Source organism: Scyliorhinus canicula, chromosome 1 (genome assembly GCF_902713615.1).
Source record: "Scyliorhinus canicula chromosome 1, sScyCan1.1, whole genome shotgun sequence".
NCBI lineage: Eukaryota > Metazoa > Chordata > Chondrichthyes > Carcharhiniformes > Scyliorhinidae > Scyliorhinus > Scyliorhinus canicula.
Genome location: NC_052146.1, coordinates 231,987,797 through 232,059,885, shown reverse-complemented (window position 1 = coordinate 232,059,885; position 72,089 = coordinate 231,987,797).

Genomic DNA, 72,089 nt, shown 5'->3' with positions numbered 1-72,089 from the left:
AATCAGATTTTAACACATTGATTTATTTTTGGACCAATATTCGGTGTTCTTCTGTTGCCCATTTGCCATGTTTTTTTAACCAATTGTGTCAAGGGCTTGCATATCATCCGATGACAACGGGAGGTGGTTAATCGTTCAATATACACTCAAGGTTACAATGGTAAAGAAGAAAACATATTAAACCTATTTTACAGGGTAACCAAGGAGATACAAATGAGAACTGTAATTAACCATTGGTGGATGCAATTGGTGAGTACCTACAATATCTGTTTTTGTTACTGATTAATAATGAACATTGACCGAGGCCAAGCAAGTCTCGGTTCTCCAACTGTATAGCTTTCGAGCACCTAATAGTGAATACACTATAGAAGATAAGGAAAGAGAAATTTTATTGTAATGTGCACGGTTTTGTGGATCCTGGCATTCTTTCAATTTTTTCATGAAAGGACTTATTTTAAATAGTTCGTAATTTCACAAACTTGAGAGACATTGTACATTCAACTTTAATAAAACAAGCACTAAAACCTGCTCACATGTAAATGAAATCCCTTTCTCATATAAATTAAGAACTAATTTTCAAAACCCGAGACCATTGATGTGCCAATTTAAAATTATTTGGATTGGCAGTGAGTACTTTTCCATTTAAAGAATATGGTGCGATATCAAGGAACCATGGGCTGGATTCTCTGATTTTCAGGCTAAGTCCTGATGCCGGTGTAGGAACGGTGACATTTTACGACCGAGAAATCGGTGCACAACGGCCACTGATCCTCCATTTGGTGGGGCTAGCAGGCAGCATAGAGCACCCGGCTCTAGCTGCAAATATGGCCAGAGAAATGCCGGTTCGGTGGCAGCGCATGCGCACGGCGGCGGCCTGTAGCGGCCGCATGCAGACCCAGCCTACCAAATAGTGTCCCCCCTTTGGCCAGGCTTGCGATCCCTGGACCATTCCCCAAAAGTGCCCCCAGCCCCTGCCAAAGTTCCCCCTGCCTGCGGATCAGCTCTCCCCTGACTGCGGTGGCACTGGACTGAGTCTGCAGCCGCCACGTTGAATTCCCAACGTAAAATAGCGTGAGAGACACACGCCGTCGGGGACGGAGCATCGCGGGGGGGGGGGGCCCTCAGGTAACACCCTGAGGCTGTTGATATGGCATGTGGCTTACTCCTGGAGTACACCGCTTTGGAAGAGGCGGCATATCGCAAAAGCGGCGCCGTCCCCGATTTTGTCGCAAACGGGATTTCGGTGTCAGAGATGGAGAATTCCGCCCCATACAGGTATCAGAGGAAATGGTCATGTTGTTTGCTATTTGATTTCAGCACGGGGTTGTCACTTTAATCAATACTATTTATTTTTCCAGGTCCGGGAGCTGCTTATAATTTCACAAGTTCCTGAATATAAAACATAGTTCATGGCAATGTGATAACCATCTTTCACGTCTGTTTAAAATTTAGGAACTTCGGCTCTCTCACACATGTCTAAGAAGCTGGTTAAAGAGCAGCGTTAGCGATAGAAGACGGGACGTGGGCGGATGCACTGGAGAAGGTCAACTCTTCCTCCTCGTGTGCGAGACTGAGCCTCATTCAATTTAAGGTGCTGCATAGAGCTCACATGACGGGGACAAGGATGAGCCGGTTCTTTGGGGGTGAGGACAGGTGTGTCAGATGTCTGGGAAGCCCAGCGAACCATGTGCATATGTTCTGGGCATGTCCGGTGCTGGAAGGGTTCTGGAAGGGGGTGGCAAGGACGGTGTCGAAGGTGGTGGGGTCCAGGGTCAAACCAGGATGGGGGCTTGCGATCTTTGGGGTCGGGGTAGAACCGGGGGTACAGGAGGCTAGGGAGGCCGGAATACTGGCCTTTGCGTCCCTAGTGGCTCGACGAAGGATATTAATTCAATGGAAGGACGCGAGGCCTCCAAGCGTTGAAACTTGGATTAACGATATGGCTAGCTATATTCAGCTAGAAAGGATCAAATTTGCCCTGAGAGGGTCGGTACAGGGATTCGCCAGGCGGTGGCAACCTTTCCTTGACTTTTTAGATCAGAGATAGACGTTCGGTGGCGTGGCAGCAGCAACCCGGGGGGGAGGGGGGGGGGAGGGAGGGGAGGGGAGGGGAGGGGAGGGGGGGGGCAGCAAGGGTCGTGGGGGGACACGCACGACTGTAACGCGGGCAAGCCTGCGCGCTGCTCATGTCTGAAACTGTAGGCTGCCTTGGTTGTTAAGGTTGCCGGGGGGGGGGGGGGGGGGGGGAGGACTGGTGCGCGCGAGAGGGCGGGCGAGGGAGGGACATTTGCCTAGAGGGATTGTGTTGTAAATAATTTTAAAAATTAGTAGGGGTAAATGTCTGTATGGAAAAACTCTTTCAATAAAAATTATCTAAACACAAAAAAAAAAAAAAATAAAGAGCAGCGTTAGCACACTCTTGAAACAATGCTTTGTAGCGAAGAAATAATTCATGGCACGGAGGGGAAAAAATGGGGGAAAAACTGCTTGACCTCTTTGTACACTCACCAGTTACTGTGAGGAAAATAACCTTAATAATATGGAAGTAGCCTGGGTCAGCTTGCAAGACTTGAATTTTGGGGCATTTTCTCACAATTTATATCTTTCGGTCCTGAAGGTACAGATTTCTGCTGGGTTAAGGTCTCATGCGTACCCGCAGCCATCTAATACATCTTTCTGCAACCTTTAACTAGCTCAATCGCACCAGCTTCTCCAATAGTTCTTCTCCATTCTCCATTTCAATATGATGGTCATCACTTGGATTACAATCTTCTATATCTGATGAGAGCTGGTGTACCACTTTTCCACCTCCACACCATTACCTCAGTCTCCAAAACACTATCTTTGACTTACTCCTGTTCCTCATCTACATGCTGCCCCTCGGCAATATCACCCAGACACGGGACGGGGTCAGTTCCCACACAAATGCTGACAACACCCAGTTTTATCACTCTACCATCCCCTGCGGACACTCCATAGCCTCCGTGCTACTGTGCAAGAGTAACCAATCCTTACAAGTAAACATTGGGGAAAATTGTTGACCTTCACACAAACCCTGTTCCTTCCCACAGTTTCCACCCTCGCAACAGTCCACTGTCTCAGTCAGAATCAGGCTGTTCTCAACCTCAAAAGCCCTATGGAGTGTCTAGCTGAGCTTCCAACTCTGTACACTCTACATCAAGAAGACCATATACTTCCACCTCCATGAGATTTCCAAATTCCAATGCACATTTGCTGGTGAAACTCCTGTGCAAATGTTTAACTCCTCCAATCATAGCTATTAGAATGCCCTCCTGGCTTCTCTGCCTTTCTCCACCTCTCCAGAAATTTCATTTCTTGGTTATCATTGTAGTGGGCCTTCCCCAAGTCTCTGACTCAATTAAATACATAATTTACATTATCATATATCTCCCTTCTAAGCCTCTTCCATCATCCTTTGTTGACAGAGATAAGCATTGTGGTGATTTCACCACCATCTGCCCGCCCTTGTTCTCAGCTCTCTCACATTCAACTTTTACATGTTTTCTCTTGAACCAGGTAATGCAGAATGTGATTCATCAGAAACTACCCGTTCTCTGTTCAGGTTGTCTTCCTGATCGTCTGGGTAGCTAGTCCATTTCATAGGTGGTCTTCTTGTAGATACAAGTGCATTTCCGTTTCTACAAGATTTGATGGCGGACGCGATGCTTTGTTTGCCCTAAATTCAAGACTTGCTGAGCTGACCAAGGCTACTTCCACACTATTGAAGTTATTTTCCTCACAGTAATTAGATGTCCACATGACACTTTTTAATGCCTAAGTGTCTTTGGCGTATTCTCTGAAGGATCCTGAATCTGAGGATGATAGGTCAGCATCATCCACGACATTCAATGTCTTCATTGTTCGAATTCCTGTTTCAAGATGAAAATATTTGAAACATATTCTGGCCGTCCATTGATGTGGTATTTTTAAATTTCAACACATTATTTACCTGCATTTTCTGCCTTTCAGTTTCATTCAGCCTATGTGTTGTTCCCAATGGAAAGAATCATAGAAACGTCAGTGCGGTAGGAGGCCATTTGGCCCATCGAGTCTTCACCGGTCCCTGGAAAGAGCAGCCGACAACTCTACCCTAGCCCCATAACCCAGTAACCCTACCTAACCTTTTGGACACTAAGGGGTAATTTACCGTGGCCAATCCACCGAACCTGCACATCTTTAGACTGTGAGAGGAAACCGGAGCACCCGGAGGAAACCCACGCAGACGTGGGGAGGAAGTGCAAACTCCACACAGACAGTCACCCGAGACAGGAATTGAACCCGTGTTAATGAGGTATGGAACATCATCAACTAAATGTATGTCCTCTTGTTCAGGCTTTTCATTGGGATTGTGTGGCAATGTTGGTTTCCTTGCTCAAATTTGTCCATGAGTGTCTTGCTTGATCCCGAAGGAGAATCCCACCCTTTATCTATGCCTCGGCATCTATTTTCTTCTTGACCGTGAAGTGCTATGTTTGTTAAAGATGCTCATTAAATGTAAGTTGTTGTCACAGCAGTAGAGTTAATTGCTTGATACACTAGGAGAAAATAAATCAATGTGCTTGAATTGCAACTCTGGTCCTAGAGAAGGTTGGATTTGTTCCTCAGATGAGCTGTGCAGCTAGTTTTAGGCCACCACCCCTCAGAAGATCAACAAAAAGTAATATATAAATAATTTGCGAGATGAGTGGGTTGGTGCTTAATATGCCCGAATGACACTCCATCAACCATTTTACAGAAAGTGATAAATTGTTTTTTCTAAATTGGTTAATGGCTCAGTTAAAATCAAAGACCCGAGAATGTGATTATAAAAAGCAAGAAACATCTGTGTGCTAATATCGCAAACCATATTTGATTCCTGATTGACTCATGATCACTGCCCACTGTCCAGCAGGTTACTTTTTCACATTTTATTTCACTTGAATAAAATACTACTTGCGTGAACACTGAAAATGTAATATCCACTCCCTCAGAAAAAAACCCTTTGCCCTTCAACCGAGGCTAAGTTATGTGCCTGTGGGCCCCTCATGATGTTGTCAGGCAGACCAAGATATCAGTAGTCAAAGGCGGGCAGGATCTCATGTAGAAACATGTGCACAGAATGCTTGGTGTTAATGGCACTTGGCGACAGAGCTAACGTGGATGTGACAAGTAACAACTTCAAATTATGTCAAGTCCAGATCTTTGCGTAGTTGCCAAAATATCAGAGAAACAAAGCACCAGAAAATGTGCTTAACAAAACAGAACCCAGTGATTTCCCTCCAGAGTATTAGTGCTTTCTGTTATTTGTCAGCCACACTCCATGTCGAGCTCCGAAACAGAAGAGCAGGCATAACATAGAAATGGTACGCAATTGGATCAAAGGCACAGATCTACTGCATATTGCACGTGTATTAACATCATTAAGTCACCAAGAAAATCTGCACTCTGACGAACAAGGTTAGTGCATTACAAAAAAATACAATTGAAGATTCTTAAATCAAGTCATCTTCTACTTCGCTCTGCCATGTTCTTCATTATATTCGTAAGACTGTGCGCCAACCGCTCAATAGGATTGCAGTAATGATTGTACAACGTACATCAGAATTGTGAGAAATATGGAGAATATAAGAGAAAGCGTCACACAGATTGATTATTGATTCATCACTGAATCTCACTGAATGCATTATTGGAAACATTGGCATTGTACAACGTTAAAATGGCTGAAGGGATTCCCAATCCACCATGGTGACCACCAGCAGAAGATCCAACGGGAAACTCACGACAACATGAAACCAAAATTTGGAGTCCTGCTGAATTCTCCCCCCATGCCACTCGAACATCGAACATGCCAAGGGGGGCCACGGGAGACCAGCCAAAGACTCTGAAACTCCTTTCCTCAAAAGACAGTCAGAGCAAAGACTCGCTACCGTCCGAGAGAAAAACATTCTCCTCATCTCTGTCTTACCTGATGAAAAGGTTTATTTTAATATTTTAAAGTACACTGTGGAAAAGCTGTGCATGTGACTAATTTAATTAAGCTGTGGACTGGGTGTCTGTGGAATTGAGCCCGTCAAAGGAACTACGTTTGAAAAACAGGAACTTGGATGTTCCACAAGTAAACACAAAACCTGGGTAGAAATTTGTACCAGGAGATCAGTGAGGATTTGTAATTTTAGCTGTTGAATTTCAAAGGGAGGTAACAAGAGGTTTACTGGCGTGATTTAATGGAAACGTTACTAAGTGTGGTAGTGAGCGGGAATCACCACGAGCTCCATGACACTTGGTCCGGCAAGGCCGTCACTGCTATAAATCATTCATTGGTCCACTTAACAAAGTCCCACAGAACTCATGGTGCGAATCATCGTTCACCGGTTGATTCACCTGAGACTGCGCTCCACAGCCCCCTGCTAACAAGTGACAGCAGCAATTAAACCGCTCCTGCACAACCAACCCCACTCCGTCCGCAGCCATGCCTCCACGGGGACCAGCCCCATGCTTTAGTAACGCTGACTGAAAATGACCCACCGAGGGTCCAGTAGGTCCAGGCAGCCACCGGCACCTGGGAGCAAGTGGCAGTGGCCGTCAGTTCAGGGAGCGTGACCAGGAGGACTGGCACCCAGTGCCGCAAGAAGGTCAACAACCTCCATCAGGCTGCCCGGGTGAGTTTGCACTGGATCCCGCTTCCCCAACGTACTCTTAGAACATACAGTGCAGAAGGAGGCCATTCGGCCCATCGAGTCTGCACCGACCCACGGAAGCCCTCACTTCCACCCTATTCCTGTAACCCAATAACCCCTCCTCACCTTTTTGGTCACTAAGGGCAATTTATCATGGCCAATCCACCTAACTTGCATGTCTATTGGACTGTGGGAGAAAACCAGAGCACCCGGAGGAAACCCACGCAGACACGGGGAGAATGTGTAGACTCTGCACAGACAGTGACCCAGCGTGGAATCGAACTTGGGACGCTGGCACTGTGAAGCCACAGTGCTATCCATTTGTGCTACCATGCTGTCCCCCCATACTCCCCTTTTCTCGCCCCCATACTCCCCCAACCCCTCCCAATTTGGGCCTCTTCCCCCATACTCCTCCAACCCCCCCCCCCCCCCAATTTGGCCCACCCCCAGGTCCCTGCCCACAACCTTCAAACTCGCACCTGCGAGTAACCACATGTGCAGCGAACGATGCCCCCCTCTGTGTCCCCACAAAAGTTGGCCCACAACCAACAGGAAAGGGCCCGGGCAGGTGGCAGGATGCTGGACATCTGAGTGCTCACCCCCTATAAAGAACAGGCACTGGCGTTATGTAGGCGGCCGAGGACAGATCGGTCACCAGCGTGGATGTCGGGGCACATCGGAGAGGTGAGGATCCGGCTCTGAGGTTGAGGATGGCCTCAACGCTCGACTTACCTCACAGAGAGAAGTGAGGAACTGCTGTGTGCTTTGCTTCACTGAGACATGGCTTACTCCGGCCACACCAGACTGCGCCATCCAACCTGAAAGCTTCTCGATCCACCGGATGGACCACACGATGGCCTCAGGCAAGTCGAAGGGCGGGGGTGATTGTCTCCTCATCAACACTTTCTGGTGCTCGGATGTGGTGTCCCTTGTGTGCCATTGCTCCCCAGACCTAGAATACCTGATCGTGAAGTGTCGCCCTTTCTACCTCCCACGTGAATGCACCTCTGTACTCATCACAGCAGTCTACATCTCACTCCAGGCGGAAGTGAAGAAAGCTTCACTTGAAGAACTACACTCCACCATCAACAACCAAGGAACAAATCACCCTGAAGCTCCGACAATAATGGCTGTTGACTTCAACCAGGCCAACCTCAAGAAGGTTCTACCCAACTCCATCAACATATCTCCTGCCCCACCAGAGGTGCAAACACCCTGGACCATTGAAACATGAGCATCAAAGGTGCCTCCGCTCCATTCCCCGACCACACTTTGACAAATCCGACCACAAGTCAGTACTCCTACTTTTGGCTTACAAACAGCAACTCAAGCGTGCTGAGCCAGTCAAGAAAACCATGCAGTGCTGGTCCGAGGAATCAGAGGACATTCTCTGTGATTGTTTGATGTCAGTGGATTGGTCCATATTCAAGGCCGTGGCAACTAACCTGGACGAGTATGCAACCATCGTCACAGAGTTCATCAGTAAGTGTGTCGAGGACTGTGTACCAAAGAAGACAATATGGGTAAGAAATCCTGGTATGACGTATGGAAAGCCATCAGGGACACCAAAAGGCAATACTGGATCAAACTAGGGTTCCAGGACAACGACACAAATCCACAATGTCTATGGCAGGCTTACACAAGATCACAGGCTGCAAAGCAAGGCCAGGCTGAATCTCTGAGACTGGAGCACCCCTCCCCGATGAACTGAACAAGTTCTATGCCTGCTTTGAACAGTCAGCCCCAATAACCCTGGACACACCCATACCCACTGTTATAAGCTCAGAGGTAAGAGCTGCCGTCTTCTTAGTGAACTCACGGAAAGCGACAGGCCCCGACGGAGTTCCTGAATGAGCAATCAGAGCCTGTGCAGACCAGCTGGCGAGTGTACTCACAAACTTCTCCAACACCTCACTGTAGTGGTATGTGTAAATACATGAATGGTTAATGTGCAGTCAGTACAGTCAGATGATCACTAGAGGGCAACACTAACAGGGAGTGTATAAACAAGCTCAAGCTGTTTTCCTGCTCTCTTTGTGTGTGTTGTAGCTAGAGAACAGAAGTGTAGTAAGCTCAGAGTGTAGAGTACTTTTTTTTTAATAAACATTTTTAGGAATAGGAACCAAGGTTGCTGGTATGGCAGGTTCATTCAGAGCCAGCCCCGCCAGCCTGACATCATGGGACCCACCCCTTCCATATGTTTTCTCTAAGTGTTTAAAAATACGCGGGAAACCTCAGCAAGGCTGCTAGCAGGCTGTAGTCCACTTTCCCGCCGGCTGTCGTCCACTTTCCCCACCACAGTCTACACTTAGAAGAAAAATTCTGCACAAAGATATTTGAGTCTTCAAGATGCATCTTGCGCTAAATGGTGAGTTGAAGTAACTTGAGGGAGAAACTCAGTGCATTAAATGGCATTGTCTTATATTCTTTTGTCTAATTTGCAGCAAAACCATATTCTCACTCCCTGCCCTGCTCCTAGTCTGGTTCATGTTCAGTCTTCAACATGCCAAGACGTTCAAAAACTACCAGTGCCTTGAAATTTATGGGAAACACCGTGCAGGTTTGACTTTGAACATCTTATCTGTCTTGTTCAGCAAACAAGCATATTCTCAGCAAGGAGAATGTGCTAAGTTGTGCAACACAATGCTCCGGATTCATGTCGCAAGTCTTTGTTTATAATGTTTAATAGTTCGCCATTGCTCCAACTAATCGACAGTTGCCAGCATTGGGCATTTAGAAAGTAGTTAATCATAATTCTTCTCAAATAAAAGACATCTTGGCCAGAGTCGTCTATTAATTTGATATGATTGAACATGGATAACAAATAAAATTAATTTGACTTTGGGCATGCACTGACAAAAAATACAAACAGCAATTTTGTCAAATGTCCAACTGCCATTTGGGCAGTTTTCCAAAATATAAACTTGGCTTTGGACCCATGGTTTACTTATTACAATCCTGCTTTGTCAACTATGCTTCATTTCAATATTACCTTCTAATTGACTAAAGATGTCCCTAATTTTCAATTGAGCAACATTTGAAAATAATTTGGACATCACTTTTGTGACAAGACCTTTGGTAGTACCTTCAGACCACCTTGAGCTGTATGGATAAACTAAAAAAAAAGGTAAAATGAGAAGAAATTCAATATCCTTGTGTTCATTTTCTGGGTGTGACCTGGGCATGACAATTACAAATTTAGCAGAGCAATGGCCCGTGTATGATTTATGTGTGTATTCAGATTGCTGCTAAATTTATCTGGTGTTTTTTTCAGGCTGCTCAGGCACCCATTTAGACATAGACATAGAACATAGAACAGTACAGCACAGAACAGGCCCTTCGGCCCTCGATGTTGTGCCGAGCCATGATCACCCTACTCAAACCCACGTATCCACCCTATACCCGTAACCCAATAACCCCCCCCTTAACCTTACTTTTTAGGACACTACGGGCAATTTAGCATGGCCAATCCACCTAACCCGCACATCTTTGGACTGTGGGAGGAAACCGGAGCACCCGGAGGAAACCCACGCACACACGGGGAGGACGTGCAGACTCCACACAGACAGTGACCCAGCCGGGAATCGAACCTGGGACCCTGGAGCTGTGAAGCATTTATGCTAACCACCGTGAGCAGACCCCATTTCAATATAGAAAGGAGGATCCTCTGCCTATTGCTGTGAAATTTGGCCAGGGGCCATCAAAGAAACTAGCATGTTGGGGTTTTTTTCTGAAATTACCTTAATTAAGAGTTAGGAGAAGCAGCAGCAATAGCCAACCACCCTCACTCCCTGACCCCACTCCCAGGTTTAGCTACAGGCAAATTGGGCATCCAAACCTTTCAAAATTTGAAGGGCTCAGGCTGGTGAGCCAGTTTTATTCTGGTGAGGCCTATACAAATGGAGCATGATACAACAATACAAATTCAACAATTCCAGAACATATGTTATTTTGTGTCCATTATCATCCACAATCAAATTTATTGTATTGTATTGTAATCTTTATTGCCACAAGTAGGCTTACGTTAACACTGCAATGAAGTTACTGTGAAAAGCCCCCAGTCGCCACATTCTGGCGCCTGCTCGGGTACACAGAGGGAGAATTCAGAATGTCCAAATTACCTAACAGCACGTCTTTCGGGACTTGTGGGAGGAAACCGGAGCACCTGGAGGAAACCCACGCAGACACGGGGAAAGCGTGCAGACTCCACACAGACAGTGATCCATGCTGGGAATCGAACCTGGGACCCTGGAGCTGTGAAGCAACAGTGCTACTCACTTGCTACCATTCTGCCCACGGTCCCAAAATCTCCACAAAGCCCCCAAAATATGGGCACATTTTAAATCTGGCCCGGTACTCTATGTAATACTTTTCTGAATGTTCAGAGCATAGGAACATAGGAACATTGGAATTAGGAGCAAAAGTAGGCAATTCAGCCCTTCGAGCCTGCTTTGCCATTCAATTAGATCATGGCTGATCTCTTCCTGGTCTCAAATCCACCTCCCCACCTGTTGTCCATATCCCTTCGACATGTTTTTTTAATCAAAAATATATCTATCTTCCTCTTAAAACCATTTAATTATCAACTATGGGGCAGCAATTTCCACAAATTCACCACCCTCTGCGAGAAGTAGTGCCTCCTCACCTCAGTTTTAAATCTACTGCCTCTCAACCTATATCTGTGACCTCTTGTTTTACATTGCCCCACTTCATTTATTGTCTTCATTTATTTTATCAATCCCTTTTAGTGTTTTATATACCTCGATCAGATCCCCTCTCATCCTTCTAAACTCCAGCGAGTATAGGTCCAAACTGTTTAATCTCTCATCATATGTCAACCCTTTCATCCCTGGAATCAATCCGGTGAACGTCCTTTGAACTGCTTCCAATGCCACCACATCCTTCCTTAAATAAGGAGATCAAAACTGGACACAATACTCCAGATGTGGTCTCGCCAACACCCTATAAAATTCCAACAATACTTCTCTACTTTGAGACTCCAGTCCTTTTGCAATAAACACTAACATTCCATTTGCCTTTCTTATTTCGTACCTGCGCACAGACTTTCTGAGATTCATGAACAGAGACTCCCAGATCCCTCTGTCCAGAATCATTTTGAATCTGCTTTCCATTTGGATAATAATTTGCCTGACTATTTTTCGGCCAAAATGGATAACGTCACACTTATCCACATTAAACGCTATCCACTAAATTTTGGCCCAATCTCCTAGCCTATTTATATCCATCTGTAAAATCTGTATCCCCTCTTCACTGCCTGTTTTCCCACCTATTTTATTATCATCCACAAAGTTTGCTATGTTGCACTCTGTCCCTGTTTGTAGATCATTTATACAGAGTGTAAACAGTTGAGGTCAGAGGACTGAACCCGGTGACACCAGGCGAGTTACAGTTCACCAGCCAGAGAAGGACCCAGTTAACCCGACCCTCTGTCAGTCAATCAACCCTCAATCCAATCTAATACTCTATCCCCAGCCCTCTGCGACCTCACCTTCTGGATCAATCTTTTATGCGGCACCTTGGGCAGGATTCTCCGAGCCCCGGAGAATCCCCGCAACCGCGCCACGCCGCCCCAACGCTGGCATGCGATTCTCCGTGGAGCGGAGAATCGGCGCCATTCTCGCCGGCACGTTTAGCGCGCCCCTGGTCGTGGGCCACTGTACACGGCCGGGTTGCCGATTCTCCAGCCCGGATGGGCGAGCAGCCTCTCTAAAAAGACAGAGTCCTGCTGGCGCTGTCCACACCTGGTCGCAGTCGGCGGGAACTCTGCGCGCAGGGTCGGGGGGGGGAGGGGGAGGGGCTCCGACCCGGGGGAGGGGGGGGGGGCTCCGAACCCGGTGGGGGAGTGCCTCCGATCGGGATCCATCGATAGGCGGACCGGCCTCTCACTTCCCGGGCCTATTTTCTTATGCGCCGACCCCTGAACCCCCGCGCCATTTTGCGTCGGGGCCAGAGCGTTGAGGGAGGCCACCACGCATGCACAGGTTGGCGCCGTCGCCACTGCGAAATATTATAACCAATGCATCCACTATCTCTCCTGCCACTTCCTTTAATACACCAGGGGCAGGCCATCAGATCCTGAAGAAACCTATCTGCCTTTAGTCCCCTTAGTTTATTCAGTACCTTCTCCCTACTGCTGGTTATTGCACCAAGTTCCTCTGTGTTAACTGCGGTGCTTGGAAATTTTTTATAATCCTCCACCATGAAGACAGAGGCAATATATTGGTTCAGTGCCTCCGCCATCTCTGTGTTCCCATTATTACCTCATTGCTGAGTTTTGTCCCAAAATACCAGACTGATGCAAAGTGAAAGAGATATAAATCTGAGTAGTTAAAGTAATAATAATCTTTATTGTCACAAATAAGCAGACATTAACACCACAATGAAGTTACTGTAAAAAGCCCCGAGTCACCACACTCCAGTGCCTGTTCGGCTACACAGAGGGGGAATTCAGAATGTCCAGTTCACCTAACATCATATCTTTCGGGACTTGTGGGAGGAAACCAGAGCACCCGGAGGAAACCCACGCAGACACAGGGAGAACGTGCAAACTCCACACAGACAGTGACCCAAGCCGGGAATCGAACCTAGGACCATGGAGCTGTGAAGCAACAGTGCTAACCACTGTGCTACCGTGCCAATAAGATGACTCTTCAACTATCCAGATGTGATAGCAATGTCCCAAGCATTAAAATGCCATTTAGCGGACCATGGAACAAACATACACTTGGTGTAAAATAAAATAATTATTTTTGACTGTACAGCATCAGTTATTAACATGCCCTTATTCTCGTCTTCATGATTCTCTCTTTATTGGCTCTCCCATTGACTGATTTTTGCTTTCACATCTTCTATTCTCGCTAGAATGTGAATCAAAACCAGCGTAGGCCGCAGCTTGTCTGCTGTGTAACACAGTTGTCACGAGGTGGTCGATGTGACAGGAGAATAGGGTTGCACTTCCAATATGTCTTCCTTTTTCCTCAACTGAGGAATCCCCTCCACTGGGTTGACAGGACCCACAACTGCCTCTGACCTATTTCCTGCACTCAACTCTCGTCCCATCCTCTCTCTCCCAGAAGCGCAATAGGGTTCACCTTGTCCTCACTTTCCACCACACCAGCCTGCACATTCAAAAGGATTCATCCTCTACCATTTCAGCCACTTCAATGGACTGTTCCACACCGCTCTCACCCTCAACAGCTCGTCCCCTTCCCATGCAATCACAGGTCCCTGGATCTCTGTGGCAGCAGTGCTAACCACTGTGCCATGGTGCCGTGGCACCTATAACACCTATCCCTTTACCCACTCTCTACTCAATGTTAAAGGCCCCAAATGAACACTCCTCCCAGGTGAAGCAGCAATTTACTTATACTTCTTTCAATTTAGTTTACTGTATTTACTGGTCACAATTTAGATTCCTCTACATTGGGAAGACCAAACACAGACTGGGTGACTGCTTTTAGAAACCCCTCTGCTCAGTCCGCAAGCATTACCCTGACCTTCCACTTGCTTGCCATTTCAATTCACCATATTGCTCCCATACTCTCAGTTCTGTTCTTTGTCTGCGACAATGTTGCAGTGAAGCTCAACGCAAGCTTGAGGAACAGCACGTCACGTTCCAATTAGGCACTTTACACCTTCTGGACTCAACATTGTGTTCAACAACTTCAGCCCATGCATTCTGTCCTCCATTTTGATTCCTTTTTTTTCTTAATTCCCAGTCTCCGGCCATTGAGATTTCTGTTCCCGCCTGCAGCGTGCCCCCACTTGCAGGTTTCCTGGCGGCGTGGGGTGGCTTCAATCAAAATCCCATTGATAATCGGTGGGAAGAGAGAATCCCGTCGCCAGCGATAGTGCGCTGCAGAGGATGGGGGCCAGAGAATCCAGCCCTATATCTTGATTGCATGATATTCATTACCCTGCCAGCGGCATGCACTCTGGACCAACGGTTTGGGCTGGATTCTCCGGTCGCCGACGCCGAAATCGTGTTCGTCGATCGGCCGGAAAATCAAAGTTCCCGACCAAATTTGGGAGGGAGGGGGCGCCCCCTCCAAAGCGACATACTCAAGAGTACGGCGCGCGATGTATCGATGGCCTCAGGACATTGCCTGTGGCCCGACCCCGATGCTCTGCCCGTGACCGGCTGCGTTCCCGACAGCGTGTGTCTCTTATGGTCGCACCTGTCGGGAACTCGGCATTGTGGCTGTGGACTCAGTCCAGCACCGCCACAGTAGGGGGAGGACCGCTCTGCGGTCACCGAGGACTTTATGTGGTGCTGGGGGCTCTGTTGGGGAGGTGGTCCGGGGCGCGCAAGCCAGCCAAAGGGGGGGGGGGGGGGGGGTGGGGGCACTATTTTGCAGGCCGGGCCCGCGAGCTGCCGGCGCCATGTTGCACGGCGCGGCCGCTACAGAATTGTCATTGACAATTCTCCGGGCCAGATCGGCAGCTAGAGCCGGGTGCTCCACGCTGCAGGCATGCTAGCCCCCTGCTACACGGAGGATCGGAATTTTCGGGACTAAAACGCCACCATTCCCACGCCGGCATGAGTACAAAGCCTAACAATTAAAGAATCCAGCCCCTTGTTTTAGGAATCAGGTGGCACTGTCAACTAGGGGGGTACCAGGTTGGCACTGCAAAGGTACCAGGTTGGCACTGCAAAGGTGCCAAAGGTTTACTCTTTTTTCCTCGGCACAGATGCTACCAGACCGGCTGAGTTCCCCCCCATCATTCTTCTGTTTTCAATATCTGATATCCAGCATCCACAGTAATTTTTTTCATTACAGCAGAATAAGTCGATCCTTTTGCTAGTCTCGCCGTCCATCTATATTCCGATGGGACACCAGTCACGGTGAGATGCTCCATTCAAGCATTAGCCTAAGATCCTCCCTAGAAGGAGTTTGCAGTTAGACTAGGTATTCTTCAGTAATCAGACTTGACAATTCACTATGTAATGGGGTGTCCCTTTACCAGCACAGTATCCAGGTAAACGTAGCAAGATCCAAGGGTGAAACAGAAAACCATCATCATTGTAATGTGGCTTCCTGTGATATATCTCATTCGACTGGTGGGTAAATACACATTGTACCCCAGAAACAAGGGGTTAAGTTGGATAAGGTCTGAAAATGGAAGCAGGCAACATGATGCACGATTAACTTAAATCCATTCTTGCGTTGCAGACAGTCCAGTAAATTTGTGGTGCCTGCTGCTTTACATGATTGCTGAATTCAGCCAGCATGACCTGTACTGTTCAATAGCTGCATCAGCAGGGGGACTGATTACACAATTGGTAGAACGATGTAAAGGCAGCCTGCACCTCTTTTACAGAAAGTGCACTGTGGCTGCTCGAAGTGGCGGGAGCCATCTGAAAACTCAATCTGGGCTGTGAAACTTTGAACAATGGCTGGACACATGAGAGTGTGTGCAAGGTTTTCAGATGATGATTTAGAGGTCTTGAAGCAGAGGTAGAAATTAGTTGAGATGTCCTCCATAGAAAGGGCTGCTGGTGACCCTCCAGACAGATGACCAGGAGGCAATGAGAAGAAGTAGCAGTGGGGGGCAGGGCGGGTGGGGAGGGGGGGGGGGGGGGGGGGCAAAGCCAGGGTTATTGCTACTAGAACATGGTTGCAGCACAGGCAAATTTTCACAATCCCACACGAGTTGTCAAAGTGAATGAACATGCAAACATAAGGAGCAGGAGTAGGCCATTCAACTCTCAATCCATTTGATAATATCATGGCTGAACTAACTGTGGCCTCAACTCTACTGTTCTGTCTACCCATTTAGCTTTAATTCCCTTGTCAATCAATAATCTATCTCTCTTAGCCTTAAAAATATTCAATGGCTCTGCCCCCACTGCACTCTGGGAGCAAGAATTCGACAGACTAACAACTCTCAGAGAAAAACAGTCTCCTCATCTCTGTCTTGAATGGGAGTTGCTTATTAAATAGCAGCTTATTTCTGATCTCTCTCATAAGGGTACTCATCCTCTCAGCATCCACCTTTTCAAATCCCCTCAGATCTTATGTGTTTCAGTAAGGTCACCTCTCATTCTTCTAGTCTCCAATGGATACAGGCCCAACCTGTCCAATCTTTCCTCATAAGACAACCCCTTCATCACAGGAATCAATCGAGTGAACCTTCTTTGATCTAATGCAATTAAAAGGAGATAAAATCTGCACACAGTACTCTAGATTTGGGGTACGATCTTCCCAAAAGGGAACAAAGTCCCTTCGCGAGCGTGTTTAGCCACGTGTTTCCCAGCACTCGCAGTGCCGAGAAACACATGAGAATTCAGCGTGTCCAAGGATTAGGGTACTCCCAGGGTAGTGGACACAATATGCAAAATTCTGAGGCAGTGGTCGCCTATGATCTGAACATTCAGGGAGTGGAACCCCTTCTTGTTAATATAGGCCACTCCCTGATGCCTCGGTACCCGAGGGTGACAAGTGTGCCATTGATCGCCCCCTGGACCTGGGGCATCCCAGCGATAGTGGGGAAACATGCAGTACGGGCATTTTGGAGGGCTTAGTCCAGGCCGAAGGTGATATAGTCTGATACCTGGGCATAAAGAGCATCCGTCACCTCCAGAGTGCACCTGTGGGTGGATGACTGTGATATTCCACACAGGTCCCCACTTGAGCCCTGGAATGACCTGGTGGCATAGAAGCTGAAGGCTGTAGTGACCTTTACGGTCATCGGGAGTGGGTCTCATCCTCCTCCAAAACTACAAATCCTTGAAACCACTTAACAAAAGTCAACAAACATTGTGAAATTGATACAGAGAGATTGAGCTGTCAAACAAACAATGTTTCCTCTGGGGAGTCTTGTTCTTGTATCATAATAATTGTCTGGTGTCCAAGCAAGTGGAGAGTATTTCATTACATCCCTACTTTTTGCCTTGTAGATGGTGGACAGATTTTGGAGATTCAGGAAGTGAATTATTTGTCATAGAATTCCTAGTTTCTGAGGTTCTCTTGTAGCCATAGTATTTATACGGCTAGTCCAGTTAAGCTTCTGGTTCATGGTAACCCCCAGTATGTTGACGCTGTGGGACATAGCGATAATAATGTCATTGAATTTCAAGCAGATATGGTTAGATTCTCTCTTACCAGAAATATTAATTGTCTGGCACTTGTTATTTATCACTTATCAACCCAGGCCTAGACACCTCTCCAGGTTTTGCTACATGTGGATACAAACCTTTCAGTATCTGAGGAGTTGAGAATCGTACTGAACATTGTGCAATCATCAATGAGCATGCCCATTTCTGCCCTTAAGATGGAGGGAATGTTATTGATGAAGCAGCTGAAGATGACTGGTGTTAGGACATTACCCTGAGGATCTTCTGCAGCAATGTTCTGGAGCTGAGATGATCTACCTGCAACAACCACTATCATCTTCCTTTGTGTTAGGCATGATCCCCACCAATGGAGAATTTTACCCCTGATTCCCATTGACTTCAATTTTGCCCGAGCTGCTTGATGTCAGATCTGATCAAATGCCGCCTTGATGACAAAGGCTCTCACCTCACCTCTGGAGTTCAGCTATTTTGCTCATGTTTGGACCAAGATTGTAAATGAGGTCAGTTGCCAAGTGTCCATAACAGAATCCAAACTGATCACAAGTGATCAGGTTATTACTGCACAAGTGCTGATTGATGGCACTGTTGATAACATCTTCCATTACTTTACAGCGTGGCTCTCATTGCTTGCCTGCAATTGTGGTCTGTGTCTTGTGTGTGTCACATTTACTGTTTATTTATACCAAAACCTATCATGAAATATGCAGTACATATAACTGGATAACAACAAGCTAATACCTATAACCCCCTTTACCTGTCTTGCCCTCTGCCCACGCACACACACACACAAGACAGACAAACATTTAGGGGTGGAAAGGAGTAAAAATAATAAGGATGAAGGTCAAAAGTTTCCTCACAGCATACCGGCTGAGAAAAGTCTCTGGTTTACAGCTGGTAATGGTCTTCCTTGCTGAGTCATTCATTCACTTACAGGCAGCAGGCTTTTTGGAGGGGCGATTTATTTCTTATCAAACTGGGCCTTCAGCTCAAGGTTCACATTCAGGCCTCTATATTTCTGTACCGACACTTTATTTCATATCAAACCTTCCTTTCAGCTCATGGTTTGACTTTGGCCTCTGCAGACTCAAGAGAACGACACGCAGACTTGCTGGAGAGTCAGCCCTCACAGTGACTTTCTGTAGAGGTTTAGTTAAATCTTCGCTGGAGAGAGTTAGTTAGGTCCCTTCATCCAGGCTGCAGAATCAAATGTGAAACCAAAAACTCAACCCTTGAAGCTCTGAAACATTTCAGTGAGGTCAGATACAATCACCACCTGTTACAGGGCAGAGCACAGCCCATTCATTGGCCACCAGCCAAATCAATCAAAACTAGTCATTACTGACACTGGACAGTCTGCAATCACCAGTCGAAAACAGCACAGCCCTCTGGAAATTCTGTTTGAATTAAAGGCACAGGCCACTGCTTCCTTCTACTTGAATTAAAGATACAGGCTGACTTAAAGACACTGTCCACAAATCATCCATGGATCAAAAATGTAATGGCAAAAATAAAAGAAAGGGGAAATAAAATAATAAACAGGAACAAACAGGAAGGACCCGTACATTGTTATGTGCACTGATGCACACTGATTAATGTAATAATTTCCCTGCTCTAAATGTTGCTGTTGGTCATTAGGTACATGCACATAAACCCTTTACCAAGATAGCATTCAACCCACTGGAAATATGCTCAAATACCTCAGACACCATTTTCAAGCATTAGGAGACCATGCAGCAGCTAAAAAACAGGCGCTACCCAGTAAAATGTAGCCATTCTCATTATAAACTAAAGACACGTTTATTTAACAGTAAACAAGTAAATGAAAAGCATTCTGAGCAAACAACATATTTACAGTAACTACAAACTATTTCCCTTGAAGTGTCAAAACAACAAAGACACTTCTCCTGCACTAACTCTTAACATAAAATTGATCCTTGAAACACAATCATTCACTTCTCATATGAAGCCATGTTACCATGGAGCCACCACCTAGCTCAATATATTTGCTGGTTTCAGAATGACTGCTGACTGGGATCAAGTCAGCCACAGATACATCATTTAAAAAGGTTTAAAGATATATGGAAACAAAGGATATAAAATAAAACTACATCCATATTAACTACATCAGGTGTTCATCGTTTTACAGGGTTCAAATACAGCCAATTCTGGCTTCTGGGTCATTAGATTGAATTGAATAACTTGGTTATTTAAACATATCAATTGTAATCAAAACACCTTGCTTCATAGCAGCCACTTGTAGGCATATTATTTCTTAATCTGGGTCCAAGCACATTTTAACTGGAAGGGATTTCTGCCTTCATTTTATTTTGGTTTTACCCTAAACAAAGGGAAACATTGGGCCAGATTTTCCTGTCGGCAGGGGAAATCCAACCTGCATTTCTGTGCCCTCCGAAATGCATACCCAACCCATGTGTGACTTTGCTCACAATTTTTGTATTTTCACGTATGGGAAAGATTTGCCACTTAGAAGGCTCACCTGAGTTTTCCAGCACAGCAGCCCAGCTCCCTACATCATTTAAACACCCTCTAAACGTCACCCCTCACATCTACCCCATACTCTTCAGATCGCTCATGCCAAACATGCCCCCTCATGATCTACCTACCCCTTCAGATCCCTCATATCACTTCCATGCATCCCATGTATCTTCCAAAGCTACTCAACCAGTTTTCACTATGTAAAGTCCTCAGGAGCCATGCAATAGCACTGGGAATTATTTTATCATTGGAAAAAAAAAGTTAACTTCGAACAAACTAATAAAACCCTGAATTCAAACCCACCATTATTGATATAGGAAAGAAAAAAATAACCTAGTGCAAAAAAATGTCTAATATTTTTAAGTGCTAATTAGATTTGTAAACAAACAAGATATCAGGTCAAAGGCATATTATTTTATTACAGCTTCTTAAAAGCACCAACAATTTTGGATCAATAAACCACTTACTGAGTTGAAGTCATTATCAGATTTTAAAATCCAGCCAAGTATTTCATAATGGTTACAGATGTCATAACAAAAGCTTCAAGTTACATTACCTGAAGCTGACAGAATAGAATGATGATTCATTTCTATTTCAAAGCAAAGTGCCTGTCAAACAATGGAGAGCAACAGATTCAGTTTTTTTTTTCAAAAAGTTTTTTAAAAACAGCCAGAGCTGACTGTCGATTTATATCACAACACAATGCAGAGGCTGGCATGAATCTTGTTTTACATTTTTTTGAATGCATTATGGAATTTTCTTCACTGAAAAAAGTACTGTAATGCATGACAATCATGGTCAACGTGAGCGTCAACTTACCTTTGCAGGACAGATGCTATGTTGAGTCACTGTGTTAGAAACACAGCAGCATTACAATACAGGATCCAATAGTGACATTTGAAGGTGTCAGACATTTTAATCTTTCCTCTCAGAATGTTTGTGACTCCTTAGTGTTTCCCTACAGTGGGGACAAACTCTAAATGTGTGCCTCCAAAATGCACACCAGCACATGGAAAATTGCGAGTTGGAGGAAATTTTTCCTGTGGTTATCACAATGGAGACACCAACCTCAGAAAAGGTTCAGATGTGATGTGCACCCATGGCCATCTGGACCCAAGAAAGGACAACACAAAAATGTTGTGAGTAAGGAAGACAGAGGAATATTGCTCTTCCAGCAAAAAAAAACTAAGCCCAGAATGTTGCAACCCGATTTGCAACTCCATTGGGAGACACAATCTGGCCCAATAGTTCAGGAAAAGCTGCTTGTGTTTTGTAGCAGCTATACCATTTGTAAGTTATTAGTTAATTGAAGTGCTATGTTTAAGCCCTCTCTGACCAATTTAAATATGTTAAGCATAATGATTGTTAACGTGTTCTACACTAATGAGATTGAAGAATTTCAAATAGAACTTGATCAAAAATGTGCACACAATGCATATAACGTATTGAATATACAAGACTTCAACTTGATTTCTTCTCTTAAAATCATATTACAATCCATATTCTGGTTTGTATTACATAATCAATTTGCACATCAATATTTTCTTGTAATAAACTGAACTAAGATATTTAATCCCTTGTGGTTATTTAATGCCAGAGCTATCTATTCAATGCATTATTCTTGCATTAGCAATGTTAGAGGATAGATATTAAATTAGGAATTTAAATGACATAACTTCTCATGTGAATAATATCAGGTAATATGAAGGCAAAATAACATGGATTAATGCTAATTTTAGATTATTATTCAGAAATTTTGCTGTAGCTAGGAATAAAACATGAATAAATACAAATTAGAAAGTGTCTCTCTCAGGTCCAACATCATATCCATTAAATGGACAAGAGCACAGAAGCAGCTCTGAGTTTACATAATGTAATGCTTGCATATATGAATGAATATTAACATTTGAAAAAAACATTGAAAAATCTCCTGTGAACATGGATTGAAGCCCTTGTGGTTTAGATCTTCTTTTAAACTGGCTAAAACTTCAATTGATGGTAACATTTTTTACCTTCAAGATAATACCTCCATGGTATCTGCTGCCATCATTTAAGCTAAATTAATGATTTCATTACAGATTGAAATGGCACTTAAGACATTGCTGATTTACCTGTAATCCCAGCAATATTCCAAAAATACCTCTGTGTCTTCTCTGATTAGCCATTCTTCACATCCAATAGATCTGTTGAGGTAATAGTCGGAAACACACCATGCAGTAATTACTTACAGCTGATTTAAGAAAAGGATATTCAGCTCTCCCACTGTTCCACTTTGAGGTTTTCATGCACTATTAACTCATTCCTGTTTATTAATAATCTAATGGGTGGATTCTTTCTGGGTGCAATGATTCTATACATTTTTTTTTCAAAAAGGAAATTAATAAGTAAAGGTGAATTACTTGCGAGCATTATGTGACAGGGTTGACTATGACATGACACCAAAATGTTTTGTTAGATAGAAATGGATGCAATGGATAATTTTCCCTGCGTGTTAAAGTGTTTAATGATATAAAGTTTAGGAACTGTCTTATGCAATGTTGCCAGTCGGCTGCTTAATTCCTTTGAACCCCCCGTGCCCAGAGGTAAACTCCAAATAACATTTGATATGTGTTTTATTTCATCTCTTGAATTATATTGTATAGCTTTAGCCAATATTTTCTGATGTTATCCAGAAATCAGGTTCTTATATGTAGTGATGAAAGTAATAACTTAATCCGAATATTTTTTTTATTTAAAAAAAAATAAATCGAGGGTAGCCAATTAATTTTTTCCAATTAAGGTGAAATTTTAGCGTGGCCAATCCACCTAGCCTGCACATCATTTGGGTTGTGGGGGCAAAACCCATGCAAACACGGGGAGAATGTGCAAACTCCACACGGACAGTAACCTAGAGCTGGGATTCGAACCTGGGACCTCGGCGCCGTGAGGCAGCAGGGCTAATCTACTGTGCCACCGTGCTGCCCTATTAATCCCAATATTTAAAGACAGATGTTTTAACCTTTGGAAACAAAAAAGTGGCCAAAGCCTGAAGTTCCACTGTTTTAGGAATTTCTATTGTTATTGGCGTGATAAATAGAAAATAGACGATAATTCCCATTTTGATCAAAACTACAACAAAGTTTGATCTTTGACCATAAATAGTTTCAATTTTTGGTGAGTTAAAATAATTAACTCCTATTGAATAATTATCACCATATTATATTAATCTTTCTCTCTATAATAAATGGATCATATAGAACAACGATTCAATTATAGAATGGAGTACAGTCAACAGCTCCAATTACTCCATTCAAACTCCATAATGAGGGCAGAGTGGAATGCCAGCCAGTTTATAGCTAATTTGACAAGAAGCATTAGGCATAAATCCAAATTACACTGCATTCTGAATTTCTGCATAATATAAGAACATTTTAAAAACAGGGTTAAATCCTTCACTTTAACCAGTTAAACATCGAGCCACTACTATTCCCTTTCATTTGGTGAAATAGATTCCATACATTTTTATTAGATCGGTGAACATTGCCATTATGAACTCACTTGTGGGCGAAAAATGTAACACGTGCCGAAATGGCAGGTCATGTTACAGTTCTATAAGACTTTGGTTCAGCCACTTTGGAATACTGTGTACAGTTCTGGTCACCACATTACCAAAAGGATGTGGATGCTTTGGAGAAGGTGCAGAGGAGGTTCACCAGGGTGTTGCCTGGTATGGAAGATGCTAGCTATGAAGAGAGGTTGAGTAGATTAGGATTATTTTCATTAGAAAGACGGAGGTTGAGGGGGGACCTCATTAAGGTCTCCAAAATCATGAGAGGTATAGACGGGGTGGATAGCAAGAAGCTTTATCCCAGAGTGAGGGACTCAATTACTAGGGGTCACGAGTTCAAGTTGAGAGGTGAAAATTTTAAGGGAGATATGCGTGGAAAGTTCTTTACGCAGAGGGTGGTGGGTGCCTGTAACACATTGCCGGTGGAGGTGGTAGAGGCGGGCACGATAGCGTCATTTAAGATGTATCTAGACAGATACATGAATGGGCAGGGAGCAGAGAGTTACAGATCCTTAGAAAATAGGTAACAGTTTTAGATAGAGGATCTGGATCGGCGCAGGCTTGGAGGGCCGAAAGGCCTGTCCCTGTGCTGTCATTTTTCTTTGTTCTTTGTTCGTTGAAATGAGCAAATGCACTGAGTTATCTGGTTATCTGGAGCAAAATTCTCCAACCCCCAGCAGGGTCGGAGAATCGCCTGGGGCTGCCGAAGATCCGGTCCCCACCGAGGCAGAGATTCTCCGCGACCTGGGAAGTGGCGGCGGCAGGAATCTCGCCACTCCAATCGGCGAGGCCCCTGTGGTGATTCTCCGGCCCGGATGGGCCGAAGTCCCGCCGCTGGGAGGCCTCTCCCGCCGCCGAGGTTTGAACCACCTCTGTAACAGCGGGATCAGCGGCGCGAACAGGCCCCCGGGGTCCTGGGGGGGCGATCGGACCCCGGGGGGTGCCCCCACGGTGGCCAGACCCGCAATCGGGGCATCCCGCTCAGACTCCGGGCCAGTGCCCTGGGTGCACTATTTCACTTCCGTGGCCGCCACGGCCTCCGCCATGGCGGAAGCGGAAGAGAAACCCACATCGCGCATGCGCCGGTGGTGACGTCAGCGGCAGCTGGCCGCTGACGTCACCGCCGGCGCATGCGCCGACCGGCGAAAGCCTTTCGGCCAGCCCCGCTGCCGGGGGCGCCGGTTTTTTGCGGCAGTCTTCTGGTGCCAACCGCTCCAGCGCGGGACTGGCCCCCAAAGGTGGAGAGAATTCCCCACCTTTGGGGAGGCCTGACCCCTGAGTGGTTGGCGCCACTCGCCTACGCCGGGACCCTCCGTCACGCCGGGTAGGGGAGAATCCAGCCCCAGATCTGGAAGGGTAGTAGGTAACCTTGATTTGGGAAGGGGTCTTGAATGCGGCAGCAGAAGTCGGAGATCTTTCTTGGGCCCAGCACTCTTGCTCTTCCTGGGCTTACAAAAATGAAAAATGAAAAGCTACTTTTTTTTGTGAGGGGCCCAGTTTACTGAAGGGCCAGGAACCCAATTTTCATGTCGGATGATTTTTAAGAACTTTAAAGAATGGAAGTACTGTGGGGCGCTGATGAAGGTGGTGTGGCAAATTACTGGATTTTACAGGGAGTGTTTCTGTATCCTCACGGATAGAGAAAAGGATTAAATGATGTGCCCACACCATAACTGCAATAGCAGTACCTCTGGACTATTGTGATATGATGTGTGTGCATCTTTAAGGAAGTGTGCCTTACACTGCCATGAATCACTATTACCACCGACAAACCATTTGGGGTGAGATTTTCCCACCATGTTGTTCACCCCCCCACCCCTGTTTTAAGACCCCCCTCCACACGTTTTACCGTGCCAACCTTGGAGATGCCCCAGGGAACCCACCCTTCAGTTCCCCTCTACCAGGCAAGGCCCACCCATGCCCAACTCCTGGCAGTGCCAATCTGGCACCTGGGCACCCTGGCGCTGCCAGCCTGGCACCCTACCACACAGTGGCACTGCCAGGATGCCCAGATGGCACTGCAAGTTAACCAGGCTGGAGGTGCCAAGGTGCCTAGGTGACAAGGGGAGAGCCAGGGTACCACCCTGCTCTGTCCCTGACCACCTGGGAGTCTCCTATGGCCTGGGAGACCTCCCCCCAGGTGCCATTATGACTGTTTATGTGGACCAGTACTAAACGGCACCCTGGCGAGGAACCCAGGGGCAGTCAGTGAGTCCTGGGCACCGGGTGAATCCAGCGCCATAAGGCTCATTTAAATATTCAGATCTCGATCTTGCCCAGCCGGGTGGAGGGAGTAGGGTGACCCGCATGAGGTTTTGTGCCCTGTGCAGAGCCCGATTTGGGGCTCCCACGCGATTCATACTTTGCACACGGCTTCATGCCAGGCTCAATGTGGTTGCTGAATTGTGCTCATCACAAACAAAAATAACCTAGATAGTTCTTCAATTCCCAAATCTTCTTGATGCACATTGAACTTTTATAATTGTAAAGTGTATGCATATGCCTAGATATATTATCCAAAAGCTGGGCTTAATGGGCGGGATATCCCGTTCACCCAGCCGCATGTTTCTCGGCAGCGTCCATTCATCGGCAGGAGGATTCTCTACTCCTGCCATGTGTCAATGAGATTTCCCATCGAAGCCACCCTGTGCCATCGGGAAACCCACGGGCGAGGTTGCGCTGTCGGCGGGAAAAGCCAACTCCAACGGCCGGAGAGTTCCGACCAATATTAAATATAATTCTCCACTTCGTTGAATAAAAATATTTTATGAGCTCCTAAATTCAGAGCAACCTACATTATGATGACTGAAAGTATTGCGCTCAGCCGAATTGCCACCAGAAATGTAAAAATCACATTAGAATAAAGAGGAATAGTCCAGGTAGGGGGCAGGAGCAATGCTCTTTCAATTTGTTTCAATTATTCCATGCCATTGTTCAAATGCAAACTCAGTGGGAGAGAAACAGAAAATCCCGGCCTAATGTCTCACTGGGAAGGTGCAAAAGTTATCATAGGTGTTCACTTGCTGTCTAAAATATCTGTTTCCAAATTTCATATTCTCGTATTCATTGGGAAAATATTTCTGCTTACTTGTTGGAATGAAATCATCAACCCATTTATAAAGAGGTATTTATGGTTTATGTATCATTATATATAAAGTCTGGGCTGTTGACAAAGCCTCATAGCCAGTGCCTGTGGTTGAATCCAATGTCACTTTACATGACCATTTTGACAGCATCAAAGTATTGTCAGTTGAGCACAACTGTCCTCAGTTAAGCACCAGAGAATCCTGCATGTACTTAGATGTGAAATTGAGAGTAGGTCAAGGGAAGGACAAAACTCTCGGGTCAAGTCCTTCAATTGATCTGCCCATCCTCCATTTTGCAGTAAAATATGGCAAGGTGTCTGCTAATGCTGTTTGATCATACTAGAAATATTAATTTTGTATAAAAATCCTGCCCCACCCCCACTACTTCTGTTGATGTGCTGCCACAGCCACTTATCTTGTAAGTGTGCCACACTAGTGCAGGTGCCTTTAGATGTACAACATTCACTGAACGGAATGCTGCATGATCTTATTAGACAATGAGGTTACATTTCCCTTCACTGGTTTTCCAATGCAATGTGATTGAGGGGTATGATGTGTCACATTGTGGACTGCAATAACGTAGGAATGAACTATGTAGTAGTGAAGAAAACTAAATACAATTCTACAGATCACTGGAGCAATTTTCTATGACCTTCCCATGTTCCTGTTTGAAGTCTTGCACATTGTTTTTGATGAATACGTTTACATTAGTCACAAGTAAAGGAATATGCATCAAAAGTTCATTGCGTTCATTACATTTATTAATATTTCAGCTTTGGTTTTGGCAAAAGACATGCGGCTTTTCTTCCCATCACTAACGGAGTGCTCTGTTTTATGTTATATTGCAAACTTCAAGCTTTTGAATCTTGCAGAAGTTTCCAACACTTTTTGTTCAGCATGTCTAATATTATAAACTGAAAGAAAACACTGTTGTTCAGTGCATTCTCCAATAACTGCTTTGATTTTCTGGTCCCTGTTACTTTTACATTCCGACTGCATTCTCACATTGTTTAGCTTAGTTTCCTCTATGAGTTATAAAGACACTGAGGACATAATATTTACATTGCAGTCTGTGCCTAATATACAAGGGCTCACTTGCAGAGCTGCAGCCCTGGGACTGGGTTTTCATGGAATTGGAGATAGTTCAGAGACATTTAAAAATGACAGGCGAGACCTGCATACAGAAGCCCTGCCCCTGTTTCTGACAGAACCAATATTTGATGTCACAGGGAAAGGAAAAGGGTGTGAATCACAAAGGAGGGCAAGCCAAACTTAGCAGCGCCATTTGAACATAATGCTGAGTTAAAACAGACTCCATTTTGACTGTTGCTTGTGCCTTAACTCGCAGTGTGGCAGCAACAGATTGAAGGATCAGATACAAATGCTCTTGAAGGTCAAATAAGGACACTTAAGTAAGGTTAAGTGTCATGATCTGAAATATTTTAGATATCATGCTATTTAAGCATGAAGAAAACAAGCTGAAGCGAGCTAAACAAAAATCCTCTGTTTGATTGCTTTGATTGACAGGCCATCTGGTGCAGATTGGAAAAGAATAACCAACTGGTTACACAATTACAATTGGGTCCTTTGTTGATAGTTCCCTGAGAGCCATTATTAAGCAACTGTGAATGAACTGTGGCTGAGTTTCAAAACCTACAATTATCTCAGCAGGGGTTTGAGTTTGCTGTTTGAATAATCTTTAAAGAGATTGTTAATGATTAACCGTCTTTGGTGTGAGATCTGAATAAAAGTGTTTATTTTTAAATTCAACCGCTTAAGGAGATTTAAAAGCTTTGAATGGGAGATTATTTTCACAGTGAAGAACTAAATTAGATTGTTTGAATTTTTAAACTCTTGACATGGCTCCTGAGATTTGCCTATGGTGGATAGTGGGTGAATGGTTATTCAGATGGGATCAGATTCTGAACGGTCATAGGAGTGGGCAGGGTGCGAACGTCAGTCTGGCAGTGACAGTGAAAGGGTGAAGGGGTGTGAAGCATGAGTACGAGAGAGCCGAATAGCTTCTGAACAACTGGGACAAACGTCCAGAGAACCAAGGTGAGTTCCTATGGCCATTTAGCACATGTTTCCAGGATTGACGGACCTAACACAACCCCACCACCGCCTCCCTGGAACTGAAATTGGATTAAACGGGGCCCTTTGAACCATTGCAGGTCTGCAAAGTCAAAACATTTCCCAACTCAAACTACCTGGCTCGGCAACAAAAATACAGCTCTTAGTCTCACGCAAAACTTCAGCTTTCAGTTGTCATAACCTCAATCCTAATGAGACTTACGGCATTGGGATCTCGTACTCCCAGAATACTAGGAGGAATACGTACTCCCCTGCTAAGGGGGCGGGCGTCTTGAACACTTCCGGTATAAAGCCGGCCGGTTCACTCGGTTGGGTATCACCGAGTGTCATGTACCTAAGGCTCCTGAAATAAATCTGACTTATTTCACTCAACTCGGTGTGGTCTCCCCTTATCAATCCATCTCTCTCCCTCTCCTATATATCCATAAATTATCCAGCTTATTTTAAGAGAACAGAATAAAAATAAGTCAATTTTATCCTGTTTATCTCCCACTTGTGAGCAAAATGACAATCTAGAAAATATACTATTAAACACATTAACAGGCGGGTTGTTCTACCAACCCCAGTAAACCAAAATAAAAATGGAAGGCTTCATTTGTATTGCGCTTTTCACAACTGCCACACGTCTCAAAACACTTTGAAGTGTCCTTTTGAAGTGTTGTCACTGTCGTAACGCAGAGAACGTGGTGGCCAATTTGCACGCAGCAAGATCCTGCAAACAGCAACGTCGCAATGATAACATCATCTGTTTTGCAATGTGATATGAGGGATAGTTATTGGGCAGAACACCCCTCAGTACTGCATTTGGGTGGCAGCCTGGATTAGTGTTCTCAGGCCCAGGATTGGGTCTTGAACCCAAAGACTTGTGATTCAGAGGCACAGTTGATACCTGGAGTGCATGGCTCAGTCAAGGTTTAGTTAAAGACAATTTCACTGTCCCAGGTCTCAAGGGCACGCGCCAATGCAGAATTCATCCTTTGACTGTACTTAGAACGAAAAAGAATAACTCCAGAAAATGGAGTGCAATTGTTACCCTGAGGAGATGGTTGCTGCCAGCCTCTTCACTGGCTTTTAATGCTTCTAGATAGCACCACTCAGAAGGCTCCAATGCCTGAAGATCCAGTAAGTACCCGAAGTTGAATATATCTATTTACCTTTGGGAACCCTTTTCCACTCGCTCTAGATTCCCCTCAGGCCCATGGTCAGAATAACAGGAACCAGGGAAAGGCAGGAATCAAAGGCTGGAATCTCTTTTTCATGTCTGTAATTAATACATACCTATGTTGAATCATAGGCCCATGTCTGCCACCTCAAGGAACCCTGTATCAATGTAGAGGAGAATGGAAACCCTGCACAATGAGTTTCTGCTCCTATTTTTATTTCACCTTTGCACCTGAGGAGTGGTTGTTTCTTGCGGCAAAGGCTGATGAAATCAGCCCGATAAACTCATGTAAAAGTGTTTTTCACAATTAAGATGCATTTAAATTGGGTCCTATTTCCTTTGTTCAGTAATGCCATTTTTTGAGAGGAACTGTGCTCATTAATCTGCCATGGTTTGTTCCAGAGTAGGTAGTCTTGTGGTTCTGCCACTTGTTACTTTCCAGTAAGACATCGGGTTTTGAAGGGAAATCTCTCTTGGCTTTCAATCCCCCGAAGATAACTGTGTAATTCAGATGTGGATAGACTAACCAGATTACAGCTATCTTGGCTAGCAGCAAAATCATCAAAAGAATGTTAGGTTTACAATCGGTACCTGTTGACATGTCCAGATTTGCATAATGGGTAGAAGACTGTTGGACAATGAGGGATTTTGTTTTTTACTTTTTCATGGGATGTGGGAATCATTGACAGTATTTGTTGCCTATCCCTAATTGTCCTTAAACTGTGCGGATTTCTATGCTATTTCAGAACCGACAGAAGGAGAGTCATATCGGATTTGAAACCTTAACTCTGTGCCTCTCTCACAGATGCTGCCATACCTTGTGGATCTTTCCAGCATTTTCTGTTTCTATTGAAGAGTCAACTGCATACTGTGGGTTTAGGGTCACATGTAGGTCAAATGGGGTAAAGATGGTAAATTTACTTCTCAAAAAGAGTTTTTAAAAAAATCACAATCAAAGATGGCTGCCACAGTCACCATCATTGAGACTAGCTTTCAGGTCCAGATTTGATTGATCATATTTAAATTTCATTGGCTGCCATGGTGGGAGTTGAACCCAGTCCCAAGATATGGTAGCACGGTAACACAGTGGTTAGCACAGTTGCTTAACAGCTCCAGGGTCCCAGGTTCAATTCCTGGCTTGTGTCTATGCGGAGTCTGCACATTCTTCCCGTGTCTGCATGGGTTTCCTCCGGGTGAACCGGTTTCCTCCCACAGTCCAAGGATGTACAGGTTAGGTCGATTGGCCAGGATTAATTGTCTTTAGTGTCCAAAAAGTTTAGGTGGGTTACTGAGTTATGGGGATGGGCTTAAGTGGGGTGCTCTTTCCAAGGGCCGGTGGAGATTCGATGGGCCGAATGGCCTTCTTCCGCACTGTAAATTCTATGAAGACAATTTGTTTGAACTGGTGGATTACTAGTGCAGTGATATTACCAATATGCCAACATTGCCTGCCACATGGCTTGAATCATGACATTTTCTTTATAAGTGATGAAAATACATGGAAAACCTTTTTATAAAAAGTGAGTAGTTAGGTAACTGAGGACACAGAAACACCTGAAGCTAAAATGAAATTCTACTTTGATAAAGAGACTGTGTGCAGTGTACATTGCAAAAATTTTCAGACGATTCGACTTAAAAAGCAGACTGTCAGGTTCAAAAATCAGATGAAGAGCAATTGCATTCAAGACAATTTTACCAATCAGCAGTAAAAAAAAATAACAGCACACCCAAGTAAAACCCAGCCATTACTATCTCACTCCTACCAGTGAAGCAACATTTAAATGAGAGACAAATGTAGCTCCACTCTCAGCCACTTAAGATAGATTGAAGATATTTTAAAGGATTGCTGGCGAATTAACCTGCAGTGGAGATTGTAGGGGGTTCATAGAAAATAATGCAATTTGTCAGATCTCAGATAAAATAGATCTTTGATGGAAATATATTACAAGGTCAATTTGTGATAGGTGTGCAAACAGCAGCCCAAAACTTCAAAAAAATTCCAGATTTCACCTTGGCTCTAATACCCTTGACACTGTAATCAATGGCAAAACAGAAATTATTTTCTAACTTGCAACCAATATTCTTTGATGAGACAGTAGGAAAATAGTCATCAAGTGCCAAGCCTTCTCGCTAATACCGGAGGAAGAAAAAGTCTGAAGTAGCTTCCTTTTTCAATCATATTTCCTCATGTATGCCGAATTCATTGCAGCTGGTCCCCAGTCATCACGACATTCTTACCAAACCAGTTGCATACCAAGTACAACAGACACTGACAATGCATTTCAGCTGATAAGGTGTAAAGCTCTTTACACATGCAGTCATTAAGGGCAGACATTGATATTCCAGGGAAATGTTATTTTGAAAAATGATTCCCTCTTTGATTATAATATTCAGCTGCTGATTTTGCTATTTCTATGCACTTTCTCACAGTGAAATAGCTAAACAACTAAATATTGAATTATGTGATCACCTGATCCCGTAGTCCAAATAGGAGCAGTTCTAAACTGCTTCAACTATCGGTCACTCAAGTAGAGTTTGCACCAGGAACAAAAATAGATATGGTAAACTTTGGCCTCTCCTCCATTTATATGTGGACTAAGGTAAAAGATTAGCCATTATTATATTGAATGGAAGATCGGGCTCAAGGGGCTGTATGGCCCACTCTTTTTCCAATTTATTATTTTTGTACGTTAAGATGATAGAGCAACAATAATGCACTTATATGGCATCTTTAATGTGGTAAAACATCTCAAGGTGCTTCACAGGGGTGTTATCAAACACAATCTGACATCCAGCGACATTAGGGCAGATGGCGACAAGCTTGGGCAAAGAGGTAAGTTTTGAGGAGTATCTTAAAGAAGTAGAGAGATAGAGAGATGGGTGGTATAGGGATGGATTTCCAGAGTTTAGGTTATTGAAGGTACAGACATAAATAGTAGATTGAGTAAAATCAGGAGAACAAATGAGGCCAAAATTAGAGCAGCATAGATATCTTGAATATTTGTAGGGCTAAAGGAGCTTACGCCCTACGTAAGCTCACGCCTTCACCCGAACTGTAACCCAGTAACCCCACCAAACTTTTTTGGACACTAAGGGCAATTTATCATGGCCAATCCACCAAACCTGCACATCTTTGGACTGTGGGAGGAAACCGGAGCACCCGGAGGAAACCCACATCTCTATCTGCTGAAATGGCTAAAAGGAGGAAATGGAAGGAAGCATGATTATCCAGGCATTAGCTACGATCTGATTTGTCCTTAACTTTAGGAAGCAATTGACCTTACCAATTCCCCACTGCTTCAATACATGCACTGGTGCTCTTGTACCCCTATTGTATTCAAACTTTCATATCACACTGACAGAGCTCAAGACCCGCTTTATATAAGCGGGATTAATCATGCACTTTGAATTTTAAAAAAAGCTAATACAATGCAAACATAATGGGCTGGATTCTCTGGTCTGCCAGCCACGTGTTTCTCGGTGGAGCACTGTACTGGTAGCAGGATTCTCAACTCCCGCTGCTTGTCAATGGGACTGCCTATTGAAACCACCTCCACTCTGCAAGGAAACCCACAGGCGGAAGTGCATTGCCGGCAGGAAAGGAGAATCCCAATGGTCAGGGAATTCCAGCCAATGTTTTATTTATTTTTGCTTCTGTAAATTGGCTGGCTGTTGTCAGTGCTCAGATCAGGAGGCCACACATGATGTGTTGGGCAGGCTGGGTCGATGTGGACTGCACTTGAATCAGTGTAGTGAGAGACAGACCTCCAACACTTGATAAGATGCAACACAATTTTATTTAATGTCTTAACTATTATACATGTTCAACTGTGGGTTGACACTGTGCTGACTTGACTGGAGACCTAGTACTAGCCTGACCAGACTTACTAGCTACCGCATGGTGTTTGCACTGGCTAGCTCACGAACTCTGACTGTCTCAGTGGCTGGGTCCAGAGAGAGCGGGAAACCTGGTGCCCTCTGGCTTTATAGTGATAGTGTCCTGTCTGGTGATTGGCTGCTCTGTTCTGTGTGCTTACTGGTCATCCTGTGTGTTAATCACTGCCTGTCTGCACCTCATTATATACATAGATGTATATTATGACAACACACACATTAAAAACAGTGTTGTATTCCCAGGCCGTATCAACACAAATCCCTTCATTGTTGTCTTACAAAATTCCAACACTTATGGATTAAAATACAAAAGAGGAAGTTGCTTTGTAAAGAGTCAGCAGCTTTAATTTAACTTCCCTGTGCACACAGGGCATAAACTTTTACCTGGATCATTGTTGTTTAGTCTCAGATTCAAGGACTAGATGAGCTTGCCCTTAGCTGCCAATGTACGGTAGTTTGTAGTAAACGCAAATTCAATTGATAAAAGTAATGAATGAAGACTGCGGCATGGCTTTCATCAGAAAACCACACTAAACAATGTGCATCATTTCTGCAGATTTTTATTCATAAATTTTCAGAACTGAGAGCTCCCAAATACCACATCCCCTCGCCTCCCATCAAACGTTAAAATTGAGCTACATCTTTTGAGTGTTTACATTTTGCTGCAGAAACAGATGATGGCGCCACCTTGTCTGCACCATGAACATTGCAGTTGAATTCTTACGGGTACATCTGTCCATCTGGTTAATTCCAGGAGCAATTACTTTTCTATGTGCACCATTTCAAGAAACATTGAGCACAGTGGCAAAACAGGATTTATAGATGTGCACCATTTCAAGAAACATTGAGCACAGTGGCAAAACAGGATTTACAGAACTAGTGTGTATCTGTTTTCACATTTCAAACAGTTTCAATAAATGTTCATAAGAGTGAAACTAATTCTAAATTTAACATTTCATACCTGTCACCCTTTTTAGACTTAAGAAAGCTCAAGTAACATTTGCTAAAATAAAAGAGATTTGGCATTTGTGAGGCATCCTTCTCTTTGAAATTATAACGTAACTCCAGCTTCTTTGTAAAATATAATCAAATGTGGGCCATCTTCTATCTTACAAATTAGGTGGACCATTAACAGTTAACTCCAGTGGTATGTATGTCTATCATTTACTAATAATGGATTAAAATGGAATTCCTTCACATGCTATTTTAATGAAGGTCTTCCACGGGTTAAACTGTGACCAGAGGAACTTATTAATATATCAATTCATTAGTGTACTAATATCATGCAGTATAATTGCACCCCAAAAGATCAAGGGACATTTTACAGATTGTTAATCTTACCTGCCTATAAATTGCTTATTCATTTTATAGCTTTCTGAGGTTCAAAGTCCCAGGAGTATGTGGGTGGCTTCTCTACACTGTGTGGATGTAAATATAGATGTGGAAGTGTGAAGCATACACCGGTTTGCATTAGATTGTCCCTTTTTAGCTATTAACAGCGGTATAAGCGGAGCTGTGCCCATGCAGATCTTGCCTGTGCTGATTCCAAAAAGTATTAGCAATGCCTTAGGGTCACACATTGAGGTCAACATCAAGATGACTGCATTTTGCTCTTTTTGCCCCATTAGCTGCTTGATACCCTTTATTGTACTGTCACTCCCTAATCATGCTCTCCTTTTTTCATCATAGCATTAAATCAGTGATTTTACAGTCCAGTTGACTCCACTTAAGAAAATTCCTGACAAATTCATATTTCTGTTGCTGGACGGAAATTGAAAAACTCAGAAGTGTTTCTGTTTACCGTTATTTTATTCATTCCTGTGACCTGAATACAGCTAGCTGCAAATTTCTGTGATGGGGATTTGTTCTGCCTGAATTACACCTTTTAGTATGCTTACATCCTAGATTACACACATTCATGCTCATGTTCAGTAAATACCTATTTTACTTTTAATCAAAGTATGGCAAGTTTGCATTTTAAGCAGCATTAGTTGCCAGCATTTTGTAACTTGCAATAGATTTAGGCTGCACGACGGCAAAACTACTGATACAGCCATAATATCACCAGGTAGTGATGAGATCTTTAGCCCTTGATTTTGGCCAACATGTATGAAGTACATGGTACCTGTGTGGGTAAGAAAAAGAGCTAAAAAGCGATGAGAAAACTAGCCATAGAGCATGTGCAGGACACAATCTTGGTGAGAGAGCGAAATGGAGCGTGGTAATGATAGGCAAGAATAGATACCAACCCTGGCGGCTGCCCATGGAGCCGTCTGCACCATGGCTTATACCCCCTCGGCGATGTACCTCAGTTACCAGGCCATGCTCTTCAGTGCCTCGGCAATGCCCACCTGCGACTGGGACAAACTCTGCAGTCCCTCGGTTATTCCCATCTGAGAGCGGGACAGTGCAAAAAAACCCACACTTGTCTTATAGATATATATTCAGGGGAGGCATCGTGGTATTGACACGAGACTAGTAATCCAGAGACCCAGGTTAATGCTCTGGGGACCCGGGTTCAAATCCCACCAGGACGGTTGGTGGAATTTGAATTTAATAAAACAAAAATCTGGAATTTAAAAAAAAGTCGAATGACGACCATGAAACCATTGTCGATTGTCATAAAAACCCATCTGGTTCACTAATGTCCTTTAGGGAAGGAAATCTGCCGGCCTTACCTGGCCTGGCCTGCATGTGACTCCAGACCCACAGCAATATGGTTGACTCTTAAATGCCCCCACAGATGGGCAATAAATGCTGGCTCAGCCAGTGACGCCCACATCCCATGAACAAATAAAGAAAAAAAAAAATCATCATGGTCAGCCTGGTACTGGGTGACATCTCTCAGCGAGTCGGACATTCTGCCAAGGCCCTCAGTCATGGCCGTCACCGACTGCACAATGCCTTGGGCACCTTCACTAATGCTGCTGACATCATGCACCAGGCTATCCACTGCAGTCGCCACCCTAGCAGTGTTGGCCTCGATACCACGCATTGCCGGCAACATCTCCTGTGCCCATAGACTCTGGGACTCCTCCAAGCGGCTACGGACCTGCTGGAGTGAAGCTGACATCTCCCTCTGAATGTCCCGATCGCACCCTATCACTACATCAGCTCCGGGATGACCTCTTCCACGGGCTCAGCATCAGGCTGGGACCCAGCTGGGTCCTGGGATCCAACAGACCTCCGACTGCTGTCTCGCCTGGGGGTTCCTGCCTCCACTGATGTACATCAGCAACTGTGAGATGCTCACTGTGGTAGGCTATATTAGGGGTATCGCGGTACCTAGGTGGAATTGCGGTACCTAGACTTTGACAAAGAGTTATCGGACTTGAAACGTTAGCTCTTTTCCCTCCCGACAGATGCTGCCAGACTTGCTGAGATTTTCCAGCATTTTCCCTTTTGACCTAGGTGGGATGTACCTTCTACTGCAGTATGAGTGGTAGAACCTGCCTGCTGGTTCCACCCAGCAGGCGGATCATAAGAGTCTGTGTTTCACCCACAGCAGTCATTCTGTACCAGAGCTGCTGGGGTAACTACTTGTTCATTAAAGCCTTCAATTGGACTACAATCTCACTACCCTGGGCAGCAGGGTAGCATGGTGGTTAGCATAAATGCTTCACAGCTCCAGGGTCCCAGGTTCGATTCCCGGCTGGGTCACTGTCTGTGTGGAGTCTGCACGTCCTCCCCCTGTGTGCGTGGGTTTCCTCCGGGTGCTCCGGTTTCCTCCCACAGTCCAAAGATGTGCGAGTTAGGTGGATTGGCCATGCTAAATTGCCCGTAGTGTCCTAATAAAAGTAGGGTTAAGGGGGAGGTTGTTGGGTTACGGGTATAGGGTGGATACGTGGGTTTGAGTAGGGTGATCATGGCTCGGCACAACATTGAGGGCCGAAGGGCCTGTTCTGTGCTGTACTGGTCTATGTTCTATGTTCACTTCAGTAGTGATTGATTGTGCATCACGCACCAGAATGTTCCCAGAAGTCTGTCCACTAACATTTCCCACCGAGGTGTGTGTACTTGCGCTGGGTGGAGGGTGGGGATGAAAGCTGAGCTACGACTATTATGGTAGCAACTCAGCTGTCATCCTCTGGGAGAATGGACATGTGGTCAGTGGGAGGGATGGGTCAGTCAGTAAGGCAATAACAACTTACGTTTGACAGGTCTCCGGGTGGAGCCTGATGGTTCCTTGGGCGGGATTCCCCGATCCCTCGCTGGATCCGAGAATCGCCGGTGGGGGGGGAGGGGGAGCGTGAATCCCGCCAAAGCTGGGCCACCGATTCTCTGGCGACCGGAAATTGGCGCCAATGGTGCCGGCGCGGCCCCTGCGGCGATTCCCCACGCTCAACGGGCCGAATGCCCGTCGAATTTGGCCGAGGCCCGCTGGCATCATTCGCATGTGGCCCTACCCGGCAGGACCTCAACGTTCTGGCTGCTGGGGCCGTCCGGGGGGGCCTCCACGGTGGCCAGGCTACCGATCGGCGAGTGGGCTAATTCCAGGAGGGGGGCCTATATTCCTCCGCGACGGGTCCCTGTAAGGCTCCGCTATGTTGCCGGGGGGCCTGCGCGGAGGTGGCAACCCACGCGCATGCACGACCCATGCTGGCCATGGAGCACATGCGTGGACCCGCGCTGCCCTTGCTGGCGCTCGTATCAGCAGCTGGAGCCCCTGTGCGGCGCAGGATCGCCGCTCCTAGCGGCCAGGTGATGCCGTCGTAAAACGCTCGAGTGTTTACGACGGCGTCAACACTTAGCCCCATTATCGGAGAATCCCGTCCTTATCTCTGCAGCATCCGCCAACCTCCGCGTTGGTGACTGCTCTGTCCTCGGCCACCCCAGTCACCTCCAGGGACTGTTCCTTGAAGTGGTGAGGATTCTTATGTCCGGCATGCCAGTCTGGGCCCTCTCTCGCCCATTGTGGGAGAGCTTTCCCTGAGGTGAAACAGAGAGGACATCATTAGCCACATGCGTGGTTTACAGTGGTGGGAGAGGGGTTGAAGGGAGAGGGGAGGTGAAAGTGGGTTGCGAGTCTCATGGAGAGTTGGGGGTGGATGCTCGCGTGGCGGTGGCAAGGTCCCGGGGTGGGGGGAGTGGGGGGCATTGGTGTCGCTCCCTCGTGCTGCCCTGCGTAGGCCGTTAACCTGTTTCCGGCATTGGAGGCCAGTCTCCCTGGTCACACATCACAGTGCTCACAGCTGCTGCCACCTCCTTCTAGGCAACACTACCTGCCCTATGGCTAACCCTCTGGGACCCTTGGAGGAACAGGACATCCACCTGGCCTCCACTGCATCTCGGTGCCTTCCCTGATCTGCATCCCCAAATCTTCGGACTGGGCTCCTGGGCTCCATTGTTGTGAGCTGGTTCAGGTTGGCTGAGCAAGTGCAGCTTAAGTGCTGCTTGACCTTGTTAGTGGGGGGCTGGTGGCACGGTGCTCGCGAATCAGGTGGTGAGGTTTCATTTGCAGTGAGAAGCCCGTGGGACCTCGTTAAGTGGACCAGTTAACAATGAATAACGTTGCCAGCCTCTCCAGGATGAGTACTCGGAAGCAGTTCCCGCTTGCTACCACATTTAAAAATTTTTCCGGAGAATCGCACCCGTGATTAGGTTTGGGGGAATTACGATGGGAATCACGTCGGAACAGCTGGCGTGACTCACACTGGTTTTACTGCCTGAAATTAGGGCTGGGATTCTCCGACACCCCGCTGGGTTAGAGGTTCGCCGGGGGGCAGCGTGAATCCCGCCCCCACCGGCTGCCGAATTCTCCGGCGCCGGCGATTTGGTGGGGGCGGGAATTGCGCCGCGCCGGTCAGCAGCTGCTAGCAGCGGGCCCCCCCCGGCGATTCTCCGGCCCGCGATGGGCCAAGTGGTCGCTCGTTTTACGCTGTTCCCGCCGGCATAAAATACACTAGGTACTTACCGGCGGATCCTGGCTGTGCGGGTGGTCTCCGTGATCCTTGGGGGGTTCTGGCCCCGGGAAGTGCCCCACGGTGGCCTGGCCCGCGATTGGGGCCCACCAATCCGCGGGCGGTCCTGTGCTGTGAGGGCACTATATTCCTCCATGTCGGCTGGTGCAAAAGTCCACGATGGCCGACGCGGAAATGAACCCCGCCTGCACATGCGCTGAGATGACGCCAGCACATGCTGGCGCTCCTGCGCATGCGCCAACTCGCGCCGGCCAGAGGAGGCCATTTGGCGCTGGTTTGTGTGGCGCCAAGCCCCTTCCGTGCCAGCCGGCGCGGCGCAAACCACTCCGGCGCCGGCCAAGCCCCTGAAGGTGCAGAGGATACCGCACCTTTGGGGTGGCCCGACCTCGGAGTGGGTCACGCCACTCCTTCGCGCCGGACCTACCCGCCCGCCGATTCCCACAGAGTCCCGCACTAGGTCAGAATTCAGCCCGGGTCCCTGGTGCTGTGAGGTAACGGTGCTAACCACTGTGCCAGCGTGCCGTGATAAGTTTTTTAAATTTAGAGTACCCAAATCTTTCTTTTTCCAATTAAAGGGCAATTTAGCGTGGCCAATTCACCTACCCCGCACATCTTTTTGGGTTCTGAGGGTGAGACCCACGCAGACATGGGGAGAATGTGTGAACTGGACAGTGACCCCGGCTAGGATCGAACCCGGGTCCTCGGCACCGTGACGCAGCAGTGCTTACCACTGCACCACCGTTCTGCCCTCCTGTGCCGTGTCAGTGAAGGATGACTTAAGGACAGGAGTGAGAAAGGATATTGGCGAAGAGCATAAGGAAGTAGAATCAGTATGAGTGGGGATTAAGATTAAGAAGAGGTATGAAACACTGGCGGGAGCAGTATCTGGGCACAAAGACAATGTTATGTGGATGGGCAGAGCATTAAGCAAGAAATAATTGAAGCTTGCAGCAAAGGCAGTGCAATAACTGCGGGGGACTTCAAGGTTTTTATAGTCTCGACAAATCACATGGGCAAAGGTAGACTGCAAAAAGAAGCTGCAGATTGCTTTCATAATTGTTCGCTGGAACACATGTATTATGGGACCATCTCAGCATAAAACCATTTTGTCTAGTATTATGCAATGAGGCATGTTTGATTTGTGATCACACAATGAAAGATCCTTTGTGAAAAAATGAGCATAATACAATTAAAATCTATATTTTGTTTGAAAGCGCTATACCCTCATCCAAAACAGGAACCTTAAACATCAGTAAAGTTGATTACATAAGTATGTGGGATAGCTGGCTATAGTTGATTGGGTAAATAGCCCTAAAGTTATGGTGATATTTGATAAGTGGGAAACATTCAAAAAAATATTCAACAAAGATACAGCTTACTGAAAACCAAAGAGACTTGTAGAGCTTCAAGGAATAAAGGTAAGCCTAAAGATTGGGAGATTTTAGGAAACAGCAAAGGGTGACCAAAAAGGAAAAAAATGAAACGCAAGTCTAAACTCGCCAGAGGGGTGGCATGGTGGGATAATGGTTAGCACTGCTGCCTCACGGCACCGAGGTCCCGGGTTCGATCCCGACCCTGGGTCACCGCCTGTGCGGAGTTTTCACATTCTCCCCGTGACTGTGTGGGTTTCAACCCAAAAGTCAAAAGATGTGCACGGTAGGTGGATTGGCCACGCTAAATTGCCCCTTAATTGGAAAAAACAATTGGATACTCTAAAAAAAACTTAAACTAGCCAGAGATATGAACGCAGATTTAAGAGGGTGTACACGTGTATATAAAGGAGAGTAGCAAAAGTAATTCTTGGGCCGTTAGTGCAGTCATTTTCAATCTCAGGGTCGCGGGCAGGTGTCGGCAGGGTCGCAGAGTGATCAGTTGTGGCATTCCTGATTGCGGGAACAAGTGCCCAACCGCCCTGACCAGCTTTTAAAAATGCCGGCCGCAACCCACTTTCAAGTATGCATGCCACCTCAGCTGGATCTAGCAGTGTGCAGGCCAGTATCCAGCGGGGCAGATCACCTCCTCCGGATGTCAACGCACTGTCCCAGGACCAGAATTTTAAAAAATCGTTGGAGTCTTCCTACCAGATGCGACGGCAGAGAGGAGGTAACACCCCCGTACATTGAAGACACGTGCCGTGGCCATGGAATCATGGAGGAGAGATTCCTCCATTTGTAGCTGCCAGCAAGCAAGCAACAGGACTGTGTGAAGAACTGAAGGTGGATGATTTTGTAAGAAAGGAAGAGAGAGCCAGAGACACAGACAGGCCAGGATCTCACAATTGAATCTTCTGGAGAGAGCAAATCAGGAGAGCCTATGGCAGGACAAAGCAGTGCTGGCGTGAGCTGTATCCAGAGCTCCAGGGCCTCTGGTGAAAATACAATTATGAATAAACTGAAATCGGAACAAAGCTGTATAAAAATGATTTCTTGAGGCATGGCATTGTTAATTGTTAAATCCTAGCAACTGTCCTGGCTTGAGACAATTCACACCTCTTTAACTTGTGATTATCCCTCTCTCCAGTCGCTCTGTCTGGACCTGTGACGACTTAATCACCAACAAAGACTCGCATTCAAAGTACCGTGTTGCATTATTGACTTTGTCTATATACGTGTTTCTGGAACCCACCTCTTCATTCACCTGAGGAAGGAGCTGTGCTTCGAAAGCTAGTGAATTGAAACAGACCTGTTGGACTTTAACCTGGTGTTGTCAGACTGCTTACTGTGCCCACCCCAGTCCAACGCCGGCATCTCCACATCGTTGTTAATTGTGCCAATGCAAATCATGATGCAAAGCCCATGTGGGTTATATGCAGGGATGTACGGGCAAATGAAAGTTTAAAACCCTCAAAACTTCAAAGTCATTTGAAGACTAAGCATGGTGGGTTGGAGGACAAACTTCATGTTCTCTTTCAAAGGATGCAACGAAAATATAAATGGTCAACTGACAGCCTTAGCAGAAATGAAATATTGAATAACAAAGCAAGTGAGATCATGAAGACCATGCAGGCACAACTGTCTCATTAAAGGTAAGCAATAATGGTGTCCTGTGAAGGTAAGCGGGAGTGGGTCTTCAAAGTCGCATAGGTTCCAAAGGGCAGCTGGTTGGTAAAAGTGGGACCCAGGAATCAAAGTTTGAAAAACACTGCATTAGAGACAGAGATAGGAGAAATTTCTCATGGGGAATGAAGAAATAGCATAGAAGCTGCACAAAAATTCTGGATTGAATTTTCCTAACCTGTTTCCAGGATTCCTTCCCCCTATTCCCACCACTGGCAATTTTGGTCAGTGTGGGGTACAGGAACGAGTAACAAACCCACATCTATGTGTCCCAACACTGCCAGCACTGTTGTAAAACGGGCATATCACATCCACTGTATGCTCATGGATTTGGGCTAGCTTTTGAAGATGGTGTGGTTCACACTTTCTCAGAGCTACTGTGAACCATGGGGGGGAAACTGGGTTTCAAACCAGGAATGGTATGACAGGTGAGTTCAAAAGGAGCGGGCGACTTAATGTCAAATTGAATGCTGTATTTTCAATTTAAATTTGTTTTTAACACAGTGATTAATGATCGAGTTTTGTTTTGAAAATGTAGCTTGAAAATCCAATCGTGCCAGTGAATTTCCAACAATGCCTTTTCCAAAATATCCAAAGTGTTCATTCTAAAGGAGTGATTGGAAACTGGAAAGAGCTTACGTCAACCATCATCTCAAACTGTGAAGAAACCATCGCTTACAAAACCAGAAAACACCAAAACTGGTTCAATGAGACCGACCGCACCATCCAAGGCCTCATCGGCGAGTAGAGGAAAGCTCTCCGCGCCTGGCAAAACAACGTAACTAGGCAGGCAAAGGGGAGAGCTCATCAATTAGCCAATACGGAGGTACAAAGAAGAACTAGAGAAATCAAGAATCAATGGTGGAATGAGAAGGCTAAGGAGCTGTAAATCCTCGACAAGCCCGACACCTGGGGCTTCTTCAGTGCCACCAAGGCAATATATGGAACCAACACCCTAGGCCTCAAAGTGGTGCAGAGTAAGGATGGAACCCTCTTGAGAGACAGAGAAAATACCAGCCTTCAATGGAGAGAACAGTTCAAAGACCTTGTAAACTGCAATACAACCAGAGGTGAGGACATGTTTGAGGAAATCTCCCAATGCCCCATCAAAGATGATCTTGGATTCCCACCAAGCAAGGACGAAGACGAAGCAGCCATTAAACACACGAAGAATGAAAAAGCCGCAGGAGTGGACGCGATCCCAGTGGACATATTCAAACTTGGACGAGAAGAGATTACCCGTCATCTCCATCAACTGTTGCTGAAAATCTGGGACAGCGAAGAATTCGTGCTGGCCTCAGGGGTGCCATCATCACCGTCATCTTCAAGAAAGGAGACAAAGTGGACTGTGGGAACTCCCAAGGAATCTCCCAACCCTCCATGGCTGTGAAGATCATCATATCCTCGCTAGGAACTGTGGAACAGCAGACATGATTTTCACTGCTCAGCAACTTCAAGAAAAATGCACGGAGCAACATCAACCACGCTACATGGCTTTCATCGATCTGACAAAGACCTTTGACTCAGTCAGTAAGGAGGTGCTACGGAAGACCCTGTTAAAGGCTGGCTGTCCAGAGAAATGAATCAGCATTCTCCGGCTCCTCCATGATAACATGTTGGTGACAGCTCTCACTAATGAGAATAAGACAGAAATCAAGACTGGAGTCAAGCAGGGATATGTCATCGCCCCCATCCTTTTCTCCATCTTTACCTCCACCATCCTTCGCCTTGTCAAGAGCTAGCGTCCCAGTGGAATAAACATTGTCTATATAGAACATAGAACAGTACAGCACAGAACAGGCCCTTCGGCCCTCAATGTTGTGCCGAGCCATGATCACCCTACTCAAACCCACGTATCCACCCTATACCCGTAACCCAACAACCCCCCCCTTAACCTTACTTTTTATTAGGACACTACGGGCAATTTAGCATGGCCAATCCACCTAACCTGCACATCTTTGGACTGTGGGAGGAAACCGGAGCACCCGGAGGAAACCCACGCACACAGGGGGAGGACGTGCAGACTCCACACAGACAGTGACCCAGCCGGGAATCGAACCTGGGACCCTGGAGCTGTGAAGCATTTATGCTAACCACCATGCTACCCTGCTGCCCACCAAGCAAGGACGAAGACGAAGCAGCCATTAAACACACGAAGAATGAAAAAGCCGCAGGAGTGGACGCAATCCCAGTGGACATACTGGGATAGGATGGATGGAAAGCTTTTCAACCTCAACCGGTTGAAATCTAACTGGAAAATGACACTGACATCACTCGTGGAGCTTCAGTATGGGAATAACATTACCATTTCCACTCCCTCTGGAGAGAATCTCAAGTCATGTTTGACACCTTTGCAGAAGCATAACAACGAATCAGTCTCAACCTCAACTTCAAGAAGACTTAAGTCCTTTACCAACTTGCTCCAGGGCAAAATCCATTGAGAAACCCTCCAAAACATGAAACATTTCCCTGACCTGGGAGCCACCTCTCCTGCAAGGCTGACATCAATGCGGAGATCCAACATGGTATCCAATCGTGAGTGCCTCCTTCGGACCCCTAAGGATGAGAGTCTTTGACGACTGTGAAATCCGTGCTGACACCAAGATCCTCATCCACAGGGATGCCATCCTGCCATCTCTTCTATATGGCTCATAAACATGGATTACACACAGACACCACCTCAAGTCACTGGGGAGATACCGTCAACACTGTCTGAGATGGATGGGTGGCACGGTAGCATAGTGGTTGGCACTGTTACTTCACAGCACCAGGGTCCTTGGTTTGATTCCTACTTGAGTCACTGTCTCTGCAGAGTCTACACATTCTACGCGTGTCTGCGTGGGTTTCCTCCAGGTCCTCCCTTTTCCTCCCACAAGTCGCGAAAGACATGCTTGTTCAGTGAATTCTCCCTCTGTGTATCCGAACAGGCGCAAAGTGTAAGTCTACTTGTGACAATAATAAAGATTATTATTATTATTATTCTCCACATCAGCTGGAAGGGCAGACGTACTAACATCGGTGTTCTTGGAGGAACCAAGAGCACCTGCATCGAGGCCATAATCATCTGAAACCAACTCTGACCATCACACAATCATACTTGTTTGTAAGTTATCACTGGAGAGGATGAAGGTAGAGCTTTGTTTTGAAAATGTAAGTGACCATTAAACTGAACAGCATTATATTATCGACTGGATAAAGTTCTATTATGCATTGCATAATGGTGTCATTCAGATTTGACTGTGTCCCCTTTGCATTCATGTTTTCCTTGAATTTCAGATCCACAATTTGTTGGCTGTTTCAGAGCCTTAAAAGACGGCTGTGCTTTTGTTGTCTTGGAATTTCAGTTCAGCCATCTGTTTGGCTGTTTCAAAGCATTGACATGTGGCTGAAATTCTGGTTGACTTCAAAAACTTTAATGTATTCCGCTTTGGAGATTCTGGTGACAGTTTTTCAAGTGAATCTAATTGTGAATGATTGCTGAGATCCAAACACACAAATGGTTTCGGCTTTACTGGGGTTGTAAATGCAGCTGTTGAAAACTGGGAGCTCAGTTATTTTGACATATGTATGAGTAGTTAAGAGGAATGTGTTTTTGAGTGTAATTTGAAATACTATTTGTTTACTCTGTCAGATTTACAGGAAGTTAAGAGGGCTATGTATTTCTAAGTGGAGTTTAGGCCCTGTTCATTTATTTGAACAGATTTATGAGCTCAAAATCTTTCAATGTTCTTATTGGGCTTGTGCGTTCTCTATTTAGTGGACAGTGTGTGCGAGAGGGTATGGAGGTGAGTGAGGAAGGTAGTTTGGGAGTATGGAGCTTGAGGGAGTCAGAGTTGTAGGAGAGAGAATTAGGGGACGTCATATGTATTTCAAGAACCAGGTCAATGTCACAGTAAATTGAGGTGGGTATTTTAACCTGGTTGCCTCACCCACCTTTGACTCCACCTTGGGTCTGCTGCTGGATGTGGTGGCCCCAACTCCAGCTCGTCGTTGCCTCCCTACCATGGAGATAGTGTCAGCAGGCATTACTGGCCACAAGGTGAGATTGCAATGTTGGGGGAAAAAAACAACTCCCACCTAATCCAGCCCCTTGTGTCTGTATTCATAGCAGAAAGAAGACACAAAATTATATAGCAGAAATCATACATAACCAAAGGGAGAAGTACCAAAGTAAGAGGGAGAAAGTTAAGGTAATTGATATCAGATAAAAACTATAGGAGAAACATAAGGGATCAAAAACAGACAAATGCCATGATCTAGAGTTCTGACACATGTGTTGCAGAGATAGCAGTTGCACTGCTAATGATTCTCCAAATTTCCCAAGATTCTAGAATGATCCTAGTAGATTGTAAATTAGTGAATGTAATACCACCATTCATGAAAGGAGGAAGAAAGAAAATAAGGAACAATGGGCCAGTTAACCTAACATCAGTCATTGGGAAAGTTCTGGAATCGACAGTACACTAAGAAAACCATGATATGGAGATGCTGGTGTTGGACTGGGGTGAGCACAGTAAGAAGTCATACAGCATCAGGTTAAAGTCCAACAGGTTTGTTTCAAATCACTAGCTTTCGGAGCGCAGCTCCTTCCTCAGGTGAAGGAAGAGGTGGGTTCTAGAAACACATATATAGACTAAGTCAATGATGCAAGACAATATTTTGAATATGAGTTTTTGCTGGCAATTAAGTCTTTACAGGTCCAGATGGAGCGACTGTAGAGTCGGGTAGGGTCTGGACTGGAGGTGGATCAGGTTGGGTTGGACCTGACTATGCGGCAGAAGAGGGAGGTGAGTCAGCTTGGGACTGGGGAGGGGGCCTCCTGTGGGGTGACAGTCTGGGTGGTAGAGAGGGACTCCTGGGGTATCGTTGGGTTGGGGGGGACATGGGAGTGGTAGTCAGGTGGATGGAAAACCCTGGGATATTGGGGGGGTTGGGGAAACCAATGGGGGTGGAACCCTGGGGTATCACGGGAGTGAGGGGCTCCTGTGCGAGGTAGCTGGGGGAGGGGTGGGTGGTGTTGTGTGGGACTGTGCAATAGTTACCAGAAATTAGAAGAGGTTTTATTCTGTGAACGTTTGCTGCATAAGTATTGGTGTGACCCAGTCAGAACCATCTGAAGTTCATGGTTAAGATCACATTTTTTCAGATTGTTCTCATTGCAGGACTATTGCCCAGGGGACGCTTGCACTATCGGATAATTGCCACGGAAACTGTACCTGGAGAAATCCGAAGGGTATTCCCCCAGCGCTTCTTTCTTTCCCCCTCCCCCTGCCACTGCTCAGAATGTAAAGCTCTGGGGCTCAGAGGTTACGGCCCCACATTTTTATGCCCACAAAAGACTAAGGAAACCTTGTTTAATATGATTGGGAAAAAACTTATTGATCATTTTTGTTTCTGCTGTAGGTGTGCTGATTTCCCCTCATTTCAGGTTCAACCCTTTCCTATGCTCAACAGGTGATTTAATATCTCTCTGAAACCTCTGTTTACAGTGTTCCTGAGGCAACGTCTGGGAGACTGTTCTTAGAATCCCATTGTTGAGATAATCGGGAAAGCTGTTCCATGTAAAACACCTCAATAGGTTCAATAATAGCTTCCATCTTTACTGGTGTGGGATTCCACCTGGGAAGGGTAGGGTCTATGGTCGGGAAGCCTGGTAATTTTGTTTCTCCGAATGCTGTGGCATCACTTTTGACCAGAAACCAGGTTTTGCTCCCTAACTGGTGGGAAATACCTATCCCAGGAACAAGTAGGATTTTTGCTGCTGGGAAGGAGATTGCAATGGTTCGAGGGGCATTACAGCAGGATTTGGAGGGTTGACGGGGTATAATTATGGGGTTTCAGAGAGAGATTGTGGCAGAGATGGGGAATGCATGATCGCAGGAAGAGTTGGTGATCGCAGTGGGTTGGTAATCATGAGATGGGGGAGGTTTATCGTGGCAAACTGGTTAGGTTAGATTGATTGCTGAATAGAAGCACTCTTGCTTCTTCTGGCCTCCAACCAGTGCTGAAAAATCACTTACCTTTCCAGACAGAATTGCTTGCCTTTCTTTAGCTGCCGAGTTTCCCAAGATCCGCAAAACATGGCTGGCCAGAATTAAAGCTTGAAGATAGATAAAATTTGAGCTTATTAAAATAGTTAAAGGAACCACTCGCATCTATGGAGGGAATTGGTTGCATTTCCCTCATCCTTCCTCTGTTAAAAGTAGAGTTTCTTGGGTTCAATGCAGCTTGGGTTTGGGTTTGAGGTTTTTAAAAACTTTCACATCCTACTCAACCCAAATCCACCAATATTTGGCCATTAAAGTTATTGTCACTAGTGTCACTAGCACTGCTAGAATTACTTATTTGTGGTAGCATGAGTTAGAAGGAATATGAATAATGGCACCCATACGATAACTTACCAAGTTTAAATTACATAATATCTTTGGGAGAAGAGCTCCAATGTTATTGTTAACTTAATTATTGATGTGTTTAACGTCCTGATGACATTAGGCTATAACAAAATATCCCTTTGTTAAGGACAATATTGGTGATGTTTTGTAAGTTAATTATTATGTCGTGTGAATGCATCAGCATCAAGCACAATTTTGGCTCTTGCAAGTGTAACAGTCAACTATCATGTGGTCAGTCAAAGATTATGTTGAATGGGATAATAGGTGAGAGTAGCATGACTGGGATTTGGTTGATAGATTCTGATATTTTAAGGTGAACTCTTTCCAGCCCACTATTTTCTGTTTGCTATCTTTTATGGGTAGATTTAGCACTTTGTTCATTATTCATTGGAATCTGTTTTGCCTGCTTGTTGCTTGCTCAGTTTGATGATGATTTTAGGGTTTCCTCTTCCCGGGATCTACCCAGCTCCCCACGCCTTGCGAAATTTAATGAGATCTTGCGAGACTTCACGATCTGAACCCTGCCCATTTTGGGCAGGAACAGTATTTGGAAAATCTGCATATGAGAGTGAGACAGCTAGTCTCACTCTAACATGCAGCTGTCCTGAAGTACCAAGGTCCTGGGACCTAACCCGTTGGAGAACTCATGTGAGCACTGTTTAGCGCTGGTTCCAATAAATGGGATCAGATGAAACAGCACTCGGGATTGTCTGCCAGGAAATACCACTGGGCAGGGTGGCACCCTGGCACTGCTGATGCCACCTTGCCCTGGCACCCAGGCTGGCAGTGTTAAGGTGTCAGTCTGGTGTTTTTCCCATTCTGGGGATTGAGGCTGGGGCTGCCCTTACCGTGTGGGGCCTGAGGACTCTTTTACAGGTGAGTTGTGGCTCTGGGGGAGGTACAGGGTTGGGTTTAGGGGTCGCCACTTTTAAATAGTGTCTCAATCCCCTCCAACACTGGGAATTCTAGTGAACGGAGCTCCTGAGTGCAGGAAATGGGACTAAGTGTGGCGTCAGTGGGGCATTCCCCGCTGAGGCCCCAGGTTGCTATAAAGTCCCATTAGATAATATAGAGCTTTGCAGCCCTGCGAGCACCGGGAACTACCTGGCTAAACAAGCCCGATATGGGACTCTGTTGCAATTCGGTTAGATCATGCCCAAGATATTGTTAATGACACACATATCCTGAGAATGGATCAATAAAAAGTTCTGGAAAGTAATGAATACAATGAACCAGTTGTGCTCCGTGATAATACTTATCATATTAACTGATAAGCTGTAGCCAGTGGAATACATTTTTTTTTTAGCTTAAAGCCTCTTATGGTTCTCAAGCTCCGAGCTTTTACCAGAGTTTTAGGCATATATTTCTGTACCTCTGGATGTCTTTTTGTACATATTTGGCTGCTTGTATAAGGTCTTTGCTGCAGTGGAGATACTTTAAGCATCAGTACACACCTAGCCCTTAGACTTTCTAACCCACAAAATATACATGGATGATGGTTAATGAACAGTAGAGGCTCTATGCTGGAAGTGAAAAGTATCAATGATAAGAACAAGTGTCAGCAGGTTTTGAAGCATGTCAACCTGATTCGCTCCCACATAAAAAAGAACCATAATTCCTTGGGATATTATAAATCCTATACTTGTTTCATAAGCTGTGTTTTAGTTTAAATGAGGGGAGAGGAAAGACATTGCCAGAACACATTGTCTCCGATGGAAAGAATGCATGTCATTTGCAGCCCGAGCCAAGATTTCCTTTCAGAATGGACTTTGAAATTTTTCTATCTAAAACTATATAAGTTATCTCATATCCCCGGCACAGGCATTCACTTTAACAAAGAAAATAGACTTATTTATACAGTCGAGTTCCCTACATTATTCTCACATCTACCTGACATTAAAATCAGCAAACCGTGGAAAATGTACCCTTAAACGATGATGGCGGGAATTCCCCGGCCAGTCAGGATTCTCCTTTCTCCCGGCAGTGCACCGCCTCCCATGGGCTTCCCGACAGCGTGGGATGGCTTCAATGGGAAATCCCATTGACAAGCGGTGGAAAGAGAGAATCCCGTCACCAGCGAATGGTGTGCGGCCGAGAAGCACACTGCTGGGAGACCGGAGAATCTATCCCACTATAGAAAATCCCATTTAATTCCATAAGGAGTTTCTCAGTGGGCTATAACTTTTTTACCTCTGAATCCTGGACATGAATATAATAGATTGAGGACAACAGATTTGGTTTCACAGGTTCCAATGCTTATTTTAAAAAAAGAATATTCTCTTTCCATTGGAAGTAATGAATTGCTAATAAATTCCCCAGAATGGTTGGCTTTGAAACTTGCTGGTTTTGAGAATATAATTTTGCCAGTGGTGATGAAAATTCAGCAGCAAATCACAATGCATAATGATCCTTTAGCACCTCTGAACAAGTTAATAAACCCTGTGGTCAGTATTAATTTAAGAAATTCAATCAATCATTCAACTGAGGCGTGTGCAATTTTAGGTGAAAATGGCTGACTCACATAAGAAAATTCAGTTTAACATTGAGAATCTGATCTGGCTATTGATCAACCCACGTTCAAGAACCTATCACCGGGTGGTCAATCTGCTGAATGAGTCCACTTTTCACAGTAACTTCATGGAAGCCGACATGTGACAATAAGCGATTATTGTTATTGTTACTTCCTGTAATCCATGACTGACCAGGTCACCCTTTCCTGATGATTGCGCTGACCCTATCGAGTTCCTGATGTTTATAATGTAAAATATGTCACTTGCGCCAATGCTGACACCAGCTTCTGGATGTCGAACAACACTAGCACATATGTTGGTCCAATCCCCTCTCATCTGGGTTTGTTGCCAGGCAGTTGTATCATGTGTGTATCCCTTTTCCTCCCTTCCATTCACCTTTGACCCCAGGCACACAGAGCATGTTTTGGGGCTTGCCCACCTTAAGTCAGTTCCAACTAGTTGAACTGCAAGATTGTGAAAATACAACCTCGAAAGTCAAGCACAGGAATCTCGAGTTCAAAGGTGGACTGCACCAGCCGGCTTTGTGTGGTTGTGTGTAAAGTCAGCAGTTTTCCTTGTTTACCTCTACTGTGCGAGGAATGGGGACAGGAGAAGGGCAGCTTGCATGGAGGATCAGGAGTGGGAAGGGTAGGTCAGTGGTGTGGAGAGTGGGATTTGTGGAGTGGGAGAGGAGTGAAAGAGGCTTCCTGGGGAAGACTGAAGGTGGAATTGGGTTGTGGAGCAGTGAACTGCGACGGAGCCTAGCCTTCTTGGTGGGATTGCAGGAGAGGTTATAGGAACAATCAATCAAGGTAAGAAAATGAGGAGCCCGAAGGATTGTACCAATACTGTCCATATGTGTCTCCATCTTAGGGTACTGTCTGGCAGAGTCCTTACAGAGCTTTGGGTTCACCTACAACATTTCAATGATCCCAATTGAGAGTGATCTCGCATATTGTCCTTTAAAATGCAGCGAAGGGACTGACAGCTGAACTTGCAAGTTCAAGTGGTGGGGTCAACATGAACATTCAACAAAATGTGAACAAAATACACAACATTTCCATGGTAAAGGAAAGCCCCTGGGCGTAATTCTCCAAAACGGAGACTAAGTGTTTGCGCTGTCGTGAACGCCGTCGCGTTCCATGACGGCGCGAAACGGGCGCGGGGACAACCGATTCTGGCTCCCATAGGGGGCCAGCATGGCGCTGGAGCGGTTCATGCTGCTCCAGCCTCCCTTCCCGGCGCCAAATGGGCACCGCGCCAACCCATGCATGCGCAGTTGGGCCGCGCCAACCCGAGCATGCGCGGAGGACCTCTTCAACGCTCCGGCCCCGACGCAACATGGCGAGGAGGTTCTGAAGCCGGAAGCAGAACAAAATAAGCCCGGGGGGGGGGAGAGAGGCCGGCCCGCCGATCGGTGAGCCCCGATCGCGGGCCAGACCCCATCGGATACCCCCCCTCCCCGGTGAAGGAGCACTTCTCCCCGCCCCCCAACCCTCCACGCAGAGTTCCCGCAGGCAGCGACCAGGGGTGAACGGCGCTGGCGGGACTCTGCCATTTCCGCGCGCGCCACTCGGCACATCCGGGCCGGAGAATCGGCAGCCCGACCGCGGACAGCGGCCTGCGACTGGCGCCGCGACAAATGCGCCGGTGCAAATGGCGCCGATTCTCCGCACCTCGGAGATTTGCGCGCCGACATCGGGGCAGCATGCTACGGTTGCGGTACTTCTCTGGCCCGGCGCGGGGCTCAGAGAATCGCGCCCCCTAACTCTCCTGTAAGAACGGCAAGGTAGGACAATGGTTAACACTGTTGCTTCACAGCACTAGAGTCCTAGGTTCAATTCCGGCTTGGAGTCTGCGCGTTCTCTCGTGTCTGCGTGGCCTCCGGTGCTCTGGTTTCCTCCCACAAGTCCTGAAAGACATGTTGATTGGTCATTTGGACATTCTGAATTCTCCCTCTGTGTACCCGAACAGGTGCCAAAGTGTGGCGACTTAATGTAAGCCTACTTGTGACAATAAAGATTATCATTATTTACCATCAAAGCGTGCCAATCATGAGGCGTGCCAGCAGTTTTAGCTCTTTGACTGAGCTCATCTTTATAAATAATGACGATGTACACATGAATAAAGTGAAGCCAATGTAATGTGAAGTATTTTCAATTGAAATTTAAGTTTGAAAAATATCCGTGCCAACTTTGTGTCCTCAGTCTTGTGGTAATGACAATGTTGTTGGGCAGGAAATGTGTGTCTTTGAAGCACTGTCTCCTGTTTGACCAGGAATTCTTTTATAGTCCATCCATACATACCTGCTGTATTATCAGCTGATGGCAGGTTTCACCAATTAAAAGGTCCCTACCCCTGAATTGCATGTGTTTTGTATGTCTGCCGCTGGCACTGTGAATTTTTGTTGGAATCAATTGGGAAATGGCAAAAAGAGGGATTACTCTGTTGACAAAATCTCAGTCATGGTTAAAGACTATGACTTGAAGTTTCCTTTTATCAGAAAGGTGAAAGATTTGAGAGCTCCAACAATAATCTCAACTGTCCGATTCAGTTTGCTGAACCAGGGATTCATAATAGAGTAACAAATTATTATGGAAACCAATTCACCTCCAGAGGGTTTAACAAATTTGCTGAATTGTGTGGGTTCAAAGTCATCCCCTCAAAACACAAGGGACATGGCCTAATAAAAAGACACATCCAAACAGTCAAGGGGGAACCTCATGAAATGCTGAGAGACAAAGGAAGACCCAAACCTTGTCTTATTGTCACTCCAAGTTACACCTCTCAAGGCTGTCATGAAATCACCATGAATGTACAAGACAACTTTTGCAAGCAAGATATACCCTTCAAATGACCAAGAGGAAGTAAGACAACAACACATTGATGCACAGATAAATGAAATGAAATGAAAATCACTTATTGTCACGAGTAGGCTTCAATGAAGTTACTGTGAAAAGCCCCTAGTCGCCACATTCCAGCGCCTGTCCGGGGAGACTGGTACGCGAATCGAACCATGCTGCTGGCCTGCTTGGTCTGCTTTAAAAGCCAGTGATTTAGCTGAGTGAGCTAAACCGGCAGGAAGTCAGCATTGCAATATGCTGTGGTAAAATGGAAAACGGCCTGAATTTTAGGCCCAATATACAATTGGAAACTTTAAATTAATAATTGGACATTTTATATGAACCACAGTCAGCCCACAGGCAGGAGTGATGGGAATACGAACAGTAAAGTTTGAATACACTGAATAGAGACAGACAGTTGGGGCAAGTCTGGGACTACCCTATAAACTGGACATCAGGAGATAATCAACTACTTCCAAGAGTGTTAAGTGCATTCCAATCACCCCCTTCAAAATTGAGTCATTTTGATGTGCTGAGCTGGAAATTGACAGCACTTAACTCTCTTTGAAGTGGTTGATGTTTGTAAACATTGTAGTTACAGCATTTGAGAGTTACTCACGAAGGGAGATCAATGAAACAAGACTAACAGTTGTGTTTGTGGAAAGTTTCAATCTCAGCCCACTAAGAAAAACAAATGAATGGCTTGAATACAAGGATCTGGGGGGCTTAAAAACAGGTTACTTATTTTCTCTTTCCAGGAATGGACATGTGGTACTTCCTCTATTTGAGCCAACAGGTGCTTGTCCAGGTAAGTATTACAGCAGTAGTTTCTTCCACTGCCCCTGTCTGGACTGCTCTCTAGCTTCCAGACAGGGGTCTCTTTTCCTTAAGGAGTTACTCCTTTGGCCCAAATCGAGGTGCAGCATGTCAGGGCCACACTGATAAATAATGGTAGTGATCCTCGCCTGCGTGATTCCAGGCCGAGAGGACTGGAGAATAATGAAGGCCCAGAGACTCTGGTGCCAGTTCCGCTAAGTGAATGCAAATGGGTCACATATGACAGATATGGAAACAAAAGTTGATGTCAACGAGCATGAAGATCAAGAGGTATACTCAAAGGTCTGGAGAAACAGCACATGGAGATGAGAGAAATAAGACTGAAGATATAATTGCAATGTCCTATGGTCCAAATTCTCCTGACAGTCCAAACGTACCAACATTAAAGATTTTCTTTTCCATGTAAGTTACTCTGGTAATACTGGTCATATATGCTTTGATTGTGATTGCAGTAAAAACAATTGCAACCCAACCTGCTAAATCTGAGGTATTGTTGACATTGGTTAATTCTGCACAATTATGCACATATACCATTCTGCATTTCACGTTACTCTCTTTTTTTGAGTGAGGAGGGAGTGTCGTATTTTTTCTGATCATATTGTGATACGACTATCTCTGCTGCCCTTTCTTATTTGGGGGTATAAATAAAGTATGAATAAAGTTCTACATGGTTTCTTACAGCTGAGTCCACATTTGAGCGTTTGCCAATCCAGTGTGCCATAGCCTCTCTGCTTAGGTCGCAGCTAAAACACTATTGGGGGTCCTATTGATGTAATACATAAATTAATGAGACTTCCACCTGGCTTAGGCACCTCATTGCCCTACAAACGTTTGTACGTTAAAATCGGAAATGGTCACCATCTGAGCAGGTAAATAACCAACTCAATTTTAATCACCCACCAGCAATCTTGCTGCTACTGAGAAGGGTCAAAATCAACATCTTTATCTCAATACCTAGTGCTGTTGTATTTAAAAGGAAAATTGTACAGAAGAGGAGAGCACTGTGAAATCAATGGAGAAGAAAATTGTGCCAAGTGCAAAGCAGGCTACCGAACCACTGCCAGCATTCTTACCCTACCACTTAGCGGTATCTTGACATCCAACTCCACAGGCATATTCAGGAATGATCTTTACGGGCTATACATCCTGGTGTCAGTGTACCTGCAGAAATGTCTAGACCTTCTGTAGTGTTACATTATCAGCTTGATTTCCTGGGTTACCTGCTGCTTCACCTCCTTTCCACCCTCCAACAAATAAATCCTAAAAGCGAGCATTTCTCTGGGGGAATGCATCTTTCAGTCGGTTGCTTCATTTGAGAAACATTCTCCAAAATGGGAAATAGTCTCAAGGAAAGCATTCAAATGAAGCTAGGGCTTTAGAAATAAAGAACAGAAAGGTCAATCTAAAGTAAAATTATGAGCTTCTGTCTAGCAGTACAATGAAAGACAACAATTCACACTTAAGATTTTGGCATCAATCCTCCACAGTTGCTGTGCTATGTTGCCCACGCTTTTTGCTGCCTTAGTTAGATCGGTGAATACCAAGGCAGAAATGATGTAAGTGAAGATGAATGGATATATATTTTTTAACTTCCTCCTGAACATTAATTAGTGCCTTGATAGTGAACCAAAGGGACAAATCTAGTGAGAGGATCAGGCGTCCCTTTATGGAACCCATCAGATTGGATTTCCATTCATTCCAACATTAGTAACATCCAGGAGGTTCTATTAACTGATCCTCACTTCTGCTCACCGCCCAAGCAATGCTTAACACCTATGTGGCAAAGATTAAAATTGCCCCACAGTATCACTGTGGTCATCATTTGCAAACACATCTCACACCCTCCTTCACTTCCACTGGATTTCCCCATCAGCCCACTGAGTAGATCCGTAGGGTTTATGTCCTACCAAACCATCAGGATTTGAGAGTCACACAGCTGATGTCTCCTGTGGCAACTTGAATGATTCAGATGCAAAAGATTTGAGAACTATGGTAACCTTGACAGTTTCTGTCAGTGGTCCCTGTTGCTGGAGGTGGAAGTCTAGAAGGCAGCATAACTCTGTCACTGCCTCCCAACTGTAATGAGCCTTTGGCTCTGGAAGGTAGGTGCTGCCTGTAGATTTATGTTGCATGTAAAGGCCACTAAGGCCTGTTCCCCTGTGATGTTTGTCCAACCTGCCTGGCATCCTGACTTTCATTCACTTCTTCCTTCTATAAATAATACAAAAAGAGAGGCATTCTCCTGGAAATTCCATTTTCAGAAATTGCTGTTGCAGCAGCTAGGAATCTGGCCTGCAAAATTCCATGCCAAAGAGACAAAAAATAGCACTGAAAGAATCACCCAAGGCTCGACTCAAGTAAAAATGGTACTTTCTGAGCTGCTTTTCAAAACACAGATGCTTCCATTTTAAATGTTGATTTCCAAAACATTCAGAGCAAAGCACATGCCTGGTCAGGATCATTGGGAAATTACGTTTGGGCTCATACGTATACTAGACATTCGATTTACATGTTAAAATGAATCTCTTCCCTGCTTTTACTACAATCTTTTTGATGTCCAAAATTCAACCTTGTCTCCGATAGTGCTTAGAAATTAAGCGTACTTCAATTCTTCATTTTGTGGAACAGCCGTTGTTGCATTTGAGATTATGGTAATTCCTGCGACTTGTTGGGCCGCAAATCAGGCCTGACGCTAACCATATATTTCACCAAAAAAAAGACTTGGGACCCCTAAATTCTGCTAACACTGGCATCACATATCACCGGTATCCTTCCACACAGCCGACCACTGATGAAAAGAAGGTGACTAAAATTATCATGGAGCTGGCAGGCGGGTGCATTTTAGGTGCCCACCTATCCCAAGTGCATATTCACCATGGTTATGCCCAAAAAACCAGCAGGAGGGCTTGTAAAAACAACCAGCCCTTATTTCAACTCGCTCCACAGTAAGCGAAGGAGTTGATTTGTCTTCCCATTATAAACAGAGTTTTGCTACACAATAGAAGCTGTGTAACTGAAACAGCCTCTGTGGGAGTTGATTTCTGCACTCGGTGTGAACAAAAGTCATAGCGATTTCCCCAGCTTATCAATATTTCTGGCAGCTGTGAGACTCAGTAGTTCTATTGGTTTAATGTGGAGACTGGAACAGAGGCAGACAAAGCATGCTGAGAATTTACCCTGAATCTTTATATACTTGAGAATTTAACCTGAGGCCGATCTTCTGTAATACCAACAGAGCTGAATTTAACACTTGACTGTTAACATCTTAGAAATTATACCATTTTACAGCACAGAAGGAGGCCATTCAACCCACTAGGCCTGTGCTGGTATATCTGTGCACTTCCGCTCAATGACCTTCCCAGTCCACCACTTTGGAAAATTAGCTTAGAACATACAGACATCTAAAGCCATGGAAACCATAGAAGCCAAACAAACCAAAGCTGCAAAAAATAAATGGTGTTCCACAGCTACATTAATGCCTTCAAATATGAACCTACCTCTTCATTCACCTGAGGAAGGAGCAGTGCTCCGAAAGCTAGTGATTTGAAACAAACCTGTCAGACTTTAACCTGGTGTTATAATACTTTAAAATATGACGCATGTAATGAATTTACAGCGCGGTAGCATAGTGGTTAGCAATATGGCTTCACAGCGCCAGCGTCCCAGGTTCGATTGTCGGCGTGGGTCACTGTCTGTGCGGGTCTGTACGTTCTCTCTGTTTCTGCGTGGGTTTCCTCTGGGAGCTCCGGTTTCCTCCCACAAGTCCCGAAAGGACTATTAGGATTAGGTAATTTGGACATTCTGAATTCTCCCTCTGTGTACCCAAACAGGCGCTGGAATGTGGCGATTAGGGGATTTTCACAGTAACTTCATTGCAGTGTTATTGTAAGCCTATTTGTGACAATGAAGATTATAAAGGGGCAGCAAGGTAGCATTGTGGATAGCACAATCGCTTCACAGCTCCAGGGTCCCAGGTTTGATTCTGGGTTGGGTCACTGTCTGTTCAGAGTCTGCACATCCTCCCCGTGTGTGCGTGGGTTTCCTCCGGGTGCTCCGGTTTCCTCCCACAGTCCAAAGATGTGCAGGTTAGGTGGATTGGCCATGATAAATTGCCCGTAGTGTCCAAAATTGCCCTGAGTGTTGGGTGGGGTTACTGGGTTATGGGGATAGGGTGGAGGTGTTGACCTTGGGTAGGGTGCTCTTTCCAAGAGCCGGTGCAGACTCGATGGGCCGAATGGCCTCCTTCTGCACTGTAAATTCTATGAAGCATTAAAAAAAAGTCATAATCACTCCAATCTGTCGCACGGAATTTAACCATCCTCTCTCTACAGCTATCTACATTGCACATCGAGAAAAAGACTGGCTTGTATTTATATTGTGCTTTTTATGAGCACTGGACATCCCAAAGCAGTTTACAGCCAATGAAGTACTTTTTGAAGTGTAATCATTGTGCTAATGTTGGAACCTCGGCAACCAGTTCCCGCCCAGCAAACTCCTGCAGACAGCAATGTGATAATGACCAGATAATCTGCTATTGTGATGTTGATTGAAGGATAAATATTGTCCAGGACATCTCTGCTCTTCTTCGAAATAATGCTCTGGGTCTTTTACATCCAGCCCTAGGAGTCAGACAGGGCCCTCAGTTTAACACCTCATCTGAAAGACAGCACACTCCAACAGTGCAGCACCCCCTCAGTACTGTACCATAGTGCCAGCCTTGATTTTAGTGTTCAAGCCCTGGAGTGGGAATTGAACCCATAACCTGGTGGCTCAGCAGTAAGAGTGATACCATGGGCATTATATGATGAATAGTAAAAGCAGGGAGTTGCTCCCCCCAAGTTAAGCAGGGATTTTGTTTTACATATAGTGAGAGGACAAAATGTTTTATTTAATGAGAAACCAATCAGTCATCATTTCTGGCACTGCTGCTGTGCACATTATTTATAAACTTCCTTTCAAATTCTTTCAGAGATGTTCCACACCAATTTCACAAACTATGTTTTGACCCAGTTCCACAGCATAATCAATGACTCGTGATGAGCAAAGCACATAAAATCTGCCAATTTGGACGATCAATAATATATCCGGGCAAGGTGAGCTCATTTCTATCATTTTGGGATACTGCAATTTCCATGATTGAATGCCAACGGTGCAATGCTGTTGCTGTTTATTGTGTACCAGGCAATCATTTGGCAGGAGAGATTGGAACAGGTGGGGCATTGAGAAAGGCGACTAGTTATTGGGTGGGTCAATAGTGCAGCAAGAAAGGGTTCCAAGACTTTGCAACAGTAAATGACATTTTGGAGGACACGACATCTGAGAATAGTGAGATTGTTTGATGTCTTTTGTGTTTCCCTACATCGAGGAATTGTCTTTGCGCCTGAGGTCACAGATGTAAATAATTTATTTTCTTCAACTAATCATTTTCTGGCTTTCAGGCACCTTCGGCAGGTAAATTCAAGAATTTACAGTGCAATAAGAGCAAAATACCATTGACGTTGGAGATCTGAAAGAAAACTGAAAGTGCTGGAAAACTCAGCAGGTCTGGCAGCATCTGTCGAGAGAGAAACAGAGTTAACGGGCGGGATTCTGCCATACCCGGCGGGGCGGGGGGTCCCGGCGGGACGGAGTGGCGTGAACCACTCCGGCGTCGGGCCGCCCCAAAGGTGCGGAATCCTCCGTACCTTTAGGGGCTAGGCCAGCACCGAAGTGGTTTGCGCTCCACCGGCCGGCGTGGAAGGCCTTTGGCGCTGTGCCAGCCAGGGCCGAAGAGACTCTGCCGGCCGGCGCGGGTCCGCGCACGCGGGGGAGCGTCAGCAGCTGCTGACGTCATCCCCGCGCATGCGCAGGAGGGTTCACGGCCGGCGCGGAGGAATAGAGTGCCCCCACGGCACAGGTCCACCCGCAGATCGGTGGGGCCCAATCGCGGGCCAGGCCACCGTGGGGGCACCCCCTGGGGCCAGATCGCCCTGTGCCCCCCCTCAGGACCCCAGAGCCCACCCGCACTGCCAGGTCCCACCGGTAAGGGACCTAGTCCAATTTACGCCGGCGGGACCTGCATAGAACGAGCGGGACTTTGGCCCATCGCGGGTCGGAGAGTTCCCGGGGTCGCTGCAAGCGGTGGCCGACCGGTGCGGCACGATTCTCGCCCCCGCCAAATCTCTGCCACCGGAGAATTCGGCAGCCGGCGGGGGCGGGATTCACGCCGCCTCCCAGTGATTCCCCGACCCTGCGGGGGTTCAGAGAATCCCGCCCAACATTTCGAGTCCAATGTGATTCTGTTCCAAAGAAGTCTATTAGATTTGAAATGTCAACTCTATTTCTCCGTCCACAGATGCTGCCAGACTTGCTGCTTTTTGTTCCAGCATTTCCTGTTTTATTTTGGCCGGTGACTCCCGTTGAATCTTCTGGAGTATGGAGACCATACACCCAACATGTCATGACTGCGGAAATCCCGATGCGTAGACATGCGTGCTGAAAGTGCGCCAAGTTCAACCTTCCGCTCCTGTGTTCTTCAGGTCTTTGTCTGCAAGTGCTGCATTGAAGCAGCTGAATGTGAAATCCTGGGACAGCACTAACTTGGCCTGCATGCTCCGATGTTAAGTAAGTTTCTACGTTTGTTTATTTGTACTTTTTTCCCCATTCAGAATCAGTGAGCTGTGGCAAGAGATATAAGAGAGGATTTTTTTGGTGGGTTAATCTTTTATAGTAGCATTTATAAATACATTTAAAATGCACAAATGAGAGAAAGATATATATATATTTTAAACATTGGTTTGTCATGAGGCTGATAATTCTATTAAAAATACTTTTAATGTATAAAATGAGATTGGAGTCACAGAAAGTGAAAGGAATATTTTTTTGAAACTTTGGTTTGCCATGAGGATGTTAGTTCAATTAAAGGAACTTTAATAGATAGAGGGAGTTTGGAGTGTATGTAATCTTCGGCAACCACTGGCTAACAATTTATGATTGTCCACCTAAGATATTTTGTGTTCCTGGCCACGGGTTCTGTGGGTCCTTACATGGCAGATGAGCCCGATCCCAGAGCTGATTATTCGACCGCACACTTGACAGGCGTTGCCAGAGGGTGGGATCAATCATTGGACTCGAGATCGCTGATATTCCTTTCTCAGGGTCCTTTGATCAGGAGGTTCCTCAAAGTAGGTATCTTCTGAGCAAGGGTCTCCCAGGCGTTGATCTCCATGTTGCATGTCTTGAGGTGAGCCTTCAGGGTGTCTTTGAAGTGTTTCTTTTGTCCTCCTTCCTTGAGCTGGATGAAGAAGATTTGCGTTGGCAGTCGGGACTCTGACACCTTAGGTTCACGGTTGGCCCAGCGGAGTTGATTTTGGATCATTATGGCCTTGATGCTGGTGCTCTTGACTCCTTCAAGGAAGCTGATGTTAGTATGCCTGTCCTCCCAGTTGATGTGGAGCTAAAGTACAATTGGATGTTGAGATGTATTTTAAGAGTCTACCCAATGTAATGTTGATCCTTACACGCTTCTGTGATTACTTCAAATACTTTGTGATTACTTCAAATGCTTTATCAAAGTTGCCTTAGTCGATGTAAGCAAGCTGCCTGTAAGCTAATGTGAACCATCTCTGTGACAAGTATTGCAGAATCCAGTGCAATTTAAAATCTGGCATTAGGCTACATGTCCACCTGGTGAGGAAGTGAAACATTTATCCAGCCCGGAGAGTGTACAGGCAAAGGTGCCGTCATATGAAATGATGCTAGAGGAGGTGTGTGCCAGGAGACTGCGCTTCAGCATGGAAACAATGGGACACCATTGTGAAATTTTGAAGGAAGACCTGATACCGAATTCGAACTGCTGCACTGTCTTAACAGTGAAGGTAAAACATTCAATAGTGCAGTGTGTTGAGCTTTGCACAACTTCATCCTTTAGCATAGACTTGCATTCACCTGGAAGATGACTTGCTACCAGAAATAGAGGAGCTGGAGGAGGGCAATGTAGAGCTTGTTGAGTCCATACCTCCTGGTGCAGGTGAGGAAGCCCAGGTTCCAGGTGGTGCAATAGCAGTTCAGGATCACCAGGCAGCTGCTGCTTCTGAACATTGAATCCACCCTCCATCCCTCCCCTTCCCAACCTCCCTCCCCTTCCCTCCCTTCTCCTCCCCCTCCTTCTCCACCCTATTTACAGAAAGACAAAGAACTGTTGTGTTAAAGTAAAAACAATTATTGATCATTGTGTCAAAGTGAAAAAAATATATTTTATCGCCAGAAATTTGGAGACGTTGTGGAGAGAGAAGAGAGCTAGTGTTTCGAGTCTGGGTGACTCTTTGCTACTTAGAGTTATCTAGACACGAAACTTCAGCTCCCTTCTCTCTGCACGGATGCTATCAGACCTGCTGAGATTGTCCAATATTTGCTGTTTTTGTTTCAGATTCCAGCATCCACAGTAATTTGCTTTTATCGATAGTCTTATTTACACTGGATAGGCTACTGTCAATTTCCAGCTCAGCACTTTAAAATCACTTAAGCGGGAAGGGGGTGATTGGAATGCACTTAACTCTCTTTGATGTGGTTGATGTTCGGGAAGATTAGGCACAATCTAACAGAAACATTTCTAAGTGTCATTTGTGGTGGGTTTTGCTGGGAGTTTCACCCCAGCTCTGTTGGCGAGTTCCCCACCACTATCTAACCACACTTAATCACTATTTTGGTCCAGGGGAGTTTCTCCCAGTCAAGCCAACACTTTTATTGTTGGCCACACTGGGGAGCTAAACTTGCTGCCCAGACCGGGTCCTCAGAGATTGTGCCACCATTGATCTCAAAGTGGGCTTGTCGGTCCCCACACCTCCCACCCATGAGTACGGTATGTCCAACCACAGTTTGCCTGTTAATTCATATGTACCTCATACTTACCCTGGATGTTAGAATATAAGATAAATATTGTCAATGACTTTTATTTTTTCACCTTGTGTAGTAAAGTTTATCAATTTATTTTTGCTGGTCAAAACCTATGGAATCTTGTGGTTTTCTTCACTTAGTAAGAAACTTGGATCTCAAACTTTATCTACTTTAAACAAAATGGTATTGGTCCCCGACTGATCTCACCAATATGGTCTAATGTTACTCTCCTTCTAACAACATATCCTCCAATATACTGTAGCCAGGCCATGGGATCTGTTGATATGGGTTATAAATGCAGGCATTGGATAAAGTACCAGACATGAAGCAGCGCAAGGGGTTAACTTGAATATTCAGATTAGGCCAATCCCACGTCTCAGCCAGTGTCCTCTCCAGGTGAAAGATAAAATATATTCTCATATTCCGAATGACAGAACTTCCCACACATAGCAGGGCTAATCATCAGGAACTTGCCTCTCCTTTTTAAATCATCCAATTTTCTGTGAGCCATCATTTATTTTAAATCGCTCAGAGTATTAGGCAATCAAGACCCAACCCAGAGCAGTTCTTTTGTGATGCCTTAGCCAAATGACCACTGTTCTGGAGTCATGTAACATGCCTGCATTGGTATCTTGGCCTTTCACTGAACCTCCCAGTTCGGCCTGCTCTTGCCTGATCTTCTCTGTGCTTGAAAGGAACGCTGAAATTCAGCTGGTAAAATTCCAGATGAGGCGCACGCAAAATTAGAAAGCCGATTGAGAAAAGTTGCCACATCAGGGAAATACTTTAAAACTTTTTGCTAAGCGAACGTGAGAACATAAAAATCCAAGAACTGAAAATGCACATCACTGCATGCATCCAGCAGAGCATGTCGGTGCAACAGTAGAACACTGGTGGGATTCAGCCGCAGCAAAGCACAAATCTGAGAGAAGATGGAAATGATATTAATACACACTGCTGGTACAGAGAACAAGACTGAAATCAAGACAGCCAAATATTTTTAACTTCATGTATGACCAAATAAAAAGATACCTATGTGTGTGCATTTTAAAAGCTAGTCTAAATCACACAGATTGGTCTTTTTAAATGCTAGAACAAAGAGAATGCTGAACCAGAAGCAGGATTGGCCACTCGGCTCCGAGAGTCTGCTCCGCCATCCATTGAGATCATGTCTGATTTTCTTCCTCAGCTACACCTATAGAGTAAAGGAACATATATGATGTTGATGTAGTAATAATGTCAGATCACATGATGAGACGTAAGAGAGTTCTAGAGTCAGGAGAAACTCCAACCTCGTGCAGTGGTCCAAATTTGTAAATGCTTGTAAATTCTTGTAAATGAAGAGGAACAGTTTCAGGGAAAAGATTCAAACAGCATACTTTGGGAGACTACACAATCCCCAAAGCTTCTGCCTAGGCCCTGACAATTCAACAAAACAACACCTTCCCCACTATCATCATAATCGCTTGATTTCCTTAGGATCCAAACCTCTATCGATCGCTAACTTGAATATACTGAGTGGCTGAGCATCAAAGCTTTCTGGCATAGAATCATAGAATTCCTCCAGTGCAGAAAGACGCCATTCAGCCCATCGAGTCTGCATCAGCCTTCTGAAATAGCGTCCCACCTAGGCTGACTCTCCCACCTGATCTGCACATCCCTGGACACTAAGGGACAATTTAGCATGGCCAATCCCCCTAACCTGTGTTGCTACTTTGTGGTGAGTGTGCTTTACACTTAATTGCTCTGTTTTATAACCTTGCTCTAGTGTCGCCAGGTATCTTTATGATACCACTACGAGGTTCAAGTTCAAGTGCTGATCAATAACTCAATACACCAGTTAGTAAGGTTCAAATCAAAACACATTTATTATATACACGGTCAATCGCTACTCATGCATAAAATACTACAGAACTAGACTATTTCTACCACTAAAGGCTAATACTTAGCTTTGGAAAAGGAACCCACTGGGTCAGGGAACAATGGCCTCTCGTTCGATCCTGAGACTGCAGGCTTCCAGCTGATATGGACTAAGGGTTAGGAGCACCTATCTCGTAGCGTGCGTTGACTGGACACTTACTTGTTGGTGCAGCTGCAAGGCAGGTCTCTGTCAAGCGTTGTTTCGAGCTGCTGAGAGACCCTGCCAAGAAGGACGAAGTGAACTTGGGGACTCTACTTTATAGTCCCCAGGGGCTTTGCGCCCTTTTGGGTGGACCCCGTACCTGCTTCCAAGTGATTGGATCATGTTCCAATCGATTGGTTTGATTTCCCCAATACTAGGGCTGTTCCCTGATCGCTGGGCGGTTCCCATATGTCCGTTGGCTTCTTTTGTTTTGGACTCCTGCTGGCGCCGACGAGTCTGGCTTTACCTCGGTCATCTCTAACTGTTTCTATTGTGCCTGTGAAATCTCTCATTAGTATGTAGATTGCCGTTAGTTTCGGTGCTGTCTGCTCTCTGCAACTTGAATACACAGGAAAGCTCTGCAAACTGCTTGCTTTCTGAGACTGTCCATTTCTCCCTGCGTTCTTAGCGAATCTCCATTTTAAATTCGGGAAGTGGCCAACCCAGGTGGCTACACTTGCGTACCTTTGGACTGTGGGAGGAACCCTGCGGAAACAATGCAGACATGGGGAGGATGTGCAAACTCCTTCCAGACAGTCACCCAAGGTCGGAATTGAACCGGGGCGCTGGTGCTGTGGCACCGCAGAGAACTCCAAAAATTCACAACCCTTACAGTGTAGAAATTTCTCCTCATCTCAGTCCTAAAAGACCAATCACTTATTTGAGAATCTGACCCTCTGGGCTTAGACTTACTAGCCAAGGGAATCATCCTCCCAGCACCTTCACTGTCAATCCTTTACAGAATTTCAGAGGTTTTGATGAGGCCTCTCTCCCTTTAAACTTTATGGAATACAGGCTTAGATGACATAATTTCTCTTCATAGGACAATCCTCTCATCCCAGGAATCAGCCTGGTGAACCTTCACTGCAGTCCCTCGAAAGCATCCTTCCATAGGAGAGCAATCCAGTAGTTGGAGTCTTACCAAGGCTCCATTGAATGCTGTGAGGGTCAATGCTACTTTTTTGGTACTCGCTTTGTGTGCCTGTTAACTTTCAGCAATTCACATGCAAGAGCACCCAGAATCCTCTGAATATCAACATTTCCTCATCTCCCACCATTTAAATAATATTCTTTTCTATTTTTCCTGTCAAAGTGGCCAGCTCCACATTTTTTCACATTATATTCTATTAACCACAATCTCGCATGTATGAGACATGATGACATGTGGTAATGTTACTGGACCAGTAATGCTCAGGGTAATGGTCTGGAAGTATGAGTTCAAATCCCATCGTGGTATCTGGCAGAATTTAAATTCAATTTGTGAATGAATCTGGAACTAAAAGCTCTCAGTCTCAGTAATGGTGGCCACAAAATGATGAAGTTATTGTAAAAAAAAACTTGTTCCCAAATGTCCTTAAGGGAAGAAAATCTGCCACCCTTATCTGATGTGGCCCACATGTAACTCCAGACCCCTCAATATGGTTGGCTTTTAACTACCCTCTGCACCAGGCTTACCCCTGGATTGACTTTTTTGTCCTCAGCAGGGCGCTAATCCTGAGAGTGGTGGGGGCGGAGTATTCGGCTATAGTCATATCTCACCATGCTCCGCATTCGGTGGACCTGGAGCTGGGGGAGGGGAAGGATCAGCGCCCGCTGTGGAGGATAGATGTGGGGCTCCTGGCAGAGGAGGAAGTATGTGGGCGGGTCCGCAGGGGTATAGAGGGGTATTTGGAAGCTAATGACAATGGGGAGGCGCAAGTTGGGGTGGTCTGGGAAGCGCTGAAGGCGGTCGTTAGAGGGGAGCTGATATCTATTCGGGCACACAGGGAGAGGGCGGAGAGGGTTGAGAGGGAGAGGTTGGTGGAAGAAATGGTAAGGGTGGACAGGAGGTCGCATCGCAGTCTCCAAGCGGAGTTCGATATACTGACCACCCGGAAGGCGGAGGCGCAGTGGAGGAGGGCGCAGTGGGTGGTATATGAGTACGGGGAGAAGGCAAGTCGGATGCTGGCCCACCAGCTCCAGAAGCGGGAGGCAGCGAGAGAGATAGGGGGAGCTACAGATGCTGGAGGGAACCTGGTGCGGAGTGGTAGGGACATAAATGGGGTGTTCAGGTCCTTCTACGAGGGGCTGTACCGGTCGGTACCCCCTAGGGAGGTGGGCGGGATGGACCGCTTTTTGGATAAGCTGGAGTTCCCAAGAGTGGAGGATGAGCGGGAGGAGGGTCTGGGGGCCCCAATCGAGTTGGAGGAGCTGATGGAGGTGCTGGAGAGCATGCAGACCGGGAAAGCACCGGGGCCTGATGGGTTCCCGGTGGAGTTTTATAAGAAGTTCTCAGACCTGCTGGGCCCGCTGCTTGTGAGGACCCTGAATGAGGCGAGGGAGGGGGAGGTGGAGGGGGGGGGCTTTGCCCCCGCCAATGTCCAGAGCAATAATCTCACTGATCCTGAAGCAGGATAAGGACCCCCTCCAATATGGGTCTTACAGGCCGATCTCGTTCCTTAACGTGGACGCAAAGGTGTTGGCTAAGATACTGTCCAGAAGGGTGGAAGATGTGGTCCCGCTGGTTATCCATGAGGACCAAACGGGGTTTGTGAAGGGGAGGCAGCTGAATGTCAATGTGCTGCGGCTTCTTAATGTTATGATGATGGCGTCGGCGGATGGGGAGGCGGAAATAGTGGCATCGATGGATGCGGAGAACGCTTTTGACAGGGTGGAGTGGAGCTACCTGTGGGAGGTGTTGAGGAGGTTTGGGTTTGGTGGGGGATTCATTAGCTGGGTGAGGCTGCTCTATAGTTCCCCGGTAGCAGTGTAGTGATGAATGGGAGGAGATCGGAGGACTTTCGGCTTTCCCGGGGGACGAGGGAGGGGTGCCCATTGTCTCCCCTGCTCTTTGCGTTAGCGATTGAGCTCTAGGCCATGGCGCTGAGGGATTCGAGGAACTGGAGGTGGATTGTGCGGGGGGGAGCACCGATTGTCGCTGTACGCGGATGATTTACTGTTGTACATTGCGGACCCGTCAGGATGGATGCCAGAGGTTTTGAAGGTACTTGGGGAGTTTGGGATTTTTCGGGCTATAAGCTCAACGTGGGGAAGAGTGAGCTGTTTGTGCTGCACCCGGGGGACCAGGAGAGGGAGATAGGGGAGCTCCCGTTGAAGAGGGTGGAGAAGAGGTTTAGATATCTTGGGGTCCAGATAGCTAGGAGCTGGAAGGCCCTGCATAGGCTAAACTTTTCGAGGCTGGTGGAACAGATGGAGGAGGAGTTTAGGAGGTGGGACGCACTGCACTCTCTTTGGCGGGTCGGGTCCAGTCAGTTAAGATGACGGTGCTCCCGAGGTTTTTGTTTCTCTTCCAGTGCCTCCCCATATTGATCCCGAAGGCTTTTTTTAGGAAGGTCAATAGGAGTATTCTGGAGTTCCCCAAGGGTGAGGAGGGTATTCCTGGAGCGAAGCAGAGAGGTAGGCGGGTTGGCGTTGCCCAACCTGTGTGGGTACTACTGGGCTGCGAATGTGGCAATGATTCGTAGGTGGGTGATGGAAGGGGAGGGTGCCGCATGGAAGAGGATGGAGGCGGCGTCCTGTGTGGGCACGACCTTGGAGGAGCTGGTGGCGGCCCCGCTCCCACTCCCCCCGGCAAGGTACTCTACGAGTCCAGTAGTGGTGGCTTCCCTCAAAATTTGGGGACAGTGGAGGCGGCGCAGGGGGGAAGTGAAGGCCTCAGTGTGGACCCCGATACCAATCACCGGTTTGCACCAGGGAGAATAGATGGTGGGTTTTTGAGCTGGCATAGGGCAGGCATCAGGCGGATGGGGGACCTTTTCCTCGATGGGAAGTTTGCGACTTTAGAGGAGTTGGAGGGGAAGTGGGGCCTCCCCCCGGGAATGCTTTCAGATATATGCAGATTAGGGCGTTTGTTAAGCGGCAGGTGGCGGAGTTCCCGCTACTACCGCCTAGGGGGGTGCAGGATAGGGTGCTCTCGGGGACGTGGGTCGGTGAGGGTAGGATCTCAGCAATTTATCAGGTGATGCAGGAGGGGGAGGAGGCCTCGGTGGAAGAGCTGAAAGCGAAGTGGGAGGAGGAGCTAGGGGAGGGGATCGACGAGGGGACGTGGGCGGACGCCCTGGGGAGGGTGAATTCGTCGTCTTCTTGCGCACGGCTCAGCTTAATTCAGCTGAAGGTGCTGCATCGGGCGCACATGACTGGGGCCAGGCTGAGCCGGTTCTTTGGGGGAGAGGACAGGTGTGGGAGGTGTTCGGGAGGCCTGGCGAACCACACCCACATGTTCTGGGCATGTCCGGCGTTGGAGGGGTTTTGGAAGGGGGTGGCGGGGGCCTTGTCCAAGGTGGTCGGTTCCAGGGTGGAGCCGGGCTGGGGGTTCGCGATCATTGGGGTAGCATCCGAGCCGGGAGTGCAGGAGGCGAGAGAGGCCGGTACCCTGGCCTTTGCGTCTCTAGTAGCCCGGCGTAGGATTCTTTTGCAGTGGAGGGACGCGAAGCCCCCGAGCCCGTAGGCCTGGATTAACGACATGGCCGGGTTCATTAAACTGGAGAGGGTCAAGTTTTCCCTGAGGGGGTCGGTACAAGTGTTCTTCCGGTGGTGGCAGCCTTTTCTTGATTTTCTGGCAGATGGTTAGAGGGTCGTCAATCCCAGCAGCAACCCGGGTTGGGGGGGGCGGGGTTAGGGATCTGTTAGGGGGTTTGTTTTGGCGACTGTTTGTTTGCTACTTTCTTGTTTCTTGTATTGTTATTAATTTATTGCTTTGTATCCTGGGCGGGGGGAGGGGGAGGGGGGGTTCTTCTTTCTGTTTATTTTGTTTACCTTGTTTATTTTATTGTTGGGATAAAATTTGTTGTTGAAAAATTGGAATAAAAATTATTTTTTAAAAATAAAAATAAAACTGCCCTCTGAAATGTTCGAGCAAGTCACTCAATTGTACCAAAAATAAAAACAGACAAGATAAAAAGCAATAATGAGTGCTCGTGCCATAATTGGGAAAACTGTCCCACAGACTAGTCGAGCAATAGCCTGGCATAGTAATTCGCCAATCATGCTTTACAGTGTTCCCTCATGACCATCCCTGACACCACATGTCGCACCACAGTAGTATGGATTCTGGACAGGGTTGCCCTGGAAGTCGTCAATATTGATCCAGACCTCATGAAGTGGGAAGTTTGAGATCACCTCAATTCTGAGTGGTGAACTTAAAAATCCAATACCTGAGCTATGGACGGAAAATCGTCGACTGAAGTAGTTGTAATAATAATAACCTTTATTGTCACAGATAGGCTTACATTAACACTGCATTGAAGTTACTGTAGAAAGCCCCTCGTCACCACTTCCGGCGTTCGGGTACACTGAAGGAGAATTTAGAATGGCCAATTCACAAAACAGAAGTTCGGCGGAATTCTCCGCAGGGGGCCGAATTCGTGAAGGCCGTCGTGAACTCGGCTGAGGTTCACGATGGCCTCGGAGCCCGCTCCCCGCACCTAATTCACCCCCACCCGGGGGGCTAGGAGCGGGCCTCCGTCTTTCTCAGCAGCAAC